This window comes from Bidens hawaiensis, unplaced genomic scaffold (genome assembly GCF_021521415.1).
Source record: "Bidens hawaiensis isolate Kalapana, Puna unplaced genomic scaffold, B.hawaiensis_p1.1 tig00000820_1, whole genome shotgun sequence".
Taxonomy (NCBI): domain Eukaryota; kingdom Viridiplantae; phylum Streptophyta; class Magnoliopsida; order Asterales; family Asteraceae; genus Bidens; species Bidens hawaiensis.
In genome coordinates this window covers 4,833,645-4,905,172 of record NW_027491048.1, presented here as the reverse complement: position 1 = coordinate 4,905,172, position 71,528 = coordinate 4,833,645, and the positions used below count along the sequence as shown (strand labels likewise).

At 35.8% G+C, this 71,528-nt stretch overlaps 2 protein-coding genes and 1 pseudogene across 3 annotated transcripts; 1 reads left to right on the top strand and 2 right to left on the bottom strand.

The window, feature by feature from the left end:
* The first annotated feature begins 32,843 nt into the window (after positions 1–32,843).
* On the top strand, positions 32,844–34,884 carry LOC143540695 (uncharacterized). Its single transcript, XM_077033684.1, has 2 exons — positions 32,844–32,959; positions 33,703–34,884. The coding sequence occupies exon 2, from the start codon at positions 33,715–33,717 to the stop codon at positions 34,591–34,593; it is 879 nt and encodes a 292-aa protein (XP_076889799.1). The 5' UTR covers positions 32,844–32,959; positions 33,703–33,714; the 3' UTR covers positions 34,594–34,884.
* Positions 34,885–35,325: 441 nt separating this feature from the next.
* Positions 35,326–38,962, bottom strand: LOC143542894 (ubiquitin-like-specific protease ESD4). The gene is made up of 9 exons (XM_077035369.1): positions 38,150–38,962; positions 37,992–38,071; positions 37,811–37,904; positions 37,622–37,720; positions 36,521–36,613; positions 36,316–36,435; positions 35,964–36,067; positions 35,762–35,834; positions 35,326–35,665 (listed from the first exon to the last, which is right to left on the bottom strand). The coding sequence occupies exons 1-9, from the start codon at positions 38,876–38,878 to the stop codon at positions 35,603–35,605; spliced, it is 1,455 nt and encodes a 484-aa protein (XP_076891484.1). The 5' UTR covers positions 38,879–38,962; the 3' UTR covers positions 35,326–35,602.
* Positions 38,963–57,726: 18,764 nt separating this feature from the next.
* Positions 57,727–62,038, bottom strand: LOC143540895 (riboflavin biosynthesis protein PYRR, chloroplastic-like; annotated as a pseudogene). Its single transcript, XR_013136665.1, has 8 exons — positions 61,588–62,038; positions 60,706–60,850; positions 60,483–60,581; positions 60,273–60,398; positions 59,742–60,176; positions 58,832–59,077; positions 58,104–58,229; positions 57,727–58,011 (listed from the first exon to the last, which is right to left on the bottom strand). The product of XR_013136665.1 is annotated as a riboflavin biosynthesis protein PYRR, chloroplastic-like (transcript).
* Positions 62,039–71,528: the final 9,490 nt, after the last annotated feature.

The window sequence follows — 71,528 nt, the reverse complement described above, 5'->3', positions numbered from 1 at the left end:
TGAAAGAGTGTGTTTGAGATTTCTTATTTTTATTAACCTTTTGAAAAGTTAATAAAGTGTATAGGTTCTTTGGTACACCATAAGGTTTTAAGAATTTTAATTTATGAATAAGGTAAAATAAAAGGGTTTTGATAAGATAGGAAAATGTAACTTATTAACTTAATGGGTTTAAATCCTAACAAGTTACACCTCTCGTTCATAACTCACTTCTCAACTACCACATGCATCTATTTACTTATATATGTCAACTACCACCTGCATCTCTACTCTGTCAACTACCCACTGCCTATAAAATCTCGTCGATGTATACACCAATTTAGAAAACTCAAAAAACACAAGATCTTTGCCACCATCATCTTCCTTATCTTCGTCCAACTACCAGGTTTGTTTAATTTTCTGATATTGTGATTAATTTCATTAGATTAAACTCCCATGTCTATTCCATCCCGATGTTTCATGATCAGGTTTTGTTTTTCCAAAGTTAGGGTTCTTCATGCTCAATGTTAGTCAGGGTTGTTCAATGTCGTTGAACCATAACCTATTACCTGAAGTAAAAGTTAGCATCATAAATCTTTTAGACTTTTGATTTAAAATTCACTTAGCATGAATCTTGTGTGGTTCATGAGGTTTTGTGTCTGATTTGATTCCTTTAGACATCTATGCTTAGATCTTATTACTAGATAAAAATCCAAATAAACCTGTAATGTGCCTATTTAGGAGTCGTTCGGAATCTTCTTGATGACTTTGGCTCATGGGTTTACGAATAGGTTTATCCAAGAATCTTTTAATCATTCCGAGGAAACCATTCATTGACATTTCTATAAAGATTTGGAAGCCGTGCTTAGGATGAGTGCTGAAATCATCAAGCCTGCCACAACTATAATGATGATGTACCCGCATATATATTAAATAATCATCGCTATTATCCAATGTTCAAGAAGGAGGCACCTGTTAACTTTCTTTCTGACTGGTCAGCGAGAGGGAAGATCTACCCTGCGTCCTGTGGACGTTCTTGTGTTTTGCTGGGCAGGGGGTAAGCATGCGTGTGTTGACCTCACTGGGGTTGTAAGTCCCGAATCTGGATCACTACAACTATGATATCAACTAACCAAGTATTAGTGCGGAATCCTAATACCCGATGACTCAAGAAAACGAATAAACACAAACACGTAACACAAGCAATGCTTCAAAACACACGTATTATATTATACCTCGGGTGCTTAAGCACAACAGTTACAGTCCCGTAAAGCTAACACTTACACGACCAAAATTAACAAGTGAACGAAAAATCAAAACCCTATACAAAGTATGCTATATATAGGGAACCAAAACAACTAGCCCAATATCTAACCAAAAGCCCACCGAGTTCCCTTGGGATCTCGGTTTACATTTGTAGCCCAAGCCCATATTACATGCTTAACCCAAACACAAATAGACTAAGTACAAACCACTCTAATCTAGGCCCAACAATCTCCCCCTTGGTTTGTAGCTTGGTCTTCAATCATTCTCCATGTAGTCAATATCAACATCTTTCAACGCGCCAGCCCAAACCTTGCACCTGATAATAGAGGCCGCCATGCTTGTGTATTCTTTTGCCGCCGCTTCAAATATCGGGTCAACTATTATCTGGAACGAGCTGAGAGTCTTGATATCCCTTTCTCCAAACTTTAACAAATCTCTTGGATCAACAAATCTGTATGGCCCTTTGCCCTTCTCTAATTTGACAACAACAGTGGCAGTTTCACTATCATACATCCAGAACCTCATGTTGTCCAATGTGCCATCTGGAATCGGTTCAGGTACAAGAATGTGAGTGGCCTTGTTTGTAGCAGGCCACATAACGTTGACCATTGTTTTTCCTATCTTTGGATCCTTGACTCCCTTTGCTTTCTTCAGAAGGGATTCTGCGGTTGTCATATTTGGAAAGCCTCTATCAACTTGACTTCTCAGAAATTTCCAAAAATCTATACCACGTTTATCATTAGTTGGGTTGGTGAAGGGAGAATTTATCAGGTCACCGAGATCCACTTTAGTCAAAGATCCAAAATCTTTCATCTTCTTATAGTACTCAGTGGTCCAGGACTTCCTCTTAATCTACAACATGTTCTTTTCAGCATCGAAACCCCATGGCACAACTTCTAAACGATCACTATATTTATCTGAGAAACCTTTAGGAAAAGTGACAATGAATCTGTCTGGATGATCTGATGATTGGACATTTTGATTGGAGTTTTTCATCACCAGCACTTTTTACTGAACTCCATCAGATTTTTCTTTGGAGATTGGTGGTGCATCCATATACTGTTTCAATGTCTCAGACTCATCTATGTTCTCTACAGGGCGAGTAGTAGAGCCACCACTTTGATCAATGTTGGATACCTTATCAGTATTACTTCTTAACTCATCTCCGAACTTTTGAACAAGTTTTTGTTGGAGATCTAGATAGATAGCAGTTAGTTCTACCATGCTAGATTGAAGCTCTTTAATATTGGAATTTTTATCAGTGTTGCTAGCTTCCAACTCTTGAATACGTACATCTTTGACAACAGAATATTGTTCGAGCTCAAAGACTCGACGTTGGAGAGCTTGTACGTCAACCGGAGTATCTTCTAGTACAATTCCCTTGCCTTTGTTCTGCATAATTTTCTCTTGCATGGCAAGGATCTGGGCAACCTTATCAGAAACATTCGAAGTTGACTGACCTTGATTTTCTGGGCCTGATGAGCTGGAGAGAGCAGCATTGAACGGTATATTAGCTTCATCCGTATGTGGAATATCTTATTCAAAATCAAAATCATGAGCAAAATCATTTTAACACCTGATCTTGAATCAGTGGCTCAGCAGTGCATGTACTTGGTTCAACTTGAGTCTCTGGAGCATGTGACTCAGGTTGGTGAGTTTGTTGTTTTGGGCTATTGGTTGCAATTGTTGTTGGTGTTGTGGTTGTTTCATGTTCACTGACCAGCACGCCAGACCTCGGATCTTTCTTCCTTCGTTTGCGTGGAATGAGGTTGGCGGCTGGCTCTTCAGTCAAATCTTCTTCAATGTTTTCAGCAACTGTCTGAGGAGGCTTTAGAGCAGTTGACTGAAGTTGTTCTTTGAACCTTTCAAAATCTTCTAAATCCTGGGCACTCGGAGCGGTCTACAAGTTACGATGTTCTGTCTCTTCATCCTCGTCATCAGAAATCTCAAAAGTCGCAGCACGTGGTTGAACTGGTGCCACATGCTCATCAGCAACCTAAGCTATAATTGGCTCAGCTTCTGTTTCAGCAAATCTTCCAAAATTCACCAGAGCATTGAGGCTCTGATATACGATCTTGGATCCTTTCCTGGACTGCTTCATTAACCCAAAGGTGTTGGGTCCCATTGACTTCACATCCAAAGTATCAACAGATTTAATGAGATTGGTGTAATGAGAATCGAAGATCATCTGCAGAAATCTTGGATACATAAGGAACATCTCTTTCTTCTTCCCTTTCAGATTGCTCATCATTTCATTGAAAACAAACTTGGAATAATTGTAAATCCAATCCATGATCAGAGCAGTGACAGTAGACATCTGGGTATGGCTTATTTCGTCAGACACCCCCCCCCCCCATTTCTACCCGACACACATGTGAAAAACGTGTGTATCAAAAACCTCCAGTAGGGGTGAAATAACTTCTTGAATGTTGGAGGATAAGTACCCTCGTAACCATTCTGGTGAGGATCTCAGTAACATCAGCAGTAGAATATTCTGTCGGGTAATCTGGTTGATCGCCAAACAACAGCACCTCTTTGATGATAGCCTCTATGATACTAACTGGCTTCTTTTGAACTTTGGAGTCTATCGACACGACTCCATCTTGCCCTCGTTGGTTGATTGAGGTATTATTCAAAAACTCTGCGATCGTCTTCTTGCATATGACATTTTCTCGTAGTGCGTGAGAAATCTTGCACGTGTTGAGGCCGACAATCATAGATTTGAATTCCTTATGAGCCAGTGGTGGATCATATAAGTGTCCAGCAATATTATGTGTATCCACAAATTTTAACGGAGTCTGATCAGCCATTACTGCGCCAAACAAATCAAGTTAGTAATATAAACTCATTAGTTGATTTGGGCTTTAAGATTAAAGATTTAGCCCAATAATTCATTAATTGGCCCATAAGAACATAATAACAATATTAGTTAAGCCCAACAGTGAGTTTTAAGTCCACATGGAGAGATCTCGGTCAAAGAATTGTGTTCTCTGTCAAATCTGAGCTTTCGGTCAACGAAAATCAACCGAGAACTGGAGTTCTCGGTCAATATTTAACCGAGAACAGGAGTTCTCGGTCAAGTCTAGGTGATTTCAGTCAACGAAAGTCAACCGAGAGCACCTTGACAGCTGTGAACAGAGAACCCTTTGGGTTCCATCTTGGAAGTTGCGTCATCTTCTTCAATTCACCGAGATCTCCATCAAACCTGCAACAAATCCATCTTGATTTACAGATTTGCAACTGAAAACCTCCATAAAACCCTAAGATATCAACCGAAATATCTAATTACTGCTCCTAATAACCCATGATTCCACTTTATCTATCAAACCGTCCATTAACCCATGAGAACACCAAACAATCATCTGTAAGTCCTTAGGTTTCATGATAACACTTAGTCTAAGGGCCCTGTTCATTACCTGTGAATTAATCAAACGAAGACCAAAAGATAATTAGTGTGGTTAGTTTGGTATTCGGCTAGATGGCTTGAGAGAGAAAGAGAAATATGTTATTTGAATTTTGAAGGTAATGAGAGTAATAACTGAGGCTCAAGATGATATATACTCCACCCAAAATGGGCTGAGAACCCATAGACAGGCCCAATATGGAGATACGGCCCAAAAATCATGTCACAAAATAAGACATCAGTTCAGCATAGAGGCCAGATCAGCCCAAATCAGTTTAAACACATTTAAAGAAAGCCCATTTAAATCACGAGTTTCGAGGTGAATAGTTTCAGAAAAGAAAGAAAAAAAACATATAGAACAAAAATAAAATAAAACAAGTGAAATAAACTGAACTGATTAAGATAGATACACATTAACATACAAACTAACTCCCTTGAATTTTATAAGATCGGGATCAAATATCAGTTTTCTGTAGAAAACGCCGCCTTTTTATGAAAAGATCCGAACATGGAATCATATCGTTTAAGAGGCTGTCACTAGGATTCATGTTCAGCGTTATTGTGACATAAAGAGACAGGTTGATAGCAGGTATAACGAACTTAGCGTGATTTCATTGCATCAGTGATATGAATTAGGTTCAGTTCGGCATAAAGCTTAGATGGACATCACTCATGGACCTTGATGCCTCCTATCTCTTCTCAAAGCGTATTTGGTTTTCCCTATATCACCCCAATTTGACTCCAACCCCCTAGTGCTTGATCAAAAACTTTTATAGATACTTAAATATAATTTAAGCTTTTAAGGTTGAACGTTGGTGTAACATTTGTTACTTTTGAAATCCAAAACCCGACCCATTTATTTTTCTATTGCCTCATTTATTATTCGAACGTTCGTTACTAAATAAATTCCCGCATTCGTTTAAGTATATATATTTCGTTTATTTAATTATTGATAATAACTATGAATTATATGCAACAATACCCCCTAACTAAATTATACCCTATTGTGCACCCAACCATAAAGACCAAGGACCCTCTTGTGCACCCAACCATAAAGACCAAGGACCCTCTTGTGCACCCAACCATAAAGACCAAGGACCAAATTGCAAACCCAATTCAAACCCTTTCCCCTCCAATCCGTCACCACCCTACACCCACATCCATTACAATATTTAGTCCATAATACACGCCGAACATCAAGGAATTTACATCGCCAAGTCAATAATCAACTAGAAACGCGTTTACATTTTCGTTTAATCATGGAAACTGACAGCTTTGTATACCAAATTCGCTCATCAGGAACCGCGGACCAAACCAACACCAAAACCCCATAAATACTCGTCTAAAATTCAATTAAACTCGCACTCACACTCCCCAGACCATCGCGAACCAAACCCTTTTAACCAATTTTATTTTCTCTGCTTTTGGATGTGTGTTATTGAGCTTCTCTCTGCCGGCCATATTTTGTATTAATTGGGCAGCGGAAATACATCGTATTAGGTAATTCTATGTAATATTGTGATCGGTTTTCCATGTACTTCATTAGCCCTAACCCTATTTAATCAAACATTTAATCGATTAAAAGATTTGAATTGTTAGGGTTCATAGATCCAATCGCTCGTCTGTCAGTCTGGTTATATAAATTTCAGTTCTGGTTTATAACAATCAAGCACTCTAGCCCGGATGGCTGGGTATATTGCGTTAAAGACTGTTGTGGCTGGGGGCGCAGGTTCGAGCCACCCCCAGCCCGGGTTTGTAGTTCCTTTTTTTGTTTTTAGCCATTTAATCATATTATAAACCCATTTAATCATTAAATCACCTTATTAATATTTTAAATACATTAAGTGATCTATATTTTTACAAAAACCGACATAATAACCGATCATTTTTCCGAACTTATGATAAACCATATACATACATATATATATATATATATATATATATATATATATATATATATATATATATATTTATTTATATGTGGTTATATATAAAGTGATTCAAGTTGATAAAGGTTTTAATTGTATATATAATCATATATATAATATCACATATTAAAAACATAATTTGAAGTATCATAGTTTATATAAATATTATTCATTTATTATGTATTATCAGTTATAGTTACAACACTTATTTAAAAGACATCTTTATTAATAATAAGGATATGTATAAACATTAAAGGTATTTTTTTTAGTTTAAAATAATTATTTCATATAATCTATCTAAAGTCATATAAATATTTATTAAGTATTTTATGTATTTTCGTATAATTAAATCATATTATTTTTTAATAAAACTTTGATAGTAAAAAAAAGGGATTACTTCATAGAATAGTAACCAACTTTAAAAGTTGTTCCAATCAGGTCACTGATAAAAACTTTTGTTCCAATCAGGTCATTGAACTTTTATTTTTGTTCTAATCCTAGATATTTTACCTGGATAGCAGGTAATCTAGGTTTTTTTTAAATTTTTCGATGTTTTTACTTTGCATAATAACTTTTAAAGGTTACGAAAATTAGTAAAAATACTAAATGTAATTTAAAATTCATAAAATTTGCAAAAAAAAATTCGGAAAATTGCAAAAATTGAAAAAAAAAACAAAAAAAAAATGTTCAAAACGGGTCGGAACGGGTTAGGATCAACATATTCGAGTTCGAACAAGTCAAGGTTGGAACGGGTCAAAACGGGTTTTGGGTCAGCTTTTTTTTTTTGACCAACGAATCAGCGCGTTTTCAACACGTTACTGCTCGTTTTAACAACAAAAGCTTGTTTAAGCGATTTTTTCTGTTCGTTTTAGCACTTAACAGCTCGTTTAAGCGATTTTTCAGCTAGTTTCAACACCTAACAGCTCGTTTAAGCGATTTTTAAGCTCGATTCAGCACCTAACAGCTCGTTTAAAACGATTTTTTTCAGTTCGTTTCAGCACCTAACAGCTCGTTTAAACGATTTTTCAGCTCGTTTCAGCACCTAACAGCTCGTTTAAGCGATTTTCAGTACGTTTCAGCACCTAACAGCTCGTTTCAGCACCTAACAGCTCGTTTAAGCGATTTTCAGCTTGTCTCAGCACCTAACAACTCATTTAAGCGATTTTCAGCTCGTCTCGGCACCTAACAGCTCGTTTAAGCGATTTTCAGCTCGTTTCAGCACCTAACAGCTCGTTTAAGCGAGTTTTCAGTTTGTTTCAGCACCTAACAGCTCGTTTAAGCGAATTGTCAGCTCGTTTCAGCACCTAACAGCTCGTTTAAGCGAGTTTTCAGCTCGTTTCAGCACCTAACAGCTCGTTTAAGCGAGTTTTCAGCTCGTTTCAGCACCTAACAGCTCGTTTAAGCGAGTTTTCAGCTCGTTTCAGCACCTAACAGCTCGTTTAAGCGATTTTTCAGTTCGTTTCAGCACCTAACAGCTCGTTTAAGCGACTTTTCAGTTCGTTTCAGCACCTAATAGCTCGTTTAAGAAACGGGCTTCGGGTCGGAACGAACTGAAAAATCGCTTAAACGATCTGTTAGGTGCTGAAACGAACTGAAAAATCGCTTAAACGAGCTGTTAGGTGCTGAAACGACCTGAAAAATCGCTTAAATGAGCTGTTAGGTGCTGAAACGAGCTGAAAACTCGCTTAAACGAGCTGAAAACTCGCTTAAACGAGCTGTTAGGTGCTGAAACGAGCTGAAAACTCGCTTAAACGAGCTGTTAGGTGCTGAAACGACCTGAAAAATCGCTTAAACGAGTTGTTAGGTGCTGAAACGAACTGAAAACTTGCTTAAACAAGCTGTTAGGTGCTGAGACGAGCTGAAAATCGCTTAAGCGAGATGTTAGGTGCTGAGACGAGCTGAAAATCGCTTAAACGAGCAGTTAGGTGCTGAAACGAGCTGAAAAATCGCTAAATGAGCTGTTAGGTGCTGAAACGAGCTGAAAAAATCGTTTAAACGAGTTGTTAGGTGCTGAAACAAACTGAAAAAAATCGCTTAAACGAGCTTTTGCTGTTAAAACGAGCCGTAACGTGTTTAAAATGCGCTGATTCGTTGATAAAAAAAACTGACCCGAAACCCGTTTTGACCAGTTCCGATCTTGACCCGTTCTAACCCGAACATGTTGACCCTAACATGTTCCGACCCGTTTTGAACATTTTTTTAATTATTTTTTCCAATTATTGCAATTTATTGCAATTTTCCGCATTTTTTTTGCAAATTTTCAGAATTTTAAAATTATATTTCGCATTTTTACTAATTTTCGCAACCTTTAAAAGTTTAAAAGTTATTATGCAAAGTAAAAACATTGAAAAATTAAAAAAAAAAAAACCTAGATTACCTGCCATACGGGTAAAATATCTAGGATTGGAACAAAAATAAAAGTTCAATGACCTGATTGGAACAAAAGTTTTTATCAGTGACCTGATTGGAATAACTTTCAAAGTTGTTTACTATTCTATAGAGTCATCCCTAAAAAAAATTAATAATATCTTACGTTCGCAAGAACACACTAGATCATCAAATCCCGAACCTCTATTTAGTTTTAGGTTTTTTTTCACTTCGTATTCATTCCATAACTATTATTGCATAGGATTTCTCGTAGATAACTGTCGAAGAGCGTGACCCTCATTTACTACCGTTTTAACCGCATTCGTCTACCTCTTGCTTATTGCTAAGGTGAGTTTACATATCCCCCTTTTTCCATCTTTTATATTTTGGGGGTAGTATGTATACCTTATTTTACTCATTTTTATTCTCACATCTATTTAAAACACAATTCAATATATGTTTATGTGTGATTATTGTATGCTCTATGATAAATGCTCTATGTGCTTAATTGCTTATTTTGTGTTTGGTGGTTGGTATCTCATCCTTATCTAGTATGATCATACATTTATCCAAGTACGTTGATTTCATATCAATAAGAACGGGTCCAAATCTATTTAGTTGTTTACATTTTCATAAGAATTGTAATACTCATCATATACATATGAATTGCGATTTATCTCTCTCTATATATAAAACTGAAACTTATGTATTCTCACCAAAATTCGTGTTGACAAACTCTATTTTCATACATATTACAGGTACAAGTAGTTGATATTATTCAAGATTGAAGACAATAGTTAGACCTTAGGATATCTATTCATATTACACAAAAGAACGATTTATTTGATTTAATTATTGTAATTTGTGTACTTGATGTAATGTTAATGAAATTAAATAATAACCGTCACATTTATTAGTGTCTTTTGAGCTACTGTCCAATCAATACGTTACGTCCCGGCATGTTCCGCCTTTGGTCGGGGTGTGACAGATTGGTATCAGAGCCGAAGGCTATAAGATAGGTGGTTAGATATAACGGCCTAGTAGCATGCTTAGGGTCCTTATACGTGATATGCCTTTACGTGTTTGCACCCTGAATTATATTATTGATTACAGTAGCTTAAATACTATTTGATGATTTAATATTATGCTTGTACACAAAATCACACACTTAATACGAGGCTATGCCTCACTCTCAAAATTGTTTTCAAAACTTTATGACGACTTTAAATGGGAAATTCCTTAAGAAATCCCGCCTTTTCACTCCCATCTCCTTGAGGAAGATTCGTGTGACGGATATGTAGTAACTGTAAGAGTGACACACTTGTTTACCGAACACTTGACACCAAGGCTTGCGAGCCTAATGAAGTGCAATGTGCATAAATCTCAATCAACCGCGAGACCCGGTTGCCTTCCTGGAGTGTTTAGTAAGGGTGTGGAACTTATTAAGCCAAAGCATATCACACCAAAGAAACCGAATCTACTACCCTCATTGTATCAAACATGGTCATGTGATGATCACACTCTTAAATCAATTATGAGATTTTTTTCCCCTATTTTTTTTATTAGAATGAATATTTTCTCAAATTATCAATTTCATCATTACTCAAAGTTAAGGTTATTAAAATTTTATTTTGTATTCTCATGAATTTTCACAAACTCGAAATTTCACATAGTTATACAATTTTTTTCCAAAACATAATAAATTTTCATTTGTCGTTATTGTAGCATGTCTTCTTCCCGCCTTATCAACCGTAACCGTCGCACCGGCAACTCAGGCCGTAGCATGTCATCCCACATCTCTAAGAGAATCGTGGAAGCCCTCCCAACAATCATCTCTCAACTCCAAACTGTGAATGCCCCAACATCATCCACAACGCCGAACCCAATTTCTTACCCCCTCAAACAATTCAAGAGTGCCAACCCGCCCGAATACTTCGGTATCGACGGTTCTACCATTATCCTCCAATGGTTCGAAGAAATGGAGAGCATATTCCTCCATTGTGAATGTCCCGAGGACAAGAAAACCACTTACGCCTTGAGCATGCTCAAGAAGAATGCCCTCAATTGGTGGAACGGTGAGAAGCGCACGCTTGGCGCTGAGGTTGCCATGGCCTTGCCATGGGATGACCTCAAGAAACTCATACTCAAGAAGTTTTGCCCGAAACATGAGCTTCGGAAGTTGGAAGAGGAGTTTTGGAATTTGAAACAAGAAAGTGGAAATGACATCATCAACAATGATTGTTTCCATGAACTGAGCCTTCTCATCCCTCACATGGTCACTCCCCTTGAACGTGCAATCGACAAGTACATCTCGGGTTTGCCTATGCAAATCCAAGATTCGATTCTAAGTCGTGACCCTCAAACCCTCCATGATGCCATCACCTTAGCCGGTACCCTCATCGAAAACCACGTTAAGGCCGGGACCTTGACGCGGAAAAATTCCAAGAAGCTCAATGATAAGTCTGCATCCAAGCCCACCAAAGAACTCAAGCCCGAATCTCCCAAACCCGAGTCTTCTAAGCCCGAATCCTTCAAGCACAGCAACTTTCCTCATTACCGCAACAATAAAAGAAAGTCCAATTCCCAAAACTATGTATTGGCCCAATTACAAGCCCAACCCACCAAGAAACCCTACACAGGACCCCACCCACTATGTGATACGTGTAACTTTCACCATTCGCCTAACCTCAAGTGTCAACAATGCACCCATTGCAATCGATTTGGTCACCTCTTTACCACATGTCGTGAACGCAACCAACTTTTGATGCAACCATTTACCTCACCTCTTACCCAACCCTTACCTTATGCTCAACCGTTTACTCAAGCACCCCCAACTATTAAAGCTTGTTACAATTGTGGAGACCCTAGCCATTATTGCAATGCATGCCCAAGACTCACACACGTGAACCAAATTCAATCCTACCCAACCCAAACCGCTCAATATCAAGCTTACCAAGCCCAAGTAAATCAACTTCAACCAATCCAAGCTCAACCCATCCAAGCAATTCGAGTCCAACCCACTCAACCAATTCAAGTCAACCAAACCCCGATCAACCAATCAACCTCAAGTGACCAAGCTACTCAAGGAAAAGTGTTTTACATCAACGGTTCCCAAGTCTAAGCCTAACACTTTATGAAGACATGCTACGCAAAAGACATTTCTTTTATTTAGTTCTTTTCATTTAAATATAATGTATCGACTTCATTAAATCTCCAATTTTGTTATGAATGAGAATTATGGTTATTTATAATGGTGTTCAATCACTCATTTATTCCTATTTTTTCGTTTAGTGTCCTATTTATTACTACACAATTTATTATCACGATTAAAGTTGTCTATGACCGGTTATTTACCGGGACTATGTGCACGGTGATGTGCATAGTTATCTAATAGTACCGTATTTGTATCATAAACTACCTATGACCGAATTCCTACAAACGTTTTGGAAATTGGGACTATGAACATGTGTTGTACATAGTTATCTAATATGAGTCACATGTACAAATTTTATTTCGATATTTTAATACATGGCTACCCAAACCCTCCAAACTCACCTCATTCTCACGGTACTCTTTCCTCATCCGATTTTATAAACTTGATTTCGAGCCTCATATGTTATTATATTTCTCTAATCATGTGATTCGTTTGATATGTGAACCTGACTATGTGAATACTTATTCATAAACTTTTTTGTCATCCTAAGTATTTCTATTTCAAAAAAAAATATCCCTCTATATAATTATTTAATTTAGTTACTATTACTTTTGACGATTAACTTAGTAATTTCGTTTAATTTTGCAAAATTTTTACTAGCTATTTATACTAATCAAATCTCTCTCTCTCTCTCTCTCTCTCTCTCTCACACACACACACACAAACACACATATATATATTCTATTTATTGCTCTTGCTCAAATAGTTCCATTTATTTATCGACTACAATTTTTTTCATTTACCTTGTTTTCGAACCCGCACAACGGGACGAACCATGTGCATCATGCGACGATCTAAATAATTATGAGTGCACGCATAATTATGGAAATCCTCGCATGGAACTCATAGTGAATACAGTTGTGTGTTATAACCCAGAACAGAGGGTGATTTTGGGCAACAGTACAAATATCGATGTGATAAGGGCATGGTGGATACGCCGCTGGTACATCCAATATATAAGTGTCCTTATCATGTCTTCCGTTTGTAGCGTTATTTGGGTCACCTGAAGATCTGTTTTATTTTTATTTTTTGTATATATTTAAAAAAAATCTCTTGACAATTACCTTCATTCTTTATATTATGTTTTCTTTAATTTCGGTACGAAATTTTCAAAAGTTGTGAATCCTGTAACATTCGTTACTTTTCAAATCCGAAACCCGACCCATTTATTTTTCTTTTGCCTTATTTATTATTCGAACATTCGTTACTAAATAAATTCCCGCATTCGTTTAAGTATATAAATTTCGTTTATTTAATTATTGATAACAACTATGAATTATATGCAATAATACCCCCTAACTAAATTATACCCTATTGTGCACCAAATCATAAAGACCAAGGACCCTCTTGTGCACCCAACCATAAAGACCAAGGACCAAATTGCAAACCCAATTCAAACCCTTTCCCCTCCAACCCGTCACCACCCTACACCCACATCCATTACAATATTTAATCCATAATACACGCCGAAAATCAAGGAATTTACATCGCCAAGTCAATAATCAACTAGAAACGCGTTTACATTTTCGTTTAATCATGGAAACTGACAGCTTTGTATACCAAATTCGCTCATCACGAACGCGGACCAAACCAACACCAAAACCCTATAAATACTCGTCTAAAATTCAATTAAACTTGCACTCACACTCCCCAGAACATCGTGAACCAAACCCCTTTAACCAATTTTATTTTCTCTGCTTTTGGATGTGTGTTCTTGAGCTTCTCTCTGCCGGCCATATTTTGTGTTAATTGGGCAACGAAAATACATCGTATTAGGTAATTATTTGTAATAGTGTGATCGGGTTTCCATATACTTCATTAGCCCTAACCCTATTTAATCAAACATTTAACCGATTAACAGAATTGAATTGTTAGGGTTCATAGATCCAATTGCTCGTCTGTCAGTCTGGTTATATAAATTTCAGTTCTGGTTTATAACAATCAAGCACTCTAGCCCGGATGGCTGGGTAGACTGCGTTAAAGACTGTTGTGGCTGGGGGCGCATGTTCGAGCCACCCCCAGCCCGGGTTTGTATTTCTTTTTTTGTTTTTAGCCATTTAATCATATTATAAACCCATTTAATCATTAAATCACCTTATTAATATTTTAAATACATTAAGTGAACTATATTTTTACAAAAACCGACATAATAACCGATCAATTTTCCGAACTTATGATAAACCATATATATATATATACATATGTGGTTATATATAAAGTGATTCAAGTTGATAAAGGCTTTAATTGTATATATAATCATATACATAATATCACGTATTAAAAACATAATTTGAAGTATCATAGTTTATATAAATATTATTCATTTATTATGTATTATCGGTTATAGTTACAACACTTATTTAAAAGACATCTTTATTAATAATAAGGATAAGTATAAACATTAAAGTTATTTTTTTTAGTTTAAAATAATTATTTCATATAATACTCATCATATACATATGACTTGTGATTTATCTCTCTCTATATATAAAACTGAAACTTATGTATTCTCACCAAAATTCGTGTTGACAAACTCTATTTTCATACATGTTACAGGTACAAGTAGTTGATATTATTCAAGATTGAAGACAATAGTTAGACCTTAGGATATCTATTCATATTACACAAAAGCACGATTTATTTGATTTAATTATTGTAATTTGTGTACTTGATGTAATTTTAATGAAATTAAATAATAATTGTCACATTTATTAGTGTCTTTTGAGCTACTGTTCAATCAATACGTTACGTCCCGGCATGTTCCGCATTTGGTCAGGGTGTGACAGTTGTACTTATAAGCCAGTAAACTGACAAAGCCTTTCATTCGAGACATGACAGGACTTATTTGTGTGCCCCCCATCTCTGTAGTTCTAGTTTGACCCTCTAAGCCTTTAAAAAATATAAAACCAAGATCTTAATAAGATAAAATAATTTTTTTTTCAATAGCTAAATAACACAATATTTTTGGTGATCAAGACACTAACGGGCTCGTGTATGACTGGGTAATTGCTATTCTGCATGTCCTTCGGAGAGAGATATATGAAGACATGCACATTTCTTCAAAATGACTCTCCACAGTAAGTTTAGCAAATTTAGTGTATATCACTTCAACTTTTACGCATCATGGAAAGCTACCATATAAATCAATGACTGTTCTAGAGCCTTTTAAGCTTAATAACTTCACCCATTAGACACACAAAAATAATTTTTCTATCATTTTTCAAAGGTTGGATCAATTTTCATTTGAAAATATTTTGAAGCTTCTAAAATGCTGTTAACTGAATAAACATATCACTTCCCAGGGAGTTACATAGAACACACGTGTTAAGAATTCAGTCACCCCGGTCGATTTAAGCTTTCAGGTAAATGGCTATCCTGTATGACCACAAGTGGTTAACCGAACCAAACATGTATGAAGATACATGTCCTTCCAGCTTAGAGTTACCAACATAATTTTAAGTGAAAGAATATGGAACACAAAACAAATCATAATCGCCCCGGGTGCTTTCGGCCTTTAGGTAAATGGCTATCCTGTGACTATACGAGTAGAATACCGGACCAACCATATACAAGTATATGTCCGTCAAACTTGAGCAACCGACATAATTTTAAGCGAGAATGAATCTTGAAAATCAAATAAATATATTATTTTAATAAAAACAACGCGCACACACTATTTTTGTCTTTTTGATTTTTTCTAAAAAAACGCACACACACTATTTTTGACTTTTTGATTTTTCTAAAAAACAATGCACACACTATTTTTGACATTTTGATTTTTCTCCCCCTAAATTTGTGCAAAATAAACAAACATGTACAAATTTATTCCCAAAAAGACTTATCCTCGAAACGAAGCATTTTAAGAAAACTCACAAGCACATTAAATTTGGCTGTTCCGACCGGTTTTGTAAATAAATCTGCCACATTGTTGTCAGTGTGAACTTGTTCAAGGTGAATTAGTTTTCGATCGAAACAGTCACGAATAAAATGAATTTTAATATCGATGTGCTTGGTTTAAGAGTGCTGAACATGATTTTTCACAATTGCAATGGCAACATCATTGTCACAAAAAATAGGAGTATCAAGAAATTCCAAACCATAATCCAGCAGTTGGTTTTGCATCCAGATAACCTGAGAACATCAAGCTGATGCGGCAACATACTCCGCTTCACTGGTTGAGGTGGACACCGTCTGTTGCTACTTACACTGCCATGAAATTAGACGATCTTCTAAGAACTGGCATCCGGCGGATGTGGATTTTCTGTCAATGTCATTGTTTTGGACAAAAATCTGCTAAAGATTGAGTATCCAAATTTGTTAGGTGAGGTAAGGTGCTAACTCGATAATGACAAGTGTGTAATTGTAATATTGGTGAACACAAAGGTTTGATCACGAGGGAAAAAGCCCTTAACCAAGATAGTCTTACTTCAGTCAAAACTTATCAAGGTAATCTTTGGTCGAATCTCATCAATCAAGGATTAATCAAGTAATCGTTGGTTGAATCTTTTCGGTCAAGGATCAACAAGGTAACCTTTGGTCGATGAGTATGCGATTATCGTGGTCTCCGGCACAAAAAACCCCCGGACGGTGAAAACTATCACCGTCGTTTATATTAGATAAAAAAGTGTTACAATCGTTGTGGAGTAAATGATTGAGATTACAAAGTAAGCTAGTGAATAGAGAGAATGCTTGTTTCTGCTCTAATGTGTGTGATAATACATGTGATGAATAATCTCCTAATCGATCATAATCTCAGTATATAAAGAAAAGAAATAATAACTATAAGTCCTATTTTTAAGGAACTACTCCACTAGCTGCTCCATAACTTTGACCACGTGCATAAAGGAGTCTTGTAGCGAAAGTTTAGGCAGACTTGGTCATACAGCCGTTATACATAACTCTGGAACTCTTCAGAAGGATAATTGATCCATGCACGTCTTCAAGGATAACATATCCTCAGTACTCAGCTATTTGTGCCTCAACAAGAAGTCCTATAAATCCTCCATCTTCCCACTATCTTCATCCACGACTTTGACCACGTGTTTGACAAGTCCAATAGCGAGATATCCAGTAGAATAAGTCTTGGAGCCGTTGTACTTATTAAATAACAACCTACACACAAGAAACAATTGTTAATAATACCAATTACTGAGGATCCTTGATCCTGACAGGATTTGTCTAAGGATAACGGATCCAAGAACATATGCCAGGATAACGTATCCACAGTGTCAAATTTCCGTGCCCTAACAATTACCCCCAAAATGGCGGTTGTGATAAGATCACAGCTGTCATTTTGCCTTTGAATTCAAACTTCCTGTAAAAACAGATGAGATTTGACAAGCTAGATATAATTATCAAATATCTATAGAGTTTCCTTGGGAACTTCCTTTTTGGCTATATATCCAACTCCTCTTATTCTCCTTGCACATCATGAACAGCTAGTAACACATGTTTAACTAGGGTAGATGGTCTATATTTTGAACGGTGAAGTCCGGGTTAAGACTTTTGGCTAACTCCAAGTGACTTATGATTAATAATAATTAAAAACTTTTGACTATTCGCTTGTTATTGTGAAAGTTTGTTTGATATAGCTTTAGCTTTATTGAAAGTTTGAGAAATAAGTAAAAATCTTTAGGATAAAATATCCTTGCAATAATAATTTAAAGATCTTAAATCTTTAAGTAAAAGAGATTACAAAGATCTTAAACAAACAATGATAAATTGATGATCAGAAATCATACCACAAGGTCTAGTTAGACCTAAGTTACCATAAGTAATGATCCTTCTGTGATCCTGCTAGAAGCAATTTAAGGATTTTGAATCCATAAGTCTTTGTCTTCACAATGAACTTAGAAAATCTGTTGCAAATAACTTATAATATTAACTGGGATTAAACCCATTAAGCTGGGGACAAGCCCATAAAATAAACTGGGGACAATCCCGTGCAACTAGGGACAAGCCCGTGTAACTGGGGACAAGCCCGTGTAATCTGGGGACAAGCCCGTGAACTGGGGACAAGCCCAAACTGGGGACAAGCCCAAAAACTGGTGTTAAACTTGGGACAAGCCCAAAAACTGGGGACAAGCCCAAACTGGGGACTAGCCCACAGATACGGATGTCAACTGGGGACTCGCCCAAACCGGGATTTAGCCCAAACGTGAGATAACATGAAAATGTTATAAACCGGTGGTATGGTACGTCTACCATAAATCGTAGGATCCTCCATATAGCCGGAAACAAAGAAATTGTCAGCCACTAAGCGTGTACTGGTCCCGTTGCCCCGAACTATACTTTGGATAGTGTGCGCTACAGGCGATCGTGAGAAAGGTGAAAACCTTTAAACCATAGGGGATATGACCATCGAGGGTCACATCCAAACGTGGGCTAGGCCAAGAGAAATAAGATAATACCTCAAATGCAAAGGAGAGGTGGCCAACCTGTTGAACATCAAATGAATCATTATAATCCTGCATGGTTATTCAAAACTTGGAAAAAATAAAGTGTTAAGAATATATTATCCTTAAATTAACAATAATAATTCTAAAAGAATAATTGATCAGAAAGATGTTACCGATTTAAGGATCCTAGATCCTTTTTTGGATAATATATCCTCTCGGGATAAAGGATCCTGATCAGAAAAAAATATTTCTTCAGATGGATGGCATTCCATGCTCTTGGTAACCTGTTGCCTTCCATTGTGAGCAAATGATATGCCCCCATTCCTGCTTCCGACTCAATTTGATAAGGTCCTTCCCATTTGGGCGCTAGCTTCCCATCAGCCGGATTTGTTGTGTTTTGGAAGGTTTTCCTTAACACTAGATCTCATTCTTGAAATCTTCTGATTCTGATATTTTTGTTGTATGCCCCAGCTACCCTTTGTTGATAAGCTGCCATTCTGATCTTTGCTAGGTCTCTGAGTTCTTCTATAGTATCCAAGTCTTCAAGAAGGATTTCTTCATTGGCTTCAGGATCACGGATGCTCGTTCTCACAGTAGGAACCACCATTTCTGTGGGAATTATTGCTTCGGATCCAAACACCAATGAAAAGGGTGTCTGGCCTATTGCATTCTTTGGAGTTGTCTTGTCTGCCCAAAGAACATAAGGAAGTTCTTCAGCCCATTTTCCCTTCTTGGATCCTAGCTTCTTCTTTAAATTGTTGACGATAATCTTGTTGCTAGACTCTGCTTGACCATTGGCTTGAGGATGAACCGGAGTGGAAGTAATCATTTTAATGCCCCAACTTTCACAAAAGTTAGTTGTTCTATTCCCGATAAACTGGGAACCATTGTCACAAACAATTTCAGCAGGAATACCAAATCTAGCTATAATATTTCGTTTAATAAAAGATATTACTTCCCTTTCTTGGACTGGTACAAATGCTTCTGCCTCAATCCATTTGGAGAAGTAGTCAGTCATAGCAAACATAAAGACTTTTCCACCGGGTGCTTTTGGTAGCTTGCCTATAATATCCATACCCCATTTCATGAAAGGCCATGAGGAGGATATAGGATATAGAGGCTCCGCTGGCTGATGAAGGATGTTTGCGTGTCTTTGACAAGCATCACATTTCCTTGAATATTCCACTGCGTCCTTCTTCATTGTTGGCCAGAAGTATCTAGTTCTGAGTATCCTAGAAAATAACGCTCTTCCACCTGTGTGATTGTCGCAATCACCTTCATGAAAATCCTTGAGTACTTCTTGGATCTCAGGATCCTCAATGAATCTGAGATATGGACCTGTAAGAGATTTCCTATATACCATATCATTTAACAAAATATATTGGGATACCTTGAGTTTGAAGGACTTGGGATTTTCTGTGGCTGGAATTTCTCCAATCTGAATGTAGTTCTTGATATGATGGATCCATGATCCTTTGTTATTTAAGGATAAAGGATCCCAGAGCATGATTTCTTTATCATTTGTTATCTCTCCAACTTCTTTTTCTCTTATCGCTGGCGAGAGAATGTGGATTATTGGGATTTTCAAATCCTCAGGAATCTTCAGAGATGAGGCTAAGTTTGCCAAGGCGTCTGCCGTAGCGTTTTCTTCCCTCGGTACCTGTGTAATACTAAATATTTCGAAGGATTTCGATAACTTCTTCACAACATCTAAATATTTCATTAGTTTCTCACCTTTAACAGCATACGAGCCATTAAAGTGGTTAGTTATCAATAAAGAATCTACATAAACTTGAAGATACCTGATCCTCATACTTTTGGCTAATTGCAAACCTGCGATTAGAGCCTCATACTTTGCTTCGTTGTTTGTTGCTTGGAATTCACAAGCTATGGACTGGGGTTATATGTCCCCCTGTGGCGATTTCAGTAGGATCCCCAATCCTGTTCCTCTCATGTTGGATGCTCCATCAGTGAAGAGTATCCAAGGATCCTTGGTCTTTTCCAGTTGTTGGACCTCTAAGTCAGCTTCTTTTTATAGATCACTAGTGAAATCAGCCACAAAGTCCGCTAGTGCTTGAGATTTGATTGCTGTTCTTGGCTCGTATTGGATATCAAATGCACTTAATTTCACAGCCCACTTGGTCATTCTACCTGATAACTCTGGTTTTCTAAGAACATTCTTCACAGGATAATTAGTTCTCAAAATAATAGGATGAGTTTCGAAATAATGTCTCAATTTAGTGGAAGCCATAATGAGTGCAAGAATCAACTTTTCTAAATGAGAATACCTGGCTTCCACATCTAGAAGACTTTTACTTACATAGTAAACGGGATGCTGTTCACCTTCATAATCCTTTACCAAGACGGCACTTACTGCGTTTCCTGAGACAGCTAAATACAGGTATAAGGATTCTTCATCCACATGCTTCATTAGAGCTGGAGCTGAGGATAAGTAATCCTTCAAGGCTGTAAGCGCAACCTCATGTTTTTCCGTCCATTCAAACGTTTTATTCTTCCTAAGGATGTAATAGAAGTCCTTGCACTTCTCGGAGGATCTTGAGATGAACCAATTGAGAGCAACTATTCTTCCTGTGAGCCTTTGGACATCCTTTGTGTTTGCAGGAGATTTCAAATTGAGAATGTCTTCAATCTGCTCAGGGCTTACTTCAATTCCTCTTTTAGTTACCATATATCCTAGAAATTTTCCAGTCTTAACACCAAAGTGGCATTTTGACGGATTCAATTTCATGTTATATTGGTCGAGGATATTGAATGCTTCCTCGAGGTCTCTAAGGTGATCCTCAGCTTTCTTTGATTTCACCACCATATCATCTATGTAGACCTCCATAGTCTTACCCAACTGATCCTTGAATATCATGTTGACTAATATTTGGTATGTTGCCCCTGCATTTCTTAGTCCAAACAGCATAGCGGTATAACAGTATATGCCGGTAGGAATCATGAATGTTGTATCCTCTTGGTTGGCTGGTTCCATCTGAATTTGTTGAAATCCAGAGGAAGCATCCATAAAGGTAAGCATTTCATGTCCTGCCGTAGCATCCACCATGGAATCTATATGTGGTAATGGGAAAGGATCCTTGGGGCATGCCTTGTTTAAATCGGTAAAATCGATACAAACCCTCCACTTTCCATTCTTTTTTGAACCAACGACCACATTAGCTAGCCATCGAGAATATTGAACCTCTCTGATCATACCGGCCTTAAGAAGTTTTTCAACTTCTTCTTGTATGATCTTGTTTCTCTCAGGAGCGAATTTTCTTCGCTTCTGATGGACGGGTTTAACAGATAAATCAAGGCCGAGTTTATGAGTGATTACCTCTTTTGAAATAACTGTCATGTCCGAGTGCTTGAAGGCAAAAGTAGATCTTCTTCGCCCTAAGAAGGATATTATATCCTCCTCAATCTTACTGGGGATACCGGATCCTAGGAACACCTTTACTTCTGGATCCTCGGGGTCCAATGATACTTCTTTAAGGTCTTTCTCCCGAGCTTCCAGCACGTCCCTATGATGTTGCTGTAGTTGTTATGCTATAGTTTGCTTGGCTGTTGGCTTCATTGACGATGAATAATAGTTCCTAGCCTCCGCTTGGTCACCCATTATCTTTACAACTCCCCAAAGAGTAGGTAGCTTGATGCATTGGTGATAGGTTGAGGCTACAACCTTCATTCCATGGAGCCAAGGCCTACCTAAAATAACATTACAACAGGAAAGGTTATCTATAACACAAAATTTTTGGTATGAATTTAACCCTTCGATATAAATTGGGAGGTTGATATCCCCAAATGTCTTCTTGGTTTCACCACTGAAACCGACTAGCACCGATGTCCTAGGAATGATTTCTGAATTTGGGATGTTCATCTTCTTAAGGACATCATGTTGGATAATGTTGACTGAGCTGCCACCGTCAACTAGGATCCTGCGTATATAATGGTTATACACTTATCTTATGCGGTAAGTGTATGCCATATATGTTTATGTGAAAGATATGAATGATTGCTTGTCGGTACATGAACGATCTTTGGATATTACATGTATTGTCAAGGTTATAATTAAAGATATGAATGTTATATACAATGTATGGACGATATATGTATGTTATGAACAAATGTAAAGGTATGGCAAGGTACATGTAACGTCGTGAAAGTTTCGGGTTCAAAATGTTAAGTTTCCTAAGTCAAGGGACCAAATATGACAAAATTCAAACCTTAGGGTTATAAATAAAAATTCAGATTCCCTGACCCATCGCGTATCGCGATGGGTTGTCTGACAACAACACACGTGGCGTGCCACGTGGCTACACATGGCACGCCACCTGACGCGTGTCCCGACACGTGGCCACACATGGCACGTAGTCCACCACGTGTCGACACGTGGCACACCGTCTACCACGTGGCAAACCTATATGGTGACTGGCACGACCTACGTCGCGATACGCGACGGTGACTAAGGTGGCTATCGCATATCGCGATGCCCTCCCAGATTTGCCTATAAATATCGGGCATGATCCCATGCATTTCTCACACCAAACGTCAGCTCTCATTTCTCTCTTTAGAATACCCGCTCTCTCTCTAGAATTTCCTCGAAAAGTGTCCTCTGATTCCTCGATTTTCGTGCCCGTTTCCTTGATTGTTCGTACCACCTTCCACCAACATATCAACCAAGAAAGCGTTGGTTTCTCTCGACATCATGACGACTATCCTCGTAAAGCGTGCCGAAAAGTAGTGAAGTATTGGTGTTCATCAATTGGCGTGCCAAGGAAAAGAGTGACGAAAATAAGTTGAACAAGAAGGTGAAACGGTGTTGAAGTGTTGCTCGAATAATTAGGGTTTATAAGCCGAACAAAGGTAGGCATAATGCTCATATAAAATAATAATAAAATATTATAAAGGCTTAAACCTTAAGTCGAGGTTATACTCGATAGCTCGATAAAATAAAAGAAAATATAACAAAGAAAGAATAAAAGATAGAATTATGAATATTTATAAATATGTATATATGTGTGTAAGTATATATATATATTCTTTGTTATAAAAATATTATTTAAGTAATAATAAATATTCTTAAATAATAAAGAAAATAAAAGAATACGTTTCTTAGAGAAAAAAAACGTATGGTTTTATAAATAAACTAAAGGTTTATAATATTACTTTTTAACTAAAGGTTTTAAAGTAAAAGAGATTTTGAACTAAAGGTTCATTGAGGTAAAGTTTATAAAATAAGACTAAAGGTCTTAAGCCAGATTGTATATCCGACTAACAATTGGTTATACTCGTACTATAGGTGCGAGATAGCAACGGGAAATACCCTCGGACGGTGTTTAAAGCTAATCGAAATTGAAAAAGGTGAATACGCCCCAACTTTACAAACTTGTTTTCAAAAGAGTCAAACGTGTTATATGAAAAACTTTACATGAATTAAGTGTCTCTAAAACATTTATAAACAAGAGTATAAACACTGGCCTCAGGCTATCGTGTACGTTTGTCTGGATCCTTACATATGTGATGGGCACATCACACCTGGTCAAAATTACGCTCGCCTGCGGGGAGTATGACCTTGTGTATATGTATAGGCACTCAACTAGTCGAACCCTGCGGCGGTTGCTGGGGGAACTGAGTGTAGAGACTTGATTTTATGAATTGTGTTGTTTAACTTGATTATTCCTAAGCCACGTTGGGCCGAGACCTACGTAGTCTCGAGGGGTGATTAAGTAAAGAAAATATTTTTAGCATCAGCATATTCACCAGCATTCGTTGCTGACGTATTTTCTTATATTTTGCAGGTGATCAAGGTTAGTGCTTGGGAAGACGAAGTGCTCAAGATATCCGATGACTCGGATCTTTTTGTTTAAATTTAATATAATGATTAATGGTGGCTTTTGTAAAACAAATAATCCTTAAACATCAAACGGGAAACTTTTAAATCCCGTCTTTTGTATAACAAACCAAAGTCGGTTTTGTTTATACGTATCAACAAAAGACTATTGTTTGTTTATGGTGTGACTTTGATTTTTGTCTTTGTTTCTCTAGTGTGAGTTTGGTTTAATGTAATTCCGTTTTCAAAAGAAAACAAAAATTCACTAACATCAAATCAGTTAATTATAAATTACGGTTTCACATAATGATTTATTGAAATTAATCTATATCTATAATATATATATAAAGTATGAGTTAGGGACCTCTTAAATTTTAAGAGATAGCAAATTCATTGCTTTATATACAACATATAATGCATCAAAATTTTTGAAATTAGGGGTATTAAGGTCTTTACTCACAAAAAAATATGTTGCATAACTTACATTCTTTCAAAATATATTTAAAACTTTAGTCCTTCAACTTTGCTACCTTTTTGTAAAATTTAATAATAGTTACATATATGACCCCTAATTCAAAACTAACTACCCCACGACTTTTTTAACGATCATAACTTTTTCACACGTTAATATTTTTTCAAAAAAATACATCATAAAAACGAGCATTTTATTCTCTTTAATTTGATTATGATATTGCTATAGTTTTTTTAGTTTTAAAAAGTTAGCATGGTGCGCGCTTACCATTTAGAACCGGGTAACAGGTCGAGTCAGGCGAGCTTGGGTCATTTGTAAAAGTACATTAGGGTCGGAATGAGTCGACACAAAAAATGGTTAATTTGGTTCGAGTTCGAGTAGAAAGGGGCCATGTCAGAACGTTGTCAAATCAAAATAGGGTTGGGCCCAAAACGGGTTGGTTTAAACAAATGATTTATTCCAAATTACTGTATAGTTCAGGTTTTCCTTTTTATTTTTGGTACAAGTTACGCAGATACCGTTGTTTACATGTACCGGGGCCAATAAAGTCCAGCGCCACGTAACGCACATAACCCAATCTTGGTAAACGATCAATCCAGCGCCCTACAATGTTAATCGCCATGAGTTACACGCGTGGTGTTGGTTAAGCATGTTTTAATGTCGGTAACGTGCATTCCCGTCTGGTTACGCGTGTTCAATCTTCGATTACACGCAACTAGCTTTGCACGAGTTACGCGTCCAATTTCAGGCTACGTGCGAATTGTTATCAGGTGACGTATGTACCGACATGGACTATTTGTTAAATGTAAAGTTGTGTGCGCCCCCCGCTGCATTGCGCGGGCACCCAGCTAGTATTCCATAACATGTGATGTTAATCAGAATAATTTATAACGAGTTTTATGAGATAACTAGATATGATTTGAATATATTCATGTTTATTAATTAAACAACTATTATGTATTCCAGATAATTAATAGGTAATTAATTACAAATATTTATCTTCTAAATAATAATCATTAAGATTTACTTGCAAGACAAGTTATTAAAAAAGTTTAGTATGTTTTTCGGTTTCAACTTTCAAGCAAATAGCTCTTGTCGAGTGCAGTATTGACACGCACACAAAATTTTTAATAAGATCAAACGTTTCAATTTATTATCTTAATCAATCCAATAATCCAAGCAATTTTTTTAATTCTCAAATTACCCGGGTTATTTTTTTACACTAGATTAAATCTCACTTAAAGTCCCGACTCTCTAAACTTGAAAATAATCTTTTGTTAATAATTTTTAATTACCTTTGTCAATAATGACAGTTCAAATCCAGTGGGTGGAACAAAATAATAGAAATAATTAAAATAAATAAAAACTTCATTAAAAAGTGCTTTTAACTTTTATAAATTATAAGTAATAAAATGAAATACGAACTATTTTCATAAATAATTTCAAAGATAATAATAATAATAATAATAATAATAATAATATCCCATGATTTATTACATGGTGGGTTTTTTTTTCAAATCTCTAAAGATTTTGATATTGATACCGGTAGAAATAACAAATAAAATAAATCGGTATGTGAACCAAATTGGCTAAACTGGTTTGAGTACCGATACAATACTGACTCAATAAACCATGATGCCAATAATAATATAGAGAGTTCTCAATAAGACCTCTACATATTCCTTAATACGATGGGTTTTATTACCTGTTTATAATTTAGAAAACAACCACACGCCTCACATGAATTGAAACATCACATCATTTAGGTGCTATTTGTTTTTGAAGACAAAACATAGGCAATCTGATTTCATTTGATTTCATGTCTGTAACTGAAGATGTGCTCTGAAGGTCTGCAATATGAAAATATAATATTGTTTGTTTTATAAACTGGATATCGTCTGCATAAGCTGAAAATTAGTCACACACACACACACACACACACACACACACACACACACACACATATATATATCACAGTAGATAAAAGTCATTTGACGTCTGTAAACTGCTAAAATAATTGGTTGTAGTGTACGAACTATGGAAGTAGGTGGTGGTAGACCTTGTGGTAGGCGGTGAACGGTGGTGGTGGACAGTGGGTGGTGGTGATGGACGGTTTTGGTGGGTGGTGGACGGTGATGGTGGTCGACAGTGGGTGGTGGTGGTGAGGAATAGTTGTGTTGGGTGGTGGCGGTGATGGATGGTGGTGGTGGTAGAGACGGACGATGGGTGGTGGTGGTGGGTGGTGGCGGCGGTGGACGGTGGGTGGTGGTGATGGTGGTGGGTGGTGGTAGTGGACGATGGTTGTGGCCGACGGTGGTGGTGGTGGTGGAGGAGGAGGACGGTGGTGGTGGCGGACGGTGGGTGGCCAACAATGGGTGGTATCTTTTATTTTTTTAAACAAACTGTGTTCAGAGGCTTATATCTGTGCGCCCGCAGACATATGTCTCTTGCATATGTTTGAAGCAAAAACAAACACAATCTTACTGGGTGAGGCCTCGTTTACCCTTTCTCAAGTATTAATTAATTTGTTTGTATTATATAAAATTATTAAATGACAAAATTAAATAACTAAACTAAGTAAATGAAAATAAACATATAAGTACATAAAATTTAAGTAATAAATAAATTTTAATAATTAGGTAACTCTTTACTGAATTAATAAAAATTCCAATATAATATAAGACTAGAAAAAAAAATGAAAGTAACTATAAAAGTTACACAAATTGCTGGGTCGGCTCCTAGAAAGCTAAAAAAGTTTTGGACCGAATGCGAAAACTTTGGGGCCTTAAATAAAAGGAGTATGTTGTTGGGTTTAAACAATTTAATTTTTATATGGATTTATTTGGTTATAATTGGGTTGTGCAAAAAACTTTTGTATAAAAATAGGAATAAACATGTCTCAAATTAGAGTAGAAACCCACACCATTTGAATTGTGATGTAACATCCCGAAATTTCTAAAGTAATATTTAATATATTATTTTGTCGGGTGAAATAAACGAGTTAGTGGAACGATAATAATAATAGCAAAATATGAAGACTTAGTAGGATAATTAGATAGGAGTAGATATGGACTAAAAGGAAATATGGGCCTTCGGTCCATGGGCTTAAGGGAGTATAAATACCCCCTTAAACCCCAATCCTTTCCATTCCATCCATTTATCCATCCTAATCTCTACACACTCCAAAACACACACACAACCCGAACCAAGATCCAAAGGCGAGGACCCGAGCTTGTTGGTGCTAGATCGTCGTGACGAACCAAAGCAACATCAAAGACCAGCTCGTGTTCGTAGTTCGACTCGTTTACGGTACGTTTATATCGATAAGTTATTCGTTTAGGTGTGGATTAGTATAGAAATGATAGATCGGTGTTTGTATGGTAAAAACAAATCCTACAAAACTAAACTTACTGAAAATGGTTAAGATTTGATGGGTTAATCGATTGATAAAAGAACCCGTAACCTATATGCCTAAATCGCACCCCTTAAACATCGATGTTAGGCCGATCTGAAGGTTGGGGTTTGAAGGCGCTGGTCAGACGATTCCGTTGATACATAAATCGAGTTATTTGGTTAAGAAACGAAGATGATCACGGGGGTTAAGGACGAACAGGCCGATGCTGGGCAACTTCGCATGCGAATTGGGCAACTTCGCCTGCAAAAGCTTAACTTCGCCTTCAAAGCTTAACTTCGCCTTCAAAGCATAACTTCGCCTACGGCCAAGTTCGCCTAACTGGTAACTTCGCCTAAGGCCAAGTTCGCCTAATTGATAACTTCGCCTACGGCCAAGTTCGCCTAACTGGTAACTTCGCCTAAGGCCAAGTTCGCCTAACTGGTAACTTCGCCTAAAGCTAAGTTTGCCTAACTGATAACTTCGCCTAAAGCTAAGTTCGCCTAAGGTTTAACTTCACCTAAAACTAAGTTCGCCTAAGGTTTGACTTCGCCTAAAGCTAAGTTCGCCTAAGGTTTGACTTCGCCTAAAGTCAAGTTCGATTAGAAAATAAATTAAAAACCTAATGGAAAATGTGTTAAGACAGTTAATGTAAATAAAATTTTTCCAAGCTGACCTGGCAGCTCGACCCAGCCAGGGGCTCTGCCCCTTGGACCCTGCTAGGGGCTGCCGCCCCTAGACCCCGCTGCCAGGGGCGCTGCCCCCGGACCCCCGTTCGTTGTGGGTAGTAGTTAAGACTAGAAAGATGATATGAGTAGTGATAGTTAATTGATACGTATACTTGTTATACAGTCAGCCGTGCACAACTGAAGAAAGGGATTACGATTAACGGTGAACGTAACCGTGTTCAGGTGAGTTTCTAGCCCCATTCCTTGTTATGTTTTCGGGGCTGTGTGCATACTCGATGTGTTGTTAATACATTTATCCTAAGTGATAAGTGTATGCCATATTTGATATATGTGATGGATATGAATGATTGCTTGTCGGTACGCGAACGATCTTCGGATATTGCGCGTACTGTCAGGTTAAAAATAAAGATACGAATATTATATATCGAAGATGTATGAACATTACAAATGAATACTTGTCGGGGCGTGAACGATCTTCGGATATTGCACGTATCGACAAGGGGTATGGTTGTTAAATGAATGATGTAAAGAACGCCTAGAGTGTTCTTATGCTATAATGTAATTATTGTATATGTGAAGTGTGTGTATACAGGTACACGAATGGTAGTGAGTTCTACGTTCGACATAGTAAGTTAGGATGGCAAATCCCTCTAGCTTCTGTCGGACATAGACTCGGCTGGTGATGGCGTAGTTAAGGACTGCGGGCCTTATACGTAATGTAGATGATAGACGTAAACGTAGATAGGGACGGTGGGCCTTATACGTGTTACAGATAATAGACGACAACGTAGTTAAGGACTGCGGACCTTATATGTATTATAGATAGGCATCAGCATAGGAAAGGACTGTGGACCTTGTACGTGTTGTATTTGTATTGTGGTAGCATAGGGGAGGACTGCGGACCTCGTACGTGCTATGTATTTGTATTGTGGTAGCATAGGGGAGGACTGCGAACCTCGTACGTGCTATGTATTTGTATTGTGGTAGCATAGGGGAGGACTGTGGACCTCGTACGTGCTATGAATTAGGTTGCAACATAGGGAAGGACTGTGGACCTTGTACGTGTTGTGGATGTAGGATGGTATAGGGAAGGACTGCGGACCTTGCACGTACCATGAATGGTGAACATAGGTAAGGACTGCGGACCTTTTACGTGTTCACGACCTTGAGTACAGGTATAGACGGCGGACTATGAACGTACTCTCGGTAGACTGAGGTTAGTGATTGTAGATATGAATGTATGTATGGTAGTAAGTACGTGTGTAGAACAGAAGGGTAACTAGTTAAGTATGGATATGTATCTTCGGATATGTATGTATGTATATGTATTGTATGGCGTCCGATTAACTAGAACTCACTCAGCGTAGCTGACTTTTAGTATGCACGCAGGTGAGTAGAATGAGACAGCTAGCTTGAGCGGGCACATGGTGGGCGAATAGGAGACTGGCATCTGAAGACTCAAGATGTTTTAATGTAATTGACGTTTATTTTTGAAAGACAATAATGTTTAATTAAGGCAAGTTTTGGATTGCTGTAAGGTTTCATGAAAGTTTTTTTATATTCCGCGAAAGTTTTAATGAACTCTGATTTGTAAGAACTGTGTTTATGAGTAAATCCGACGTTAAAGTAGGGCTACCGGGTTCGGGGCCTTACATGTGAGTAATACATCTTTGCCACGAGACCAAACTAATTGTTATGTAAGTGATTTCAAACACTATATACATATTGTTTTAATAAAAATACATATAATTTACACGGGTGCAGTTCCTTAACGTACGGTAGGTACGCGAGACGCTCAAAGGCAAAAAACAAAGGCAAAAACCTAAAACGTTCAGAAAACGCTTACAAAACTTAAACGCTCAAAAAACGGTATTCGTGCAAAAAGTGAAAAATTGATCGATTAACCATAAAAAACGGGTGTCTAAATAGACAAAGCCTATTATAAACAAACGTTAGCTAAGAATTTAACATTAGTTAGTGGAAACAACAAAATAGGCTATAAGCCAAATATAAGATAATTTGTGTAATTAATTGAAGATTAATAATTCTTTTTGTGGTTCTATACTTCTATACATTTAAAGAATGAAATGTGATATCTTGTCAAAAATGAAAATTATCGAAATTTTATTAAATTATAATTTTTTTTATAAAATTTAGCCATTTATTGATGCAAATTATTATTTGGTTTGTCACACCTTTGTAAACTTAAAAATATGTTAAAGTACAACAAACCAAAGTCGGTTTTGTTTTTATGTATCAACAAAAGATTATTGTTTGTTTATGGTGTGACTTTGATTTTCGTCTTTGTTTCTCGTGTGAGTTTGGTTTAATGTAATTCAATTTTCAAAAAAAACAAAAATTCATTAACATCAAATCAGTTAATTATAAATTACGGTTTAACATAATGATTTATTGAAAATGAAATTAATATCCCATAACATTGTGATGTTAATCAAAATAATTTAAAGCAAGTTTTTATGAGATAACTAGATATGATTTTATTATATTCATGTTTATTAATTAAACAACTATTATGTATTACAGATAATTAATAGGTAATTAATTACAAATATTAATCTTCTAAATAATAATCATTAAGATTTACTTGCAAGACAAGTTATTCCAAAAGTTTAGTATGCTTTTCGGTTTCAACTTTCAAGCAAACATCTTTTGTCGAGCGCAAGATTGCAAATTTTTAACAAGATCAAACGTTTCAATTTATTATCTTAATCAATCCAATAATCCAAGCAATTTTTATAATTCTCAAATTACCCGGGTTATTTATTTACACTAGATTAAATCTTACTTACAATCTCGACTCTCTAAACTTGAAAATCATCTTTTATTTATAATCATTAATTACCTTTTTCAATAATGACCGTTCAAATCCAGTGGGTGTAATAAAATTAAATACGAATTATTTTCATAAATAATTTCAAAGAAAATAATAATAATAATAATAATAATAATAATAACAATAATAGGGGAAAGTGAATACGGTGCTGTAAGCCGCCTAATCTTACACGCAAAACCCACCCAAAACTACGTAGTTTTGGTTAAAACAATTAAAAATAATTTATTTTTTGTTTCACATAGGCAACGATCTGCAGTTTACTAACTGACCAATTTGGACTTCGTGAAACATATTCTCTTTCTCGTCTCATGTATCATGTACATGATTTTAAGATTTTTTGTTTCTCCTTCAATAAGCCAATCAAGTCTTTGATAGGGATTTAATATCTTTTATCCTTAACTGATTCTATTGTTTATCAATCAAGGAGCAACAACATGACTAGAACAGACAACGAAAGCTAGAATCTTGATTGGAACATTATCTTTTGATTACCAACTCCATGATTAACAGTACTAGCAGCAGCCATAATCTAACAAAATGAAAATTAGTCCATATACACTATTTATCAATTGAAGTAGCTGATCCATAATATTAATCCTTTGCTAAAATCGAGTAAACATTCAAAACTCTGTTAGCATTCCAAAATCCCCTTGTAGCAATTTCCCATTTCATAGTTAGGCATTTAGATTTGTTCATTTGGGGCCAATTAGTAATCTTCCAAATAGACTAAATAAACCGTACCTCAAATCTTAAATGAAAAAAATTGACATTCCAAATATTATGAAAAGCACCTGAATATATACTACCAAAAAAATCTATGCCCTTAGGGTTTGCAAATAATTCGATATTGGTATATAGCAGGTTGAAAGGAGACAAAGACTTGTGTTTTATTGCGATACTAAGTGATAAATTATTTTTAAATGTTTTTAATCAAAACTACGTAGTTTTGGATGAGTTTTGCGTGTAAGGTTAGGCGACTTACAGCACCGTATTCACTTTCCCCGTAGTAGTAATAATAATAATAATAATAATCTGAAATGAATCACATTATTTATAAACATTTCAAATCCCTCCGTTCCCTTTATTATTATTTATATTCAATCTTCTGCTGCCGTACGCGACAGTTTCTCCCGTCTCAATCCACCGTCTACGGCGGCGTTCACTCCCGGTAACATTCTCTTATACAGACAGCATCATACATCGTATACATACCAATTCTTTCAATCTTATCGTATAAAGTTTCAAACTTTAATATAATTTTGTGAAATTATGTGTAAAGTTTCAGACTTTATTCATTTACAACTTCAAACCCAGATGAATTTGATTCAATTACTTGCCCATGTTTAGATGCTAGAATTTTTTAGGGTTTTTTTTTTTAAACCCTAATTTTAGAATTTGATTATGTTCGTTGACGATTTGGGTTTGATGCTTAATTATGTGCTTTGTATGGTGATTTGGGTATTTTGAATATGTGATTCAGTTGATTGGTTTTATAGGGTTTATAGTCATTTGACATTCTTGAAATTTGTTTGATGTCATTTTAATTAATTTGGTGATCCATTTTGCATTTCAGCTTCATATTTTGTGGAGTAAATTTGGGTATAATCTATCATTAATCAAGAAAAAAAATGTTTATTTATTTATTTATTTATTTATTTATTTATATTTCGTGAAGATGTTTTTCGAGTTTTAACTTATGTATGCATATTTAATTCTCTTAACTTGTTAAATATATATACAACATTGCGAATTTATTGGTGATTGCCGGTTGCTTACGTCCTTGGTTGTTTGCACAAGTCGAACATGTAACGCGCGTGCACAAACAAATGCAGACACAAATACGTACGCGAATGTTCATAAATATACTGTGGATTTGTCATTTATGTTATTTGTTGGTGATATGTATACTAGGTTTGACTTGCAATGACTAAAGTCAAGAAGGCAGCACAAAGATCTGGATCAAGGCTGAAAAGCCCGTTATCTTTAAGACCAGTCCGTTCGAAGATCGCAAAAGATTCCCGTCACAAGAAACAGAAGAACACAACTGAAAGGAAAGAATGGCGAGCCACAAAGTGTTCGGTTTGCTTAGAATACCCTCACAAGGCTGTACTTCTGCTATGCTCCTCGCATCACAAAGGCTGTCGTTCGTACATGTGTGCGACCAGTAACCGTTACTCCAACTGTTTAGACCAGTACAAGAAAGCCTACACCAAATCGAAGACTCTGGACGAGTCAACTGTTGACCCGTGTCTTGGTGTAGGTTCTGATGAGCTTTTATGCCCGCTTTGTCGTGGCCAGGTGAAAGGGTGGACTGTGGTGAAACAGGCCCGTAAGTATTTTAACTCCAAGAAGAGGAATTGCATGACAGATGAGTGTTCGTTTGTTGGGTCGTATAAAGAGTTAAAGAAGCATGTGCGGGCCAGTCACCCTTTGGCCCGACCTCGGGAAGTTGACCCGACACTTGAAAAGAAGTGGAAGAAGCTTCAAAATGATAGCGAGTTGAATGATGTGATGAGTACAATCAACTCGACAATGCCTGGGTCAGTCATAATGGGGGATTATGTAATCGAAGGTGGGAATTTTCGTGGAATGAATTATTTTGATGATTTTATTATGCACTTCGCTTCAAGGACAAGGACTGGTGCGATGGAAAGTGATTTTGATTCATCGGATTATGAAAGCGAGGAAGAAAGTGAGGATGAAATTCAGGAAATTGTTCGTCGCAGGTTTGCTCCTCAAGTTGCGCGCCGGCGAAATGTGGTGTTACATGGTGGGGGCTCGAGGAGGACGCCTCGTGCATAGTGGAGGCATTGGATGGAATGGATGTTATTGGAAACTATAGTTATTGGATGCTTTTGGTTATTGTTTCTTGTCTTTTTAAGTTATGGATTTTAGGTATTTATTCTGCTTATTGGCTCATTTAACATTATATGAGTATAGACATTGAAAATGTCCGACCCACAATAATCGACTGCACAGCGTGGGAATCAGGATCTTGGTTTCTTTTCAGCGCTTGACGTGTAGTCGTATCATTTTATTTTAATTCCATACTTGTTTGTTTGGATTTCTTAAAAGCCACATTTGGAAGGCATTTGTTTTCTTTCATAACTTGCAAAATAAGGAATCTAGTAGAGTACTGAAAAGAAGGGATTTGAAATTTGATTTTGTTAAAGTTGATAAACTCATATACATAAAATGAAGAGTATGTTAAAAGGGTTTTGTTACCGGAAGTTGAAAGGTGTTGGTTGTAATTGTGAACTTGTGTTGATGGGTGATGGTGTATTTTGGTTCTCTAGGAAAGACAAAAACCATGTTATATTTTACGTTTCTAAATCATAAAAGAACGAACAATCAACGTGTATTTTTGTAGAGTATGACATTATGTTGACTAATGTTTGGATAAAGAACTGTTCTTTTAATATGTCACGAAAAGATTGCTATAGTTTTTCTTTGTAATTTCCTGTTAGGTTTCTAACGTCTAGCTAGGTGTTTAATGAGATTCACCGTTCGACATAAAAAGGGCAAAGCTTAGGATAAACAAGAACAGCAATACATATCCACCCGAAATTAAAAGTCATCGTAAAGAGGCTTAAAATTCAAACGATGAATAGCAGAAAGATACATAGTCGTGAGGCTCAGGATCATCTAAATAACCAAACATTACATTATCAACTAACTAAACATATAACTACCTATCTTTTGTCATTTAGGTAACAAATTGAAGACCTAAACAATATGAACTACCTTTGCCATTTGAATATTAGATATTAACTAGCATTTACACCACACGCGCTTAGAGCACGGAATATTTTTAATCAGCTCTTAAATTCAATATTTCCATAGCAGTCCTCGACCTAAAATATGGCATGTGTTCCTACATGATTACACCAAAAGTTTAGTCCATGTTTAATATCTGACATATAACTCCCGTGGCAAATTATAACGTCATATGTAACAAGTAATAACTAACCTGCTTAAAACAGAGGCCAATGTCCCGACTATAAAAGTCAGCATATTTGATCATAAATACACCGCAGTCAAACCTGGTAATAAACAAGTCACCATCAAAAGAGAAACACATAAGTACATAACAGTAAACTAATAGAATTGCATCCATGAAGTTTATTAAAAGTTTTAAAAAAAAGGGTCAAAGAAGGTCAAAGATTACACACCCGTTCTCCTGATTTGGAAGGTCTGTTACATACTCTTGCTGCCAACAAGTAACATCAATGTCTTCTCCGTTCTTATCTTTCACTTCATCCACAAAGTATTTCGCCTGGACAATAATACCCATAAATATATTAGTTATATTTATCACAAGAAAGACAGAATAGTAATAGTAATAGTAATAGTAATAGTAATAGTAATAGTAATAGTAATAGTAATAGTAATAGTAATAGTAATAGTAATAGTAATAGTAATAGTAATAGTAATAGTAGTAGTAATAATAATAATAATAATAATAATAATAATAATAATAATAATAATAATAATAAATAAATAAGAAGTCACCATGATACATACCAATACCGTCATTACTTGTTTATCAGTTCCTCCAAGAGAGTCAAGATACTGGAATTTTTCTTCTTTTTTGTTGATAACAGCCAAACACCAATGTATTTCTTTATGAACAGGGATAAATATCTGCTTAAAGATATAGTCAGGATTCCAAAGTACAATAAGAAAATCAGAAAATTAAATGTATATACATATATAGATATAACATTACGTTGTCGCAATCATGAAGACTGTATCCCAACTTCTTTTGAGTAGTCCATCTTCTAACTGACTTGTAATCATAGCCCGTCTTTCCACTTATCAACTATCGCAGCAACAAAAAATTTCAGAATCAGTATTCAGTTTATTGTTACTGTAACAATTGAGGATTGCATTATCACGTGAAATGATGGAATGCTGATTTAAGTTTAAACATTTCAATACACATATTTATCTTTATCTATTTACTCTGGACTTACAAATCAGTCGAGTTTAAGACTCCCAATAGCCGACGCCTAGATGTCAGGAATGCAAATGATATATAAACAACTACAGGCCATCGTCCATTTTTAATATTTAGATTATCGCATAACGGTATACATTTGTAGATATAACTATATAAGAACAACAAACTTCTAATAATTTTAAATGCAGACCACACAAATATAAAAAGATTACCGCTGATTACTCCACCGGATCGCCAAAATGAGAAATTCTGGCGATTTACCTTTTCAGAGTAAAATGCAGTATGCATATCTTAAATTGTAAGAAGTCATTAACATGGTAGCCTTTTTACTTGTATATAGTAACATATGTTATAATATGTGTGCTAGTGTTTTTAATAACGATTCTAAAAATGTACAGAAACCATATCAATTTAACTGTTTTAAGTTCATAGTCCATACAATCATACATATCCAGAGTTCCAGACACGTGAAATCAACAACAACCTTGCCATATTTGTGAACTTAGTACTTTAGATCGAATTAGAATGCCTTTTTTTAATCAATAAGTATCACATATTCACATCACGTTATTAGTAATTTGAAACATATTGATGGCATGATTTCATCATATAGTTCTCAATGTCATTTTGAATTCATCAACGGAATATGACATACTGGTGTTGACTAGGTTATGTCTAATATTTTGTAGAGGCTAGTCATTAACTAAGAAGAGAGAAAAAACGATTCGATTTAGACACATGCATTAAATACTTTATAATAAACTAAACTTCACAATTTCCCGAATGAGAATACATCCTAAAAACAAGAATATTCCAAAACACGCGATACGTAATCACGTAAGGATGATAGCTAAGTAGTTAGCTAACCTTCTTGTAGAAAAACGTGTTATGGAAATGACATTTCAGGAACTTTTTGGGTTCCTTCTTTTCCCTCTCTTTCAGCAACTCAAGATACACATTGATAACCTGTATTATGACAAATTCAGCCCCGACTATAATTACATTGCTTAACAAGCTATGTTGCTTCCAAATATAACATGCAAAATCAAAAGTTACCTCATCATTTAACCACGCCCCAGGCCTTAAACACTGTAAAACTTCTCCCGTGATCGTAATGTTCGAATTATCATGTGTGACCAAGACCTTCCTTCTACATAATTAAAGCACCATTTCATACCTAATCAGAAACTAAAAACATAAACACTACATACACACACACACACACTACAAATCATACCGACTAGCATTAGACAATGCAATGGTCACCATATCCTTGTCATCCTCGGTAAGTGGCCGGAACGGCTCAAGCAACTTATCCTAAAAAAAACAAATAAATTTAACACGATCACATCAAACACAAATAATTAACATAAGCTAAAAGTCTACAACATTCACCTCATCGTCTTTCTTCGGCTCGTCTTTCTTAGAAAAAGTCAACTGTTTGAACAAAGCTCTCTTTTCCTCTTGCAACTTAATATCAAAACTCAATCTATTTAGTCTCAAATCTATCTTTTGCACCGAATCTAGCAACTTTTTATGACACGGCCAACCGGCATCCACCGAAACATCCGGCCTCGGGTCCAACGATAACAATTCCAATCCCTTCCCCTCCATTAATTCCGAAACCATCCCTAGGTTTAGGTCTTCTTCTTCTTCAACCTTCCCATGATCTAATTCCCTATATTTTGCCCTAATTTCCTCTACAACCGAGTCTCCAGATACATCATTCTCATTAATATTATTCTCATTCTCATTAATAATATTAATATTATCATCACCAATATTAATATCATTATTATGATCATCATCAGTAAGCTCAACTACCTCATCCAGCGTTTCAAAATTAACAAACCTGCAAGTACCTTTAGCGACTTCTTTCGTTCGATTATAATTCGATAACAGATCCTCCATAGTATCACTACCTGATCTTTTAACAGCGGTTGAGGTGAATCCAGTAACAACTATACAAGGAGCTTGAATCTCTCTGGCAATTGGAGTCAGTTGTTGCGGATATAAGCTCAGCCGTGAAACCATAGAAGCCGAATCGGAAGGTTTGAGCTTCTTTGAAGAGTGAAACTGAGAGTCCACGTGGCGCTTGTAGCGGTTACAGGTCAACGCACACATTTATGATTGAGGAGGTGATTTAGGGCTTGGATTTGGGGATTGGATGTTGGCATGCGAATTACAGGAATTGGTTTCAGAATTGAATTGAATATATGGATTTGGTTAATTGGTTTAGGGCTTGGATTTGGGGATTGGATGTTGGCATGCGAATTACAGGAATTGGTTTCAGAATTGAATTGAATATATGGATTTGGTTAATTGGATTGAATTGAATTGAATTGAATTGAATTGAATTGAATCAAGGGTTTGAGGTAATGAAGAAGATCCGTTATTGTCTGTAAAATGGGTCAGGGTCAGGCTAAACACATGTTATACAACACACCATTTTGTTGGTTAGTTTGTTATAATGTGACCGTTCAGAAAGTTAAAACTAGATGTTCGTTTAAAAGTTAAAAGTTAACCAACCAGTCACACACGTGCGCGTTAATCGATTTTAGTGCCAGAGGCAAAGCTTGGACATACGTGGCGAGGGGGGCGGACTCAATATGTATAAAAAGATTCATAGACTAGAGGGGGGCGGACTTAAAATTTCGTTCAGAGACGGATGAATTTACACCATATATATATATATACTTGCTGAAAAAGAATAAATTTACACTGCCGAGTGAAAAAACGGAGGATGCCGCACTCAAAATTTCGGTCAGAAACGGGTGGTAAATCTACACTATGTATAAAATTTCGTGCAAAAAAGGATAAATTTACACTACCGAGCAAAAAACCAAGGGGCCAAACTCAAAATTTCGGTCGAAAACGGGTAAATTCACACTATTTATAAAAAAATTTGGGCGAAAATGATAACTTTACACTTACGAGCGAAAAAACGGAGGGGGCCGGGGCCACCCTTGGCCCCAACTAAGCTACGCCCTTGTTTAGTGCATTATATCTTATATGAAATGTTATGTTTCGTGTGTCGAAAATTTAATCTATCAGTTTTGGCTAGTTTTGGCTAATAAGATATAATATGTTTTTTTGTTTCAAGGAATGTGTGAGTTGCATCATTTGAATTGTAACATCGTAGAATTACATTTTTGTTTCACAAAAATATGAATGTTTTTATTGTATGTAAAATAACATTAACTACCATGATTCCTCAGTTGAAATATTGGAAGACCAAATATTTATTTCTCTCCATTATCTTATGGTCTAAGCACCCACCAAATATTTATTTCTCTCCATTATCTTATGGTCTAAGCACCCAGTCACTAACAATTATCTGTCTCACACTTCCCTAAATACAAACCTTTTCTTTAGTGGAATCAAAATAGCCTATTTCACGATAAACAAAATCAAACATTAATTGTCTTTTTAACGACGAAGTACAGAGATAGATTTTAATTTTAGTTTAACTTTTTAGAGATGTGCTTCCATACGTGTATCAGTTATTGTGACAAACAAAACCAAATAATAATAAGGGTTTGGATTAAATACAAATAAAATTAACGTGTTAAGCATGATAATCAAGTAGACTAATTATATATACAAGCATAATTACTCTACATGTATATATAATTACTCTACTTGATTCTCACATTTAGCACGTTAATTTTATTTGTACGTTAACCTTCCCCAATCCCCATAATAATAATAATCTAAATCCCGATGAAGTTGAAATGCATATTTCAATATAACGTCATGTCTTTTACTTTTGTTTTTTTGCCATATTTATTTAATAGAGTTTCAACATACATATTTTGTTGTATACATATTAGACGTCAATTTTTCAATGTATTCTAAAAACTTTTGTAAATAATTTATGGTTAACAAAATACACAAACATTATGCTTCACAGACATATACTAGTTAGTTTATTAAATTATTATCAGCCCATATTCTATTGACATCAAACCTTACAAAATATTTAACTATCAAGAACAATTAATTTTTCCAGCCTTAATTTGTATGCAAGACAGGCACACATGTTTGTAATCCTACCATTTCTTCTGTTCATATTTCTAGCTATAAGGAAATATAAATGTACCAAGATTAACCATTACACACTAATTTTGAAAAACAATTAGTGAAAGACTGGAATTAATTACTAGTTACCAATAAATGTTTAAATTGTATCTCAAATTCAAACAAGTATTCGATGTATAACTTATTAACTTCTGTCTTTGTATACAATAATCAATACGCATTGCTATAAATACAAAGGAAAAAATACACCAACTTATGTTAACAATAGGCAACAATACCAATTTTAATGTATATATGATCAAAACCGACGGGTGGAGTTTGACGGTGGTGTGTGTGGTGCTGAAGAATACGGGGTGTGGTTGGCGTGGTCGGCGGTGCTTGAAAACACGATGGAGCTTGCTGGTGGAGGTTCTTGAGTGGTACTGTTGAAGAAAGAGATTTATTTGAACAAAAACCAAAACATATGTATATTGAGCAACGTACCCAATTGAACAATGAAACATGCACACCAAGAAATTAGTTTGGGATTGAGTTTGAAAAATGCTTATCGGCTTATGTGCTTTTTTGAAAAGTCATTTTGAAAAGTCAGGATTTTGGGCTTTTAGAAAACTGCCTTTTAACCCTTTCAAAAAGCTAAAATAAGAAAGTTTTTGTGATTACCAAACATATTTAAACTTTTGGCTTTTTGAAAACACCAATAAGCTAATAAGCATTTTTCAAACGCAATACCAAACATGCTCTAAAAAAATCTATTTGATAACCTGATTTTAAACGAGAAAAGCAATAAGCAAGAAAGTGTACTTGCACGAAAAGTGAAGGTTTCATAAAAAATAAAATAAAAAGTAAACCCATAAAGGTTCAAGCTTAATGGGTGAACGGGCTAAATCTTAGCCGAGCACGGTTAAGGAAACGTTTAAGGGTTAATATATACCATACTAGAAGTGTAAAAGTTAAAATACCCTTTGATAAGGGATATAAAGGGCCAAACAGTAGCAGCTCATTCGCATACAATATACTTATTTGCATACAATGAACATATTCACATACAATATGGAGATTCGCATACATTGTATGCATTCGCATACAATAAAGAGATTCACATACAATAGGGAGGTTCACATACACTGTATGCATTCGCATACAATAAGAAGATTCGCATACATTGTATGCATTCACGTACAATAAAGATATTCGCATACATTGTACACATTTCGCATACAGTATAGAGATTCATATACAATGAATCATTCAATTACAATGACTCATTCAATTACAATGAGCCATTCAATTAGGATGACTCATTCAATTACAATGAACCATTCAATTACAATGAGCCATTTAATTACAATGACTCATTCAATTACAATGAGCCATTCAATGACAATGACCCATTCAATTACAATTAACCATTCAATTACAATAACTTATTCAATTACAATGGACTCATTAGAATACATTGAAAGATTAGAATACAATATGATCATTAGAATACAATGTAATCATTAGAATACAATGTGATCATTAGAATACAAATGTATTCTAATCATATACCATTTGAATACAAAGGTATTCTGATACAAGTTGAATGCTAACACAAATGTATTCTAATCACATGCCATTAGAATACAAATGTATTCTAATACCATTCGAATACAAGATATTCAAATACAATGCTATTAGAATAGACCAGACTTAACCATTTCTGGTGCAACCTAAAGAAAGAGTATAGGATAAGGAAATTGATACGTGTAATTGATATACAGTTAGTCGTGCTCAATTGAAGAAAGGAATCAATATTAACTCAGAAAGAAACCGGAGGCAGGTGAGTTTCTAGCCCCACTTCTTTGTTATGTTTTCGGGGCTGTGTGCATACTCAATGTGAACGTTAATACACTTACCTTAAATGGTAAGTGTATGCTATGATGAGTTATGTGATAGTATGTATGAATGTTATGAATGAATGCTTGTCGGTGCGTGAATGATCTTCGGATATTGCACGTATCGTCAAGGAGTATGGTTGTTAGATGAACGATGTGAAGAACGCCAAGAGTGTTCGTGTGCTACGATGTAATTATCGTATATGTGAGGTATGTGCAAGTAGGTACGTGAATGGTATGTGAGATCTACGCCCGACATAGTAAGTTAGGATGACAAATCCCTCTAAACTACTATGGGACATAGACTCGATATGTGATAGCGTAAATAAGGACTGTGAACCTTATTAGCGTTCCTTATACGGATATTATATAATTATGTGTTCCTTCTATGGACAATGTATATGGTTCCTTCTATGGATCAGGTATAGAGTTCCATCTATGGATAAAGTATAGCGGTCCTTTTATGGAAAGTATATAGGGTCCCTTCTATGGGTAACATTAACGATCCTTCTATAGATAATATTTAGGGATCCTTTTATGGATAGTTTATATAGGCCCTTCTATGGGTGATTCAAGTTGTTACTTCTATGAATGATAGTAATTGTTCTTCTAATAGATCTTATGCAATGGCCCTCTTACGGATAATTATAAAGCGTCAGGAATGAAGTTCGGTTTAAGTATGAATAAGTATCTACGGATACGTATACGTGAATGTATGAGAATGAATTGTGTGTTGCCTGATTAACTAGAACTCACTCAGCGTAGCTGACTTTTAGTATGCACGCATGTATATGTTTAAAGAGCTAGCATGAGGATGGCACATGGCATGGATTGAATGGCTGGCGTCTGAAGATGAAAGAAATGATGTTTTAAATATGATGTTGTATATTATGTTTTAAAGAAAAGTTAGAATGTTTTGTATCGAATTATTAAAGTTAACGTTTCCGCGAAAGTTTTAATTAACTCTGATATTTAGAACTGTGTTTATGAGTAAATCCAACGTCCAGAATGAGGCACCGGTAATGGGGCCTTACAAGTTGGTATCAGAGCAAAGTTCGAGAGAATTAAGCATCCTACATGCTTAGACTCGAACAGAGATTGGAATTTAGGTAAGAAAAGAAAGCAGATGCTAGTTCAAGAAAGCCATGTGTCACTCAAGCAAGCTAAGTAAAGGTAAATGTATGGTTAAATAATGTATGTTAATGTTAGCTTAATTGCTAAAAAAAGGATATGTGAATGTTAGGGTTATGATTAATTGATTTTCTGATTGATTAACTGTTTAAAAGTAGAATTTAGCACAAATAGACTAATAAAGGGAAGTGTATAGGACACGAAAAGTAACGTGATCAGCTAATCACAGCTGGTCGTTGTTATTACCTGTTAGCCTTACTATCCTTGTACTAAATAGTTCTTTGAGTGATGATGTTTGTGTTTCCTTATAGAATATGAATGACTGGAGCTAGGAAATATGTTGTACAAGGAGTTCGTACTGGACGACGTGGTAGGCCACGTATTGTCCGAGAACCTTCTGAAGAACCAATTGTAAACTCTGATGAGGGGCCAAGTGAGAGTCTGCGAGGACCGATTCAGAATGAAGGGTATCAACTTGACCCTGTTGTTCAAGGCGCCATTTCTCAAGCTGTAGTTGCGGCAGTGAAGAACTTGCAACCTGAAAAGTCTGCTGGAAGCCACGCAAGGACCGCTGAGAGAGCAGGGAATGATGGTAATAAAGTTGATGATGAGGAAGGCGACTCGATTGAAGTTCGATCTGTGAAGGTTGATGCAAGGAAAAGAGGAAGAGGTGGGTGTAATTACAAATCATTCAAGTGATGTACCCCACCGAAGTTAACTGGCTTGGAAGACGCAACAACTACTCTTCAGTGGATAACCACAATGGACAAGGTTATTCGAATTAGATAGTGCCGTTCTGATCAAGCTGTGGGTTATGCTACCCAATCATTTGGTGATGAAGCTATGTTCTGGTGGGAGACATTGGAACAGATTAAGACCCGAGAAGAGATTAAATCCATGAAGTTGGTGACCTGAAGGAGTTGGTGATGAAGCGATTCTGTGCTGATGCTGAGGTTGAGAGAGCTGAGATGAAGTTTTTGAATCTGAAGGCAGGAAAAATGACACACCGTGAATACACCACAGAGTTCAACCGCATGTCTATGTTAGTTCCCGACATGGTTAATACTAAAGCAAAAAAAAATCAAGTGCTATATCAGAGGACTACCACAAAGTGTCCGAACATTGGTTAGGGCCAACAAACCCGCAACATTTGATTCAGCCGTGGAATTGGCCGAGATGGTTTATGATGACCTTGCCACCAGTGAAGAGGAGAAGGTTGAAACGATGAAAAAGAACCTAGCCACAAAACCAGATGAAGCTAATGAGGAGAGTTCCCTTAAGAAGAAGGCAAGGAAGGATGAGTTCCCGGTCTATGGAAAATGTGGGAAGAAACACTCAGGAGATTGCAGAATGGGTTTAGGCGTGTGCTTCATTCGATTGAGGTACGTTTTCCTTTGATTTCAGCTATGATTAGTGAATCCGCAGCACCCACAACCTCAGCCACACAAACCACCACCATACCTGACCCACACATAGGATCGCCCACCACATTAGCCAAGACCATAGAAGCCCTCAAACCCAAAAAACTAAAATTCACCAAGGCCCAAACCTCAACCTCACCAAAAGCCCAATCCAAATCCAAACTTAAGTCCCCACCCAAATCCCAATAAAAAGCCAAACCTAGAATTATCCCGTAAACCAAACCCAAACCCAAGTAAAAAACCCCATCACTTAGAGACGAACCCATTACATCCCCCGAAACCTCACCAACCTGACTAGATGAGCCCATGCCATCTATGTTTGAAAACATTCCTTTAACCACCCAAGCTGAAACCTTAACCTACCCTATGACCACCGCACCCGATACCTCACCAACTTACCAATTTACTTCACCGATTAGAGACACAAAATTTTGGTCCTCTATATTCACGTCATCCATTCAATCCCAAACCACCACATCGGCCATAGAAACCACAACCTCACCTACTAGCCTACCGTTAGCCATAACCACATCATTCCCATCCTTGTCCCTAACGCTACCCATACCAACCACACCAAACTCAACCATTTCAACGACACCTCCCACAACCCATAAGAGACCAATCATAGATGTCATTCCCATTTCAAGTGGCAAATCGAAGAAGTCTCCAGTGTTTCGAGATCCTGTCCTCGATAGGATTAAGGTATTAGAAGACGCAAATGAGAACCGTGCCAAGCGTGAGCTGATGTTGATCAAAATTTATCAAAGATCAACAAGCCATCAATTAAGAAGTTACTCGAAAACTGACGGGTGGTCCATGGGACAACCCTTAATTGATTTAAATCCGTAATAATCACGATTTGAAATTGTTTATTTTGTGGAATTAGATAACTACGGTATTATTGGTGAATTGTAGGTTTAAAGGAGGTTCCGGGGCTATTATGGAGTATACTGAGGCAACCGAATGAGCCGAAGACGCGAGAGAGGTCAAAAGAAGTGAAAACGAGAAGGCGCGGTGGAAGTCCACCGTGGCCCACGGTTCAGACCGTGGGCCACGGTCCAAAACACATAATGAAACAGAAGCCACCGTTTCGTGGCATCCGATGTCAACGTGAGGGTCACCGTGACCCACGGTCCAACCGTGGGCCACGGTCCAGGATTTTCAGCAACCACCGTGACCCACGGTGTGAACCGTGGGCCACGGTCCAGAGTCGTAACTGCCGATTTTCTACTTATTTTATGAGGTTTTGGATAGTCTTTTCATCTATCTTATCATCCAAAACACCTTAGAGACGAATTTTGGAGAGCAAGGACAAGACTTTGGTGATTTTAATCATTTGTTTGGGTTTATGATTCGTTCGATTAACCTAATTGATGTGATGATTAATCAAACGATGTGTGGCTAGTACTCTTATTGTTCTCTCCCGAATTGTATGGTTTTCTAATTGGATATTTGTTAATCGTTTATGATTTTGATGAGATAGTATTGTGATCATATGATTATTGTGCCATGGTGATTGTGTGTTTGTTTTGTAATTGTTAGTATGGTATGATTCGTGTTCTTGACTATCTGTTCTTGGTGCCATAGGCAATCGAGATTTAGTATAAGAGAATTAGGGTTTGCAGTACTAAACTGCTTATTGAGTGACAACCTTGCGTTTTTGTAATCCAAGTACTTAGTCCTCGCTTATCACATCCAAACGCATTTTCACGAACTATAATTGTGTAGTTTATCTCATAAGTAAACATTAACTTTATCAACATTGAAAACTTGAAATCGGGAGAGAGCATTCTTTCTTATATTGTTAAAACTCGTTTATTCTTTTAGTTAATTTTGTTAATAAAAAATCAAACAACCAAATCATTGAATTTACATTTTGCACTTAGATTAATTTTATAGCTACTCAGTAACGCATTTTCCACAAACTCCCTGTGTTCGATACCCACTTACCGTTATGTATTTGGTTGTATTTGGTTTATTTTTGAGTGAGTCTTCAATATCACGTCAAATTTTGGCGTCGTTGCTAAATAATTCACAAAGTGGGCATGCCACGGTGTGGTTGACACAGCTAACAATTGTTCATCGGGAAACCGTTCGTTTATCTCCATCGGGTCATCAACACCCTCTAACGGAATTCGGGATAAGTGATCTGCCACGACATTTTCACACCCCTTTTTATCCCGAACTTCTAAATCGAACTCTTGCAAAAGCAATACCCGTCGAATTAAACGTGCTTTTGCATCCTTCTTCTCCATCCAATATCGGACCGCGCTATGGTCCGAATAAAGAATCACCTTACTCCCTCAAATATACGAGCGAAACTTATCCAAAGCATACGCCATCACAAGCAATTCTTTTTCGATGGTTGTATAATTAAGTTGCGCTTCGGTTTAAAGTTTTACTCGCATAATAAATTACCACCTGCTTTTTATCAATTCGTTGACCCAAAACCGCTCCAATAGTAGTATCACTAGCATCGCACATAATCTCAAACGGCTTTGACCAATCTGGTGGTTGTAGAATGGGAGCTTCCACCAACTTTTCCTTCAAAACATTAAACGCTTGCAAACACTCATTAGTAAAATCAAAAGGAACATCTTTTAACAATAAATTACATAAAGGTTTTGTGATTACACTAATGCCTTTAATAAATCTTCTATAAAACCCGCATGTCCCAAAAATGACCTTACCCCTTTAATGTTTTTAGGTGGTGGTAAAGATGATATTACCCGGACTTTGCCTTATCCACTTCCATTCCCCTTTCCGAAATCACGTGACCCAACACAATACCCTCTTGCACCATGAAGTGACTTTTCTCCCAACTTAGAACTAAATTTGTCTCAACACACCTTTTTAAAACTTTTTCTAATTCATTGAGACAAGTTTCATAAGTTGGACCAAAAATGGAAAAGTCATCCATATATACCTCAAGTGACTCCCCGAACATATCCGAAAAAATACTCATCATACAACGTTGGAATGTGGCTGGGGCATTACACAATCCGAATGGCATTCGACGAAAAGCAAAAGTGCCATACGGACAGGTGAAAGTGGTCTTGTGTTGGTCATCCGGGTGAATAGCAATTTGGTTATAACCCGAGTACCCATCCAAAAAACAGTAATACTTTTGACCCGATAATTTTTCAATAATTTGGTCAATAAAAGGTAATGGAAAATGATCTTTAGATGTAGCGGCGTTTAATTTACGATAATCAATGCAAACTCGCCACCCGGTGACCGGTCGGGTGGCGATTTGTTCACCGCTTTCGTCTTTAATTACCTATATACCTGCTTTTTTCGGTACCACCTGTGTAGGACTTACCCATGCGCTATCTGAGATGGGATAGATGATTCCCGCATCCAACCACTTTATTACCTCTTTCTTCACAACTTCTCTCAAATTGGGGTTCAACCTTCTTTGAGTCTCTCGAGTTGGTTTTGCCTCCTCGTCGGTGATGATTTTGTGCATAACTATAGATGGACTAATGCCTTTTAAATCGGCAATTGTCCAACCTATGGCAGCCTTATTCACCTTCAACACCTTCAACAATTCTTGTTCTTGGGCCTCTTCCAAATTAGATGCAATAATGACCGGTAATGTGTCATTATCCCCCAAAAACGCATACTTCAAGTGGCTTGATAAATCCTTCAATTCCAACTTTGGTGGACTTTCCAATGACGGTTTTGTACCCGAATCAATCACAGCTGGCAGACTTTCAATTTGATGAGTCCATGGTGGTCGTCCTTCTTTTACCGCCAACACGTCTTGATTTTTCTCTTCCATCCTCAATGCACAAAGATGTACCTGTTCAGAAAAATCACAAACACATGCTTCCAAAGCATCGTCCTCATAATCGTGCGGTTCACACGTGTCAACAATATCTGGCATGAAACACTCATCACCACATAAAGCATTAGATCCGTTAGTGAACACATTTAATCTCATTTTCCTATTTCTAAAAGCCATATCAACCGACGACAAACTGCTCTAGCTAATATGGTCACTGATGCCGAAAGGGTTAGAGCTCAAGGAAACTTATATTGTTTCCTATACACGGGTGAACCAATAAAGGATGCTGGTGAAGGTGGTTCTGGTGTGAAGGCTAGTGTTGACGAGCTTGCAGCTGTTGTTGGAACTGTTGTAAGCACTGAAATTGTGGTGACTACTGCTACTACATCTGGACAGGTCAGTCCAACAAGTTCACCACTTGTTGCACCCACTACTTGTGTACAAGTCAGTGTCGTCTTTACAACTGCTTTGATTGAATATGTTCCACAACAAGTAGCTCAAGGTGATGGTGGAGATGATGGAAACAGTGGTGATGATGATGAGAACAATGATGGTGGCGATGATGATGATGAAGAGGATAGTGATGAGAAGAAAGATGATGATAATGACCACGAGTACGATAGTTTTTATGATCATCGTGGTAGTGATGGTGGTAATGATGATGATAGTGGTAAAGGTGATGCCACTGGAAATAAGCGGGAGATGAAGATCCGCCACACGAGGCTGAAAAGACTCGTGAGACCGATGCTGCAATCGAGGCAGAAATCGACTCTTTATTTAGCATTTATTCTGTTGCGCTTACCGACTCACAAGTTCAGAAAGTCGTGGATAAAAATAAAGCCGATAGTGATGATGGAATAAGCTACTCACCCAATCCAGATACTCCGGAAAGGGTGATTGTTGAAAATGCTGATCAATAACCCGTTGTTGATCCAGCTGCTAAGCCTGCTCAACAAAAGTCAAAGAAATGTGTCAAGCATTACTATGTGAGCCGCATGGCAAGCCTGAGATGGAGGTTGAAGTCGTACCACGATAATGATCCTATCCTCTACGCAAAATGGCACCAAGATAGCGGAAGATGGGCTATACGACGTACCAACGACGATCTCACATATCTGCCCTATGCAGATATGCACACACTGTCTGTTCTTAATATGTACTACTTCAGAAGGGCAGTTGGTGGAGGAGATGAGGAGAAGACACTACAAAGATGGTTCAAGCGTTTTCTCAATCATGAATGGAGAAAAGGTCATTATCCAAGAAGAGGATACAAGTCAAAAGAGATCAATCCGATCACCAACAAGCCAGTTAAAGGATGGAGCTACAAGATGCCTGAAGACCATGGAGAACCTATCATGCATGGGATGCCGTTTGATGACAACTTGCTCTACAACTTCATCTCTTGGGAATTTGATAATGACACGGGTGAGGTGATAATCCATTGCAAGAGTATGCATCACCTCAGATTCTGTGATGAGCATGAACTATTAGGTTTTGGAAAGGAAGATCTGCTCAAGCTGCATGGATCTCCTTTGTGCACCGTTTAAGACATGCGCAGGGACAATACCGACACCATCGTGGGCAAGTTCAACAAGTTTTTCCGTATACATGTTGAAAAACAACCGTTGATGAACACGAGATGTTTGAGTATGAGTCCGAGTCCAACTAAAGACCGAAGCTAACAAAACAAATACCAAAGACTAGAGGGAGATTGTAAGGCACATTTCAAGATTAGTCTTTCGTATTTGTATTATGTATCTTATTTATGTATTTGTTAGCTAGTTAGGCTTGTTATCTTTGTATGTTTGGGCCCAAGGCCATTTGTATTTAAGCCCATTAGGGCTGCTCATAATGAAATAGATGTGCATGAGCACACACACTATATAAGGTGTGTGTATCTTATGCACAACACAACCTTTTGCAAAACCTTATCTTCTAAACTCACAAACTCTCTCTCTCTCTTATCTCTCTATCCCTCACGGCAATAAATATACACAAATAAGATCTAAGATCTCGTTCCTAACTAGATATGTCCGCTAACTAGTGTAGAGGTTGATCCAAGATAACTAGTAATAGTTGTTTTGTTGTTAGATCAGGTCAAGGGACCTACAGTTTTGTTTAGTTTGAATAATATATTGAAAAATCTCTAATCTTTCTTTCTTTATGATCATGGTTGTAACATACAGAATACTTCACCGTCTGAGGAACAATATCTGCCTAAACAAAGGACATTGGGTTCTAAGGTACTCTCTCTCTCATCTTAATAATATTTCTTGGGGAATTAATTAATTAAGGACTCACTAACATGCATGGCGTTTTAATTAACAGAGGGTGTTGTTTGATTCTCCACCATCATTTGAAAAAGAAGAAGACACCCCAGTTATTTCTATTCCCCTGCCCCTACTGTTGAGTATAACTTTCTCTATCATCAGTTTATGGAACTGGGTTTTCCTTTGAAGACTTACATGCAAAAGCTGGAGACCGAAAGAAATCTTTCAAAGTTTAGATCCATTGCTGTTAGAACCCTGCTCAATGTAAGTAATTATTATTTAATAATTTCCCGTTTTAATTAATTAACTTATTTTTTTAAATAAACATGCATGCAATTTAATATATACATACATATATATATATGGGTGCGTTAACATACAATAATGGCTTATCGTACATTACGTACGCGAGATCCTGCACCACCCAATCCTAATTGCAATTAGAACTACGCGGTTGCATAATTGTAATTAAAACAAAAAATACTTCTCGCACAACCGATCGTCATTTGCTTCAAGCCTTCAACCATAATCAAATCATCCATAAAACTAAAATAAAATCAATATCGATAACCCATTATCGCTGTAGTTTAATAATCTTTATATTGATAAAACTTGTTGATTTCATAATGTGTAAGTGGCTTTAGAATCATCAATCGATTATGAAATTGCAGAATAATACACTTAACTGAGCTATGATTAGGGTTCAAATGTTAAACCGTTAAACATTCAGCTTTAAAAGTTTAAACATTCAAACCAAAATCCCAACCTTTTAGAAGTTCTAAACTTTAGAAGTTAAGTTTAGAACTTCTAAACTTTTTGTTTAAAAACTTTAGAAGTTCTAAACAAAAAGTTTTAATAAAAGTTCAGAACTTCTAAACTTTTGTACTGAAGTTCTTAGTTTTGAACACCCAGAAACACAAACTTTTAAACGTTCAAGCCAAAATTTTTAAACGTTTAAGGTTAAACATTTAAACATTCAAGCCATAATCTCAACCTTAAACGTTCAAATGTTAAACCTTTAAACATTCATGCAAAAAAGTTTAGACGTTCAGGCAAAAAAGTTTATACGTTCAGGCTTAAACCACTAAAAACTCAAAACATTTAATCGACCGAAGCTTCAAATTAATGATTAATTAGATCAATTTCAAGGTTAATTGATCAATTAGGTTCATCAATTTCAATTTTATCAAAATATAAACAAACCTGTGAACAATAATATACGACAACGTATGATGACTGTGGATGGTGGATTCGACGGTGGACGAAATCGTTATATGATGAAGATTGCTAATGGTGATGATGAAGGTGGACGGAATCGATGGGAGCAGTGAATCCGATCTGATGAAAATTACAGTATTGCCACCGCCTGTTTTTTGAGATCGACGGGGATACGAGTTGCGTACGTAATGTGCGATTAGGGATTATTGTATTGGATCCATTATCAATATATATATATATATATACATATATATATATATATATATATATATATATATATTGTCCAAATTAATTTCATTATTATTGAACTGCAGGCTAAACTTGAACCAGAACCCACAATTACTGTTATGGCTTTTCTGGATTGATACATGTCTAAAATTGACTCGGCCAACGCCATTCTCGTGTATCCCCATATCTGGGCAGTGGCTTGCTATAGTATTGTAACCAAAATCGACCCGCGCCCCTTGTTGAATTCTTCTCTGCTGCTTTCGATGTTGATAATGATGCCTTGCTGGAATGTAATCCGTATTGATTCAAGGACTCACAAATAATCTTCATGATATTCCAACCTCGTTTCACTACTTAGAACAGTTTAAGCAAAAGATGGGGATCTCTCTCTTTGAAGATCCAACTACGATCTTCATCAATGTACTAAAAGGGGTGTGTGTGTGTGTGTGTGTGTGTGTAGGGGATGGTTCAAGAGAGAAATGATATTACTGCAAGAAATGCGAGAAATGAATATGCGCCACTAATTTTTTTAAGTTTTAAATGCTTAAAGCTAAATAAAGAAAGTATTAATCATTCTATTTCTTCAATTAATATAACTAATAAACCATAATACTTATCTACTTAATTAATATAACTAATTAAATTATTATAATTGGAAAATATTAAGAACTCATTTATTTTTATAACTTATTTTTTGTGTCTTGAATTTTTATCCTACACAAGTATAATTTATTCACAAATTAAAATTTCTTTCTATCCAAAACTAATTACTTCCAACTTAATATATTAATATCCATCAACACATACTTACATAATAATGAATAATACCAAAAAAACTATTTTACATGTGTTTGCATTAGATATCAACAAAAAAAACATACAACCTACACAAAAATGTATAATCTACACTTGTTCTAAGAATAAGACAACATATAACCTACACACAAAAAACATATAACCTACACACAAAATTCATCATCAATAAAATACACACGCACACGAAAACATATAACCTACACACCAAAAACATATAACCTACACACAAAAATTTTATCTTACAGAAATACAATTTATTCATACATCAATTTCTTTTTATTCAAAACCAATTTCTTCAAACTCAACATATCAATATCCATCAACACGTAGTTACATTGTGATTAATCAAAAAACTATCTTACACATGTTTGCATTAAATGTCAATAAAAAATATACAACTTACACAAAAACATATAACTTAAACTTGTTCTAATAATAAGAAAACATATACCTACTTACGAAAAAAATATATCCTACGCATGTGTAGGATATGTGTATCATTGTGTACTTTATATAATTGTTGATGTCGAATTACATATGTAAGTTGTATGCTTTTTGTATATTGTACGTTTTTATTGCTCAAAACAAGTGTAGGTTATATAACTTTGTGTAGGTTGTATATTTATTGTTTACATTTAATGGACACATTTGTATGATATTTTTTTATTGTTAATTATGACAATAATTTTTTATAGGCATGTCAATTGAAAAAAATATATATATTATGTTTTGATATTTAGTATTAAAAAACACGTTGATATATGCTAATAAATTGAGTGTAAATTATTTTTTTAATATAAAGAAATAGTATTATATGAATAAATTATATTTATGTTGAATAAAATGAAGAATGTGTAAATAAAAAATAAAACTAAAGTAGTGTTTTTATCTTTTTATTTATTATAGTTAATTAGTTAGATATATATTAATTAGAGAGGGATTTATTATGGTTATATTAGTTGTATTAATTGGAGAGAGAGCATGCGTTTATTGTTGCATTTACATTTTTTTTATTTATTTTTAAATATTTAAAACCTAAAATAAAACTAGTGGCTCATATTCATTTCTCGTATTTCTCGCACTAATATCATTTCTCTCTTTTAATAAGGAGGGCATATTAGTCAAATGTTCTAGTTTTAAATTTGGAAACTTACATTAACTAATGAAAGTAATAAGTCAGTTTTTTTGTTATAATTTGTAGGTCCCTTGACCGAATCTAACACAACAACTATTACTAGTTATCTTGGATCAACCTCTACACTAGTTAGCAAAAATAACTAGTTAGGACTGAGATCTCAGATCTTGTTTGTGTGTGTTTATTTCCGTGAGGCATAGAGAGAGAAGAGAGAGTTTGTGAGTTTAGAAGATAAGGTTTTGCAAAAGGTTAAGTTTGTGTATGAGTTACACACTCTATATATAGTGTGTAATCTCATACACTATTCTTTTCATTATGAACGGCCCAATGGGCTCAAATACAAGTGGCATTGGGCCCAAACATACAAAAGATAAGTTAATCAAGCTAACAAATACATAAACATTACAACACATACAAATACGAAAGACTAATTTTGAAATGGATCTTACAATCTCCCTCTAGTCTTTGGTATTTGTCTTGTTAGCTTCCATCATCACTCGCACTCGGACTCGTATTCGAAGATATCGTCTTTGTCATTGAAAGGTTGATGTTCAACAAGTAGACGGACAAACTTGTTGAATTTCTCGACGATTGCATCTGTATTGTCACGACGGACGTCTTCAACATTACATAAAGGTGACTCGACAAGCTTCTTCAGGTCACTAAGTCCGAAACCTACAAGTTCGTGCTCATCGAAGAACTGCAGCTCGTGAGTGCATTCACATTGAATTATGACTTCACCATGCATGTTGTCAAACTCCCAAGCAACGAAGTCAAGGAGAAAGTCGTCATCGGAGGGCATGCCATGAAAAATTGGTTCTCCATGATCGTCTGGCATCTTGTATCTTCGACTCTTGGACGGCTTGTTGGTGGAGGGGTTTATCTCCTTTGACTTGTAGGGCCTACCCGGATTGACAGCGAACTTCGGGTAGTTGTTCTTCCACTCGTGCTTCAAGAAGCGCTTGAACCATGACTCCAGTGTGTCTTTGTCATCATCTTGACCCACGTTTTTTGCCTTTACCAGCAATTTTACCTTTACCTTCAAGAAGCGCGTAAAAACGACATGTCGCCGCTATTTTACCTTTACCAGCTATTTTTCTAAGTATTATTTCGAAACCTTGTAATGCAAAGTGCATTTTACAAAACATTTATAGGTTAAAATTTAAATAAAAAATGGTTGTGCAACGGTCATGAAGCCGTTGGAAATGTTCGGGAGCTTCGATGTGGTGATCCCAATCAGGATGGAATTTGTTCAGTACTGAGATGGGCGGGTGATGTTCCTGGAGTACTGAACTCACCCCAAATCCACCCCTTGTGCCCTTATGTTTTACTTGCATACTTTACATATATAGACCAACTAATGAGTTTTTTTTTTAAGAATGTTTATTTATTAGAGAAACTTGTTATGCTTATGGAATGATATTTTATTCTTTACTTCATTATATTAGTGATCAAACATAAAAAAAATAGTTTTTTTTTTTAATTTGATTGGTAAATATACGTTTTACATCATCTTATCAAACGAACAATTGCCACATAATATGTTTTTCGTTGTTTTCTTTTTTAAAGATACACACATGATTCTGGTTAATTGAAATTACCTCTTTCATGCTCATGCAAATGATTATCATACAATTCTATAAAGCTAGATTGTGTTTTTATCTCATGAATGAATGGATTAAATGAGCATTTATCATTTATGTATGAGTGTCTAACTGAGGTAATGTCTATTTATCTTTGCCCTTTTCAATAAGCCTGTGGGAGCAGACCACAACTGGCTTGCATTTCTTTTGCTCTCGTTGAAAAGATGAATGTGCGTATGTGATTTGTTAACACAACTATATGATTTGTGCATGCATTGTTATGCCATGATTTGTGTATGTTTTCGCGATTTGTTAACACAACTATATGATTTGTGCATGCATTGTTATGCCATGATTTGTGTATGTTTTCTTAACACTTTTAAGTTAAATGTGCAATATAAATAGTGCTTAAACCAAAACTAGCTACACTCAAATTTGGTTTTGAACATAACAGAATAAACATAATCATAATTTAGTTCTAAACATACAAAGATAAACTTAATTTGGTTCTAAGCATAACAAGAAATGTTCCAAACTTGTTGAAAGATGACCAACACCAGAAAGAGACCTGAATTAATAAAAAATTATAATAATTAATAAAAAAATAAAATAAAAAAATATTATAAACAGTTGATCCTAGTTATCACTTAACCGCATTCAGGAAAATACATTGCTTACAATTTGCTAAAAAGAGCCGAGGGACAAAAACTTCAAACTTGAAACTACTGAACTAAAACTGTAGATTTGGACAAACCACATGAACGAAAACCGCAATTCACTGAAATAAGTATTATAATAAAGAAGGGTGAAAAGACATGTCTACCACTGACTTAACGATTAAATCTAACGGGGTTAGTGATTTGGATGTAATTGGCCAGAATTGGGAAACGTGGATGGTCCATACGCAAAAAATAAACTTTTTGGACTAAATTCGCATTATTTGTCAAACCAAAAGAACGACAATGGCACACCCATTTTAAAAACTTTTGTAAATAATTTTTGGTTAACAAAATACACAAACATTATGCTTCATAGACATATACTAGTTAGTTTATTAAATTATTATCAGCCCATATTCTATTGACATCAAACCTTACAAAATATTTAACTATCAAGAACAATTAATTTTTCCAGCCTTAATTTGTATGCAAGACAGGCACACATGTTTGTAATCCTACCATTTCTTCTGTTCATATTTCTAGCAATAAGGAAATATAAATGTATCAAGATTAACCATTACACACTAATTTTGAAAAACAATTAGTGAAAGACTGGAATTAATTACTAGTTACCAATAAATGTTTAAATTGTATCTCAAATTCAAACAAGTATTCGATGTATAACTTATTAACTTCTGTCTTTGTATACAATAATCAATACGCATTGCTATAAATACAAAGGAAAAAAATACACCAACTTATGTTAACAATAGGCAACAATACCAATTTTAATGTATATATGATCAAAACCGACGGTAACCTGCAGATATCTCAGGCTTATTATGTGCGTCATCAACATCATCATCACCAAGAAACTCGGATCTTAACTTCATAAGCAACCGCCCTAAATAATTAAGACCTTCACCATCACGCCCCCCACCCCAGAACAGATCATGAGGCGAAGCTTCAACGAGTATACAACCCGACGTTGATAAAAGCATTGAATTCAAATGCGGGTAAATCGAGAATTTGCATTTTAATGCTTTGTACATCACCTCTGTTTTTATGCTGTCCCAATCTGCCCTTACCTACATATTGACTTTTTTGTTACCAACTAATATTCTTATGAAAATGTTTACAAAACTCATATAAGTATAACATTATTAAGTAAAGAGTATACCATATCCGGGTGCTCCCTTTGTGCTCTTCTTCCCATACGTGCGGCTTCTTCGGGACTTTTTGCAGAATGTATAGCTTCAATGTAACTTTTTGCATTAGGATTGCCTGAGCCAACAAACTTGTGTGCCTGCACTGGTGAATGGTTCATGAACTGTTCGACGGGAAGTTTTTTTTTATGTTCTTTTACTTAATAAACAAAAGAACATGAACATAACTTTGTCTTCATTTAATTACACGGACGAACATGAAGAAATGTCTCGTTTGTTCATGAACGTCTACTTTTGTTTATTCATTTGTCTCCATTCGTTTATGTTTGTTCACTTGCGTTCCTTTATATTTTGTTCATTCGTTTATGTTCATTTACATAATCATTCAAATTTATTTATTACTACTATATTTGAAATCAGCTTAGATGTATTTGTTTAATTTTCAAATGTTACATGCCATGATGAAGATATTTTAGACCTTAATTTAGATATTCACGTTTACTTTTAACTCATGCTGGTTTATAGTCGTTAATTTATGTCCATTTGTGTTCGCTTATGTTCGTGAACCGCTCGTTCAGAATATTAGCAAACAAGCATAAAGGGGCACGGATATGTTTAATTTTTTAACGAACAAACACGGACAATAAAATGCGTTCGCTTAAGTGTTCACACCCGTTCAGTAAAAGTTAAATGAACGAACACAAACAAGGCTGATAGAAAATTTGAATGATTATATAATCACCTGATAATAGTGCTCTACACTCGACCACGTGACATAATTACCGTTTTCATCAGGAAGTTTAATTGGATGAGGAGAAAAGTTGGAAAAACTCCCGTACGGGTCCCACGTCTTATAGAAGAATATGATTGGCGAATCGTAAGGAGATAAGGATGGATCAATGGCTGAGGTTTCATCAACCGATGGAATGACAGGTGTCATATCAGGAATGGGTTGCAGATAACCACTTATTAGCACATCAGAACCTATCTGCATTTTAGTTTGCATTTAAAGACGTGAACATAAACTGAAAAATTAATAATAATCATCATAATAAATGATAATAATAATAAGAGTAAATTATGCTTTTGGTCCCTGTGGTTTATATAAAGATAAGCCTTTGCATATATAAAAAATGAACTAGCGGCTTTATTCAAGTTCAGCTAGGCTATGAACGAGGAGCGGCTTGGCTCGGTTTGTGTACGAGCCAAGCACCGGCAAAGGAAAGCTCTCTCGATATTTTAACACCGCTTATAGTTGTATGTGTCTAATTAAAATTAAAATGTTTATATTTTAATTAACAGTTTATTAATAATAATAATAATAATTATTATTATTATTATTATTATTATTATTATTATACTAATAACAAATTTTTTTTTTCATTTTTGTTTATTTACTTTATTAGAAATTTTGTTCTCAAGAAGTGGGGAAAAATAACTAAAATGCCCCTCATGTGAGCGTGTGAGGGGCACATGATCAAAATTAACCCGAAAAAATGGATGGCTTAGCACAAGGGACTGAAAGGGTTACAAAATTTAAGCCTCGGGGCATGATATGTCAAAAGATTACTTTCGACTGAAAGGGTGAAACATGCCAAACCATAAGGATCAAAAGCATAACTTTTTCTAATAATAATTATCTTAATACCAACCTGCTCATAAGAAACATCACTCAACTCCAAAGCCTGTGTCATTTCCACCATTCCAAGTTCTCCAACTGGCGAAGGCGCGTTTTTTCCACCAATTATTTTAGGAGCAACAAAAGCATGAACCTTATGTATCACGCCCGAGGAAATAGCGGATGCAGATAATGTCCCGCCACACTCCCATAAAAGCGATAGATACCCACGATCATAAAGGTAATCCACCACATCTTTGGGATTTAAGATATCAAACTCCACCACTTCCAACACCTTTAGATGCTAGAAACTTCTGGAAGTGTTTTCTTGCACCTCTCTGAGTTGCCACTATCGTAGGCACTTCATTCACATCCCATAGATTTGCAACCTCGGGAAGATCGAGAGTTTGTGACATGACAATTCTCATAGGTAAATGTCCACCTCCGTGTCTTGGAGTTAAACGCGGGTCTATGTTAAAAATTAAACAAAATTCATTAATAAATAAATAGAGAATATGTGGATATGAATCATACTATAAAGTTAGTAGAAAATAAAGTTGCATACTATCTTTGCGTACAGTGTTTCCGCCTACAATAACTGCATCACTTCTACCGCGTAATTCAAAAACACGGGATCTTGACTCTTTGCTACTTATCCATGATGCGTGCCCGCTACTAGCAGCAATTTTACCTGTTGGAATATAAAAAAATGATCAATATTTTTAGTTTAAGGTGAAATTTAATATTTTCATAAACGTGTGGTAATATTACTAACCGTCAAGAGTCATTGCATACTTGAGAACCGAGAACGGGACCCGACAAGCTGATCTATATAGCAAAGGTGCATTGACAGCGAGACATGATTTTAGAGCTTCTTACAAATATATATAAAGATAGTCAACCCGAGTGATCAGTTTTAGCCCATGCTAAATTTTCACATGTTTCAACCTGAACCGGTTTTGGACCAGTTACCCAACCTGGCCTACTCATCTTGCCACCTAAGCATACCTTGATGGAAATACTTCGTATATCTTCCCCAAGAACATCAACCTGCAGTCCTTCACTTCTTAATGTCTGAATAGCTTTTCCCCGAAGATGTTGTAAAGGATGTCTGATCCCGATAACAACTCTAGTGATTCCTGCCTAAAGATTAAGCCTCAGATCCATGTAAACTTGAAGTAAAATTCTTCATTAAAATTAAGTATGACTTTATTTTATAACAGAAAGAAAGCAGAGATATCAGGTATCAATAATCATCATATATCTATTAAGAAAACAGATTAATTTGATATTTCCCATTACCAAAGTTAATGTTATTCCAGCCTTCTAGGATAATAATACAAACTAGGGGTGTGCAAGAAACCGAAAAAACCGATACAAAGCCGAAAAAACCGAAAAATTTAAACCGAAACTAAAACCGACGATTTGGTTTTACGTTTTTGTAAAAACCGAACTAACGGTTCGGTTTTAGTTTTGCATGTAATAAAAACCGAAAAAACGAACCGAACCGAATATCTAAATTTTTGTTTTGTTTTTATATTTTATTAACTAATTTATAAGAATTTAATAAATATGTAACTCAAATATTTTTGGTCAAAGTTATAATAGTATATTATTTTACAATTAACAAAATTACTTATACCTAAATTCACTATTTTTTGCAAACCTTTTTTTTAGCCTAAAATTTTCAAGCTCAAATGACAAAAACCGAAAAAACCTAACTTGAACCGAAACCAAAAAGAAAACCGAAAAACCGAAACCAAAGGGTTCCAAACTGAACCGAAACCAAAAAGAAAACCTAAACTACCGCTACCGCTACCGCTACTACTACTACTACTATTATTATTATACAAAAAGTAATAAATTAAGCAAATGCAAACCTTTATAAAAGCCGATACAGCAGTACAATCCCCATGGCAGTCTCCAGGTTCCATATTAACATACGCAGTGGCGCCATGGCAATACTCTCCGGCGGCCTCCACCGCCTGAACCTCCGCCGGCTTCGTACCATGCGCGTAAAGGTACCCTTCTCCGAAAACCTTACCAACGTTGTTGGTGGTCGTGGCTATCACGCAACCGAAGTTAGGGTGCGGCGAGGTGAAACACGAGGGACTTGTCGGATAAATCGGCGGCGCGTTTCACGTACGACGCGTCTAGCGCGTGCTGGTTGCAGTTAATGATACCCATTGCCATCACCATGACAGGATGTGGCGATCGGAAGTCCTATGTTGCGTCGGCGGTTTGTATCTTAAAAACCGTTGTTTATGTTGTGTCGGGGGTTGGCCGGTTTTGAAGCCGTGATCCCAAATCAAAATTAATATATACACTAGTAGGTTTGCCCACGCTTCGCGGCGCGGGTGTGGCGGTGCGAGCTATGGTTTCGTTAAAGAAGGGTGCCTTGAATGTTGTGTTTTTGTCTGCTATGATTAATACCTGCACAATATGATAAACCAGTTTTAGTTTCGCAAAAACATATACATATCAATGCGCACATCGCATTTATTAAGTAATTCTTTACATCAAGCAACTTTGAGCTTTAATAAGTCAAGGATTAGCATTATGCAGATTTCAAGGTTTGACCTTTAATAAGCAAACCATATAGCCTAAAAGTCAACACATATTACTAATAGCATGTTTGGGATTGAGCTTGGAAATGTTTATTGGTGTTTTCAAAAAGCCAATAAGTTAATATGTGTTAGGCAATCTCGATAATCCTTTTTATTTTAGCCTTTTGAAATGGTTAAAAAGCAGTTTTCTAAAAGCCCCAAATCCCAAACATGCTCTAAGAATTACATCAGGTTGACAAAAACAGAGCCACATATTTTTAGTATCAATGTTAATAAAAATATTAGCAGCGGAAATTATAAAATGCACCTGCACTAAACTGCGAAGAAATTCTCTTGCAGAAATTTAAAACAAACAGTTTCACTGAAAGTAAGTAAATACACATCAAATTTATTTACATCCAATGTAATCGAATATGGTGCCGAAACTCATTATTTGACAAGAAACTGTTTTACTTATTAACATAATTTTTATAAAGAAAATTATGATGAAGCTATAATCAACCACTGAACATCACTTGTTTTTGGTCCAAGGGTATTATGGTAAGTTGTAAAGCTAATTATCTAGATGTTAACAGAGAAACATTATGGCCAAAGGTAAATCTGGCATTTCGAAAGAAAACCATATACACTAGTAAATAATAATAATAATAATAATAATAATAATAATAATAATAATAATAATAATAACAATAATAGCAATGCAAGTAAACAATTACCTGCTAATTGCGTCAATAAATGATTTGGGGCTTCTTTGTTTGATGCGAATTCCAGAAGAACAGACTCCAAATTCTGTAATTAGAAACAAAAAAAAAACACGACTTCAATTAATAAAGAATAAAAACCCTCTGAATACCTTCAATACCAAAAGTTAGCAATTGAAGACAGGATATTAAGCAACAACAACAAAAGTAAGAAACGTGTGACTGTGTACTAACCGAGGCTCGCTTGAAATTGATTAGTAACAACAGTGGCATTCGTACAGTCTGTGATGCAAAAATATAAAATGTTTAAAACCATGTTTATTTAGTCGGTATAACATCTGGGTTGCTGCCAAGGATCGACGCAGATTCGGTCGATATCGGCTACGTTTGTTATGGTACCAAAGCTAAACCTAAAAAAAAAATAAAAACACAACCGTTGTGACAGCGAGTCGACGTGAAATTGGTTGTTACCGGTTAAGCTTTTTACGATACCAGGAAAAAACCCAGCAAAATCAAGTTGTGATGTAAGGGTGTTTGGGATTCCTTATTTTACCTCCGTAATATGCCTATAATAACTTTGACATGTGTTTGATTTATTGATTTCTTTTATTATTTACCTAAGATATAATTATTGTCTTAACTAAAAGTCTAAAGTAACCAAGTTAAATAAAAGTGGAGTTATAAAAAAATTTAAATTATTAAAAACAAAAATGAAGAAAAAAAAACATAAAAGAAGAAGCAATAACAGCTTAACCAAAATAACCAAGTTAAAAAAAAATGCAAGGAAAATTGAATAATCAAGGATACTCCGAGAGTCCATGTGACTTGAAACTATATTTACCATCAACAAAACACGTGTCCATCAATCATCATTAGGTAGTTAACTAGCTTTCATGTAAGGCCCCGTTCCCGGTAGTCCTACTTTAACGTCGGATTTACTCATATACACAGTTCTACAAATCAGAGTTTATTAAAACTTTCACGGAATATAAAATTGTAACTGTTTATTACAAAACATTTTATCTTTTTCTTTAAAACCATAACATAAATCCTCATATTAAAACATCATTTATTCCATCTTCAAATGTCAGCCGTTCGATCCATGCCATGTGCCAACCTCATGCTAGCTCTTTAATCATATTCACCTGCGTGCATACTAAAAGTCAGCTACGCTGAGTGAGTTCTAGTTATTCAGACGACATACAATACATACACATATCTTACATACATACGCATCTTATCCTTGTATAATTATCCATAAGGGGACGTCACATAATATCTATTAAAATAACTATTACTATTACCCTGCTATTTATATTCTCCATAGAAGGACACTCTATATATATATTCTTCATAGAAGGAACATCATATATACTTCCATAGAAGGAACACTATGCTTTCCATTAAAGGAACACTATGTTTTCCATCAAAGGAACACTGGGATTTCCATTAAAGGAACACTATGCTTTCCATCAAAGGAACACGGGGCTTTCCATTAAAGGAACACTATGCTTTCCATCAAAGGAACTCTCTGTATAATATCCGTATAGGGAACTCTGTATATAAGTTATCATTTAATATCCATATAAGGAGACCAGCATATCTATTTTTGGCAATACATGCAATATCCGAAGATCGTTCACGTATCGACAAGTAATCATCCCTGCATTACATACAATATCCATATCTTTATTTATAACCTAACGGTACATGCAATATCCGAAGATCGTTCACGTACCGACAAGCAATCATTCATATCGTACACATATATCACATAGGGCATACACTTATCACTTAGGATAAGTGTATTGATTGATCACATCGAGTATGCACACAGCCCCGAAAACATAACAAGGAAGTGGGGCTAGAAACTCACCTGAATGCGGTTACGTTCACCGTTTAAAGTTATTCCTTTCTTGAGTTGTGCACGGCTAACTGTATAACAATTACACGTATCAATCATCTATTGCTATCTATATTGTGTTTCTAGTTCAATTATAACCCACAACGAACGGGGGTCCGGGGCAGCGCCCCTGGCAGCCCTAGCAGGGTTCAAGGGGCAGAGCCCTTAGCTGGGGTCGAGCTACCAGGTCAGCTTGGAAAACTTTTATTTACATTAACTGTCTTAATATATTTTTCACTAGGATTTTAATTTTTTTCCTAATTCGTTAGCTCATTCCTCATAACGAATTAAGTTTGATTCGCTATCCGGTTCGTTACCGAACTTAACTTACGCGAACTTAATTGTAAGCGAACTTGTATATAAGCGAAGTTATATACAAGCGAACTTAGCATTAAGCGGTTAACTACAAGCGAACATATTCATAGGCGAACTTATACGTGAGCGAACTTAGAGTGGCGAAGTTATAACCAGCACTTAGTATCTGGCGAACTTAAACGGCAGCGGACTTAATCAATCAGCGAAGTTGATCGGTTCGGCGAACTTGCTTGCAAGCGAAGTTCTCTTGTAGGCAAAGTTGTTCAGTAGCCGCCGCTGTTCGTCCCTAAATCCCCAAAATCATCATCGTTTTACCAAGAAATTCCTGGATATGATGTTAATCGAACCCGTGATCATTCCCATGGTCTTGTTTGGGTAAGACTTGGCCCGGTAAGACATAAATATTGGTTCTAAGGTTTATCTTAAACGAGCCGTTTATGTTTACGGTTTCATTAGGTTCGTTTTAACATCAAGTTTATAACTTTACGTTTTGTTTATACCCGATCTACTCTCGTTTTAAGTTTCAAGGCTAACCGATCCTAAAAACATAAACTTTAAAGGGTCAAGAACATACCTTTAGTGTTCGTTTGGATCTCGTTTAACTTGTTTACGCACTCTAGATCTTGTATATAGCTCACGTAATAAAGATCTAATACCAACTAACGTTCGTTTGGCCTCAAGTCCCTCACGTCTCTCTCTCGGCCGTGTATAGGGTGGTGTGTGGTGTGTGTTTTGAGTGTGTAGAGGATAAGATGGAAAGTGTGAGGATTTAGGGTTTTAGAATGGTTTAGGGGATATTTATATCTCTTAAAGCCCATGGACCTAAGGCCCATTCCCCTTAATCCATCTTAATTAGTCCAAGTCCATGATCTTTTCCTTATTAGGTGCTAGTTAACATTATATAACACACGACAATTTAACGTCACTTTCTTTATTTAATATTATAATATTTGGGATGTTACATTTCAATAAAATAATATTAATTTTATCAACAGTAAGCTTATGTGAGTAACGGCAGGTTGATAATTAGTGCCAAAGCTAAACCCAAAAAAAACACAACCGTTGTGGCAGCTAGTCGATGCGAATTTGGTTGCTACCGGTTAAGCTTTTTACGATACCAGAAAAAAAATCAAGTTGTAATGTAATATGCCTATAATAACTTTGGCATGTGTTTAATTTGTTGATTTATTTTATTATTTACCTAAGATATAATTATTATCTTAACTAAAAGTCTAAAGTAACCAAATTAAATAAAAGTAGAGTTATAAAACAACTGAATATTAAAAACAAAAATGAAGAAAAATAACATAAAATAAGAAGCAATAAAAGCTTAGCAAAAATAATCAAGTTAAAAAAAATGCAAGGGAAATTGAAAATCAAGGATACTCCGATAGTCCATGTGACTTGAAACTATATTTATCATCAACAAAACACGTGTACATCAATCATCATGAGGTAATTAACTAGCTTTTAATAAAATAATATTATCTTATCAACAGTAAGTTTATGTGAGTAACGGCAGGTTGATAATTAGTGCCAAAGCTAAACAAAAAAAAAATACAACCGTTGTGGCAGCTAGTCGATGCGAATTTGGTTGCTACCGGTTAAGCTTTTTACGATACTAGAAAAAAAATCAAGTTGTAATGTAATATGCATATAATAACTTTGGCATGTGTTTAATTTGTTGATTTCTTTTACTATTTATCTAAGATATAATTATTATCGTAAATAAAAGTCTAAAGTAACCAAATTAAATAAAAGTAGAGTTGTAAAACAACTGAATATTAAAAACAAAAATGAAGAAAAATAACATAAAATAAGAAGCAATAAAAGCTTAACAAAAATAATCAAGTTAAAAAAAATGCAAGGAAAATTGAAAATCAAGGATACTCCGATAGTCCATGTGACTTGAAATTATATTTACCATCAACAAAACACGTGTACATCAATCATCATGAGGTAGTTAACTAGCTTTTAATAAAATAATATTAATCTTATCAACAGTAAGTTTATGTGAGTAACGGCAGGTTGATAATTAGTGCTAAAGCTAAACCCAAAAAAAAAAAAACAACCGTTGTGTCAACTAGTCGATGCGAATTTGATTGCTACCGGTTAAGCTTTTTACGATACCAGAAAAAAAACCAACAAAATCAAGTTGTAATGTAATATGCCTATAATAACTTTGGCATGTGTTAATTTGTTGATTTCTTTTATTATTTACCTAAGATATCTTAACTAAAAGTCTAAAGTAACCAAGTTAAATAAAGTAGAGTTATAAAACAACTGAATATTAAAAACAAAAATGAAGAAAAATAGCATAAAAGAAGAAGCAATAAAAGCTTAACCAAAATAATCAGGTTAAAAAAAATGCAAGGGAAATTGAAAAATCAAGAATACTCCGATACTTCATGTGACTTGAAACTATATTTACCATCGATAAACACGTGTACGTCAATCGGTAGTTAACTAACTTTCAATAAAATAATATTAATCTTATCAACAATAAGTTTATGTGAGTAACGACATGTTGATAATTAATATATAAATAATATAATGTAATTAAAAATAAATAAGCCAAGGCTGCTTAGTAATATCCAAGCCGAATTAGTTATAATGACTTCAATTGAATACGAATTACAACCGGTGTTATAGAAATCGCTAGTTACTAGTCGGATAGTGAGTTGAGGACTAGCGATTAATTGAGATTAATCAGGACTGTTTGGGCTTAATTGGATCGGACTTTAATCTATAATTTTCCGTTTTATACACACACACACACATTTTTATATATAATTTTCAGTTTTATATATACACATATACATTTTTGCCAGACTTGACCGGAATCTCATTGGAAACCGCTTAATTTGGCCGGAATATCGTCGAAAACCGCCAACTTTGGTTGGAACCTCGCCAAAAAACGCCGACTAAGTCCGATTAATTGCGATTTTGGTCGGATTTGACAACTGACCGAATAATTGACCGACTAACCCAAAATTAATCAGGAGGGTGGGGATAGTGATTAATCGGGGATTAATAAGCGTCTAGTCGGGATTTTAGCAACACTTATTACAACTCAACTAATTGAGATACATAGCCCAATATATGGCCCAACTGACAAAACACAAATATTATTATTAAACGAGAATGCACTTCCGCATCTCCTAACTCGTTAAGAACTAATAATACTTACAGATGATTAATCCAAGAACACTGAAATCATGTTGATAACACAAAAATTATCAACAGGTTATTAGGGTTTTTATTGTTTAAAAGTTGGTCCTAATAACAATCCGGTCAATTGGATATTTAGTTTGTTGAGAACAAACTGGCTTAAACTTTAGGGAGTTCGAGACGACATGTTTCTTAACTTGTCGCATCCCTTCCATGTTAGCTCAAAACATGTCGTCTCACCGTCATGTTAGCTCAAAACTCGTAGTCTCACAATCATGTTAGCTAAAAACTCATCGCTTCACTGTCATGTTAGCTTAAAACTCGTTGCTTTCCCGCCATATTAGCTCAAAACTCGTCGCCTTTCCACCATGTTAGCTAAAAAAAATTATGACTTATCTTTACAACAAAATTGATCTTAAACTGATTTAAAGAATATTTAAATATTTTTACTTTTATTGGTTTTTAAATTCTTGTATATTGGATTTTTGATAATATTACAATTAAAAAAAACTCATACATACCATCAAATTCTTTATTAAATTCTTGTATATTGGATCTTTACTACAAATTCTTGTATACAAGATTTATTAAATTTAATTTTTAAGCTAACATGACAGTGAGACGGCGAGTTTTGAGCTAACATGACGGTAAGACAGCGGGTTTTGAGCTAACATGACAGGGATGCGACAAGTTAAGAAACATGTTGTCTCGAACTCCTAACGTAAAGACGCCGGCATATTAGTAAATAAACAAATATAGAATTTTAATTTTTTACCGGACATATATAGAATATATCTCTTAAAAAGAGACATTTTGGGAATTTTCCCTAAACTTTAACTAACCTATTTATTTTCATAATGATCAATCACTATCGAATTGAAGAGAGGGGTGGGGTGGGGTGGGGTGGGGGGATGAATGGTTATTGGTTGGGTTAAAGTTATGGCCCTACCTCTTGAACCCCTCAGCCCGTTAACTAGTTAGCGCCCTTGGGGCTGCTTCTTGTTTGACGCCCATCATTAACAATGACGGAATGGTTTGATTGAAGATTTTTTGGTGAGATGGCAAAGCTGCCACCCACTATGATCAGTCTTAAGGGCTATGCTATGCTTACGGGTTTTCAACTACATTTGCAATTATTTAAGCCTACTTTCACAATCACCTCAAGGTCATTTGGGTTTTATTTTGTAACCAAAACTAGTAAATTGACCCGTTGCGATGCGGCGGGGTATGTCGATAACTATTAACGAAAGCAGTAGCACATCCTTGGCTTGCATAATCGAAGTTTTACATAGCAAACTTATAGCCCTTCCTTACATCACAGTTGAGTGGCTTTCTAACAAAATGTACAGTTGCTAATTACAAGACATTAATTACAAAACTGTTCATTTGGTATTCCATACATGTTAGTGTGTACCGCCAAAAGGAAAAGTTCTATATTTGCTGCAACAACGTGATGAACCAGTTGTTACCGTCTCGACAAAAAGTTTGTGATAGTGCATCAGGCCCTACGTCATCTGTTTATTTGATCCCCGATCTGCACGTAGTTTACAACATGTGTTGAAATAAAACATATGCATTCAATTCTTTCAGCTTACTATCAAAGTGTATTAACTTCAACGATGAACCACCCATCTTTATCGGCCCTGAGTTATAACCTTGCAGCAACCTGAAAAATTAGTTTACATTTACTACTACAAAACTGAAAAGACATATTGCATAAAGTGTAAAATTACCTGTTTGTCCTTTTAAGCTTGCAAGATGATCAAGGTGGTTTAGAAGAGAAGGAAGGCTTGAGTCATTTCTTTCTGTTTCTGTTCATTACCTTATGCAATATAAAAACCTCAAAGCGCGATAAACACAGAATACAATATTAATTAAATAAACAACAAAAGGTTTTATCATGCATATTACCACCCATCCTTCTCTTTTGTTGCCCAGGAGGTCCAAAATGTATCAACGCATCTAACTGAACTAACAATTGTCTGGAAACACCTCACCCAAAATAAAATAAAGTTTTTAAAAGTAGTAGGTGAATGAAAACAAAATAATAAAAAGAACAGTTTATAGATAGACATTCGTTAGTTCCTTTTCTGAAAGTTCGTTGCTTGAATGCACTTAAGCCCATAATTTCAAATGATCTTCTTGAATCCTTTTTCTTTTGTTGCTTAGTGAGGTTAAGAAATAAAAATCCTACGTTGACCATCATTGAGATAACAGCCAAAATCTAGCAGATGCTTTCAAGCACATAATACGAAAATTAAACTAACAAATGCTTTGATTCTTATCAGGCAAACAACTATAGCCCAAAAACACTATTCTGGTCCACCAAATTCTCCATGAAGCACTAATCTACATTAGCAATATCTGATGCTGCACTTTTTAATAATAATAGTTACTAATTTTAGAAAATGGAAATGAATTTACCTTTACTGTTTCACTTTTGTAGTCATTGATTCATGACAAGACAACTAGCATTTGATAAAGAGTTTTCATATTTGAAGTGTTTGACAAGTAGCTTGTCATGTAGGACTCCATTTTATTACCAGCCCATGGTTCATGGGTGTTTCTTAGATAAAATAGATGTTCTTGTTGACAAGTGCCTTTCAAATACTTACACCATGATTGATTCTTGTTTTATGTATCGACAAAAGTCGTTGGTAAACGATTACAGGTGAGATCTTTCCATGAAGGTGCGTCGCTAGTCACGCACGTGTACTCGTTTTGCCCAAACAAGCAAGCAACATATTTATTTATACAAAGAACTAGATGATGATCTCAACATGGTTTTTTGTATGCAGCGGCGGACCTAGATAGGAACCCTTGGGTGCACGGGCACCCATTTAGTTTTGAAAATTTCGTAGAAACGATATAAGAAAAATTCTAGTGAACCCAAAAGAACATTATATTAGAAAAGTGAATCTATATTAACAACTTCAATGTTGGTGTAGCGGTGAAACCTTCACTCAATCCTCTCTTACTTAATTAACAACCCGGGTTTGAAACCCGGTAGCTTGTTTTTTATTACCTTTTTTTAAAGAAAACTTGTTAAGGAATTAAGGTTTTATCAAATAAATATCCCCTAAAGACATTCACTAGCTACATCGACTTATGACCTTCAGATTGTATTTTGATTGTGTTTTCTTGTTATCCTTTTTTTAAGATAT

Excerpts from the sequence above, each read along its gene's own strand:
- LOC143540695 (XM_077033684.1), top strand. The coding sequence starts at position 33,715 with ATGACTAAAGTCAAGAAGGCAGCACAAAGATCTGGATCAAGGCTGAAA.
- LOC143542894 (XM_077035369.1), bottom strand. The coding sequence starts at position 38,878 with ATGTGTGCGTTGACCTGTAACCGCTACAAGCGCCACGTGGACTCTCAG. Across the intron at positions 38,072-38,149 it reads AGCCGAAGAAAGACGATGAG|GATAAGTTGCTTGAGCCGTT; the intron begins GTGAATGTTGTA and ends TGTTTTTTTTAG. Across the intron at positions 36,068-36,315 it reads AACAAGTAATGACGGTATTG|GCGAAATACTTTGTGGATGA; the intron begins GTATGTATCATG and ends ATTATTGTCCAG.